Source organism: Charadrius vociferus, unplaced genomic scaffold, assembly GCF_000708025.1.
Source record: "Charadrius vociferus isolate BGI_N301 unplaced genomic scaffold, ASM70802v2 scaffold276, whole genome shotgun sequence".
NCBI lineage: Eukaryota > Metazoa > Chordata > Aves > Charadriiformes > Charadriidae > Charadrius > Charadrius vociferus.
Window position 1 is genome coordinate 1,685,988 of NW_009649075.1, and position 64,898 is coordinate 1,750,885.

At 38.7% G+C, this 64,898-nt stretch overlaps 1 protein-coding gene across 1 annotated transcript; it reads left to right on the forward strand.

Annotated features, from left to right (window-relative positions):
* The first annotated feature begins 19,311 nt into the window (after positions 1 to 19,311).
* Positions 19,312 to 51,586, forward strand: AGO2 (argonaute RISC catalytic component 2). Its single transcript, XM_009888172.1, is given in 20 exon segments — positions 19,312 to 19,508; positions 23,444 to 23,564; positions 29,343 to 29,524; positions 30,899 to 31,035; positions 31,172 to 31,306; positions 33,945 to 34,037; positions 34,787 to 34,794; positions 35,118 to 35,252; positions 35,488 to 35,607; positions 35,964 to 36,086; positions 37,870 to 38,003; positions 40,856 to 40,899; positions 40,902 to 41,039; positions 42,987 to 43,146; positions 45,486 to 45,576; positions 46,767 to 46,961; positions 48,126 to 48,260; positions 49,739 to 49,840; positions 50,653 to 50,852; positions 51,217 to 51,586. Coding segments are annotated over 20 exon segments (2,439 nt in total). The 5' UTR covers positions 19,312 to 19,431; the 3' UTR covers positions 51,326 to 51,586.
* Positions 51,587 to 64,898: the final 13,312 nt, after the last annotated feature.

The window sequence follows — 64,898 nt, forward strand, 5'->3', positions numbered from 1 at the left end:
CGTTGCCCTCCCGGGCCCGCCGCCGCTCCGTCCCCGGGGGTGTCCCCTCGGCTGTGCGCTACGTGCCGCCTTCCCCAGGCCAGCGCTTGGCTGTTCCTGCCAACTCAGCCTCCTGCTGGCAGCGCCGTGTGGACTGGGGTCTCCATTTCCTCCCTCCCAGATCCTCTCAGCGGCTGCATCCTCCTGGGCTGGCCCGGGATACAGGAGTTCAGGCCGCTGTGGCCCTGTTTGGCCCAACAGCGCGTTAGTTTGTGTTGTTTAGATGTAGGTAAACCCTTATCCATGTGTCGAGTAGGGCTGGAAGAGGTTATCGGCTTCGTTAGATGTCTTCGGGCTCTGTCGTGTAATGAAATCTGGGAGCAAAGGAACGATGAATGTGGAGAGAAAGGTTACCAACTCGCCCAGGGACGTTTAATGTTATTTAGAGAAGGGATACGATAATACCGTGGGAGTTCGTGCAGTTAATATGGGACAGTGTTTTTTCTTTTTAGTGTTAGGCTGTGTCTGTGACGAGAATTCTTTTCTAATCTAGAAACTATGGTGTTTGTGTGACTGGTACCTAGTTTTCTTACAGAAAAGTTTCAAAATAAGTGGAACTTTGTTTTACATTACTGTTCTCAACAGTTTTGCATCAAATGTTTTCCCTTAGAGGGATAATCTAGTAAAGAATAGTGTAGTGAAATACAGGACCTGTAGCAGAGATGTCTTTTACTGCTACTCTTATGAATGTTTCTACTGTAAGAGCATTTACATCTTAGGATCCACAGTTAGGTGCTGGCTTCTTTTTTTTCTTTGATTTGATTCTCTTGAACAGACAATCAAGAAAGACAGTCTGGATGATTGTTTTCCTCTTAAAGTACAGCTCCTCTGTATTTACTTTCTTGCTTTTCTTTCTACAGTGCACGAAGGCTTTTACTAGACACACCAGGAAGATAGGTCTCTGCAGCTCTGTGTACCCAGACTGATGTTCAAGATTTTGGTTTCATCATTTACACATTTCATTACCAGTAACTGTGTATAACTATGGGTTTAATCATTTGGTGGCTTCTAGTATCAGGTTATCTTGCTCAGGTACCGGTATACTTTCAGTTTACAGATACTCATGGTGTTCAAGTTGTGCTGTTGTTGCTAAGGCTGTTGTGTTCACCTCCTATTGATATATCTTTTTCACTATACATAAGGAGCTAAATCATTCAAAATATTGCTGCTGTATGGCCTGAGAGTAGTTTTACATGTAGGAGTCTCTTTACCTTCCTTTGTCTCATCCGACCACTCTCCCATTCACTCGGAACGATCTTACTTCCACAGCACCAGCGTTGGTGGCTGCTGTTTACCATCAAGAACACGCATTCAGTATGTAAGGGTATTTTTGCCTTACTGGAACAAACCTCTCTTCACCTTGGACTCTTGATAGAATACCCACTATACTTCTACCGAGTCCCACATTGCTATGTGTTATGGTGTGTGTCTCAGGCTCCTGCTATTCTGCTCCCTCCAGCCAAGCTCATCTTCTTTCTTGTTTACTTCCTAGTTTATCTCTGTGGCTCAGCCCTTTCCCCCTGCGCAGAGCTGGGCAGTGATGGTGTCTGTTCTGGGGTATGAGCTGCGAGTTGTTCTCTACATCGTGAGGCTCTCCGCTTCCTTCCTGTGAAATCATCCACAGAGAGCCTTAGCAGCCCAGTGGCTTCCAGCAGTCCAAACAGCTTCCTGCTCACACCAAATCATAAGGCAGGGCATCTTAGAAGAGCTTTTTTTAAGAGAGCGTGGCTGTACTGTGAACCGGTCTGGAAACGGGGGCTGTCAGCAGGATGCTTAGTTGTCTTGTATACGGCTACGTGTGGCCTGCAAGCTGCCAGTGAAAGTCCCTTTCCATACGTTAATCTGATAGCTACAAAATGAATGTATGCTGAAATCCTGTGCCAAGGAGTGAGCAAGAAGTGTGGTTTACAACCATTCACTGAGCTGCAGCTGCCGTGAATCCACAAGAACTCCAGCCTCTACATGTCTGTCAGCACATCCTTGTCACCGCTTAAACGCTCCATTCATATCTCCTGTAACTTAGATCTTGCTGCTGTTTTCTTCTCCGAGTGTTGCTGATGCATACAAGCTACTTTGCTCTTCCAGCTCCTGTCGCCAAACTGGACACCGCAGCCAACCCTGTTCTGAGGGTGCCTGTGGTGCTGGCCTCCTGCCAATGTAATCGCTCAATTTGCCACAGGGTTTGCTATTTTAATCTTAATTCTTTTTTTTCTGGAAACAGTATAAAGCAAGTGAGGAGGCCGTATCTGACTAATTTAAAAAAATTGCTGCTGAATGTGGAAACTTTGTTCAAACATGCTATTACATCGGCAGTAAGATATTTTTTAAACAAGAGGAGGACGTCATGAAATCACTGTTTTCATGGTTAGGAAACGAATGATCCCTGTTCCTTTTTCCCAAATGCTGTTTGAGTTCTTGACTTGGTGTTGAATTTGCTGAAACGTTGCACTCGTACACTTTTTTTTTGCCTTCAAGAAACTACGAAAAGTAAAAAATATGAAAATGAGAGATTTATATTTTTTTTTAAGAAAAATAAGTTTGATGCTATGACATTTTAGTGTATATTTTTCTAGAAGGACAGAAAAATGTCAAAGCAGCATACTGTCATACAGTTTAAAGAATGGGTTAAAACTTGAGTAAACTTGTATAACTTGCACTGCTTGATACTCATATATTTGGAAATTCTAAACTTTTTACACTATAGATTCTCTTTTTATTCTTTGAAAAGACATTTGATTTTTACCTGCTATTCAGGGTCTTAATTTATTGTTGAAGCACTTTGAAAAGGAGTGTCATCATGATGGGAGTTATGGCTTTGCATGTTAAATATAAACTTCTTTTCCTAGCACAAGAAACAACTTTGAGCCTTCTACCAAACTAGTGAAACAAAGGTTATTTTCTCACTTGTTGTTTAGTTGTAAGTTATTTCTTTCAAATTGATAATGGACTGTTGAAACTTTTGAGTCTTTCTTGTTGTTTTTCAGTGCATGTATTTATTTTTAACTCCTGTGTATTTTCCTGAAGATATGCGGTGGTTGGATGTTGATTCTCCTTAGGACTCCTTAGTCCTAAAATGTGGTGCAGGGAAGGGTACCTTTCTTGGGGTGGTAGAAATGGCAACATCTTTGTCCTGTGGAATTTAACTCCACCAGCGTCCTCTTACCTCACGCCCCAGTAGCAGCAATAACTCCCATGTACCTCCTGTCAAGTGTCTGCCCTTCTCTTCTCGGAAGGGTTTTTTGTATTATTTTGGGGGTGCATCTGGACCTGCTGTTACTGTGTTAGCTTTGCTGGTGTCACAGAGCTGCCCAATTTCTTTGGCTTAATTTTAGACAGTAAATTATGTTGAAATTCATTGTAAGCTGCCATACATAGAAGAGGAAGTGAGAACTTAATGTACAGCTTCAGCTCCCTTCCTTTTTGCATGAGGAATTTTCCTTAAATTTAAATTGCATTTGATAATGTTACAAACGCAAAATGCAGTGTAACTTTTTCAAGCGTATTGTCATGGCCAGTGTATTTTCCTAAGAAAGAAGACGATCGCATATTATGATGTTGCTTCAGCTAGCTGTGTAGTCTTAAGGTGGCTTAAAGATTAGGTAGTTGTTTGATGAAAAGATAATTGATGTTGCCATACATGTGAACCAAACTTTCTCCTTTCCTTTGTGAACTGAAGTATACCATTTGCTATACGAAAAGTGAAACGTTTTTTTCAGCAGTGATTATCTTGCTGACTTTGCAGTTACATGGGATTTTGTACACTTATTTTTCCTTTGTCTTGAAATTTTTCACTTTTGCAGAATCGTCATGTACTCATACATGCTTAGTGGTGTGTTGTAATGTATATAGAAAGATTACAGAGGAACAGCCAAACTTTCCCGACTTCCAGGAAAGTACTGCTTTCACAATTTGTACGCCCTCTCCTGCACTGCTGTCACCACCAGTCTTCCTCTGTTTCACGGGAGGGTGGGAAAGGGAGTTAAATGCTTTAACTCTGTACAAGAAAATGTGTCTTAGATTATCATATGATGGTCTGTTCTTCTACCTACTTTGAACAGTATAGGAGGTAAAGATTTTTCCATTTCAGAAAATAGCCCTTCTAAATACTTCTGGTCTTCCAGAAATTGCAGTGATCAAGTCGATGAACGCAGTAAACTTCTAACTGCTAAATTGGCTTTGCAAACATACACAGTTCTAACTAATTAAGAACTTTACATGCCTAATGAAAGTCTTGTTGGTGTCTGCTAAGCATGTGCCGACAATAGCTTTACAAACTTGTAAGACTTGTCAAAATTCTGTTGTGTATTGCCTTCCTTATTTCAAAGTTTAGCAGAATACTTGGTCATATTTTCAGTGACAGAATTTCTAATACTCAGACTACCAGAAAATATTACTAAATTTGAAAATAAAGAAAGTCAACCTCCATTATCTTATTTTTGGTAAGTTAAGAACTAGAAAAAAAATAGCTGGTGGAAAATATTACATAGTTTTAATTGTAGTGGCTGTGGGTAGGGATCTGTTCCATGCATTGTCCAATTAATTTGCTTTAGTAGCATGCATCCTTTCTGATGTACACCCAAAGCAGCGCACTAGAATGTAAATTATCTTTTATCCTATTGACTAGGGAAGTGCAGTGCTTTCCAGCTTGGTGCAAGGGGTTTTTTTGTTTGCACATTTATTTTAATACCTGAAGTCGAACTTAAGAATTTCCTTATACGTTCTATGCTATCAAAATTGGGAAAACTAAAAGGCAGACCTGAATAACATCATCCCCAGATAGTCTGGACTTCTGTATCTCATGTCTTACACCAGTTGTAATTTCTTAGTACACAGTTCTTTTTGGTAGCCATTTCTGCGAAGTAGTGCTTCAAGACTTTTTAGTACTGTCCAGGAAGTGTTTGTTTTAATCCTCAAACTGTGGTGATGCCCATATTACTGTATACTCATGATTGTTTTAGTAGGTGGTGTCTTTCAGCATGTTTCGTGAGCACCATAGGTTAGTGCAATTCATTTTTAATTTCTCCATTTTAATTTGGCTTGCTTCTACTATTCTCTTTTCAGACTAAACTTGGTGCTCTTAAATAAAACGTTTTAGTATGAGCATTATTTCGTCTGTTTCTATAGTCTCTCTTTGAATTTTGTGTTAAGGAAAAATATTTTTCCTAAATATCTTACTCTATAGCTTTGCTGCAGCTGTGAAGCCATGTGTTACCTGGTGACCAGACTTTCTAGAAAGAAAAGTTTGGGGTTGTTTTTTTGAACTGTATGACTTTGCAAAACTGGACGCGCCAAGGTAGAAGAAAACCATTGATCTAGATGGGAAAGTACTGTTGATAACAACAGAATCAAGTCAGTCCAAAGCTTGCTTGCTTGTTCTTTTTTGCTGCCATCGGTGTTGTCTTGTGAATTTGGTTCTCATTGAGCTGTCCACAGTGCTGCCAAATTTTGTTTGTATTTGGCTTGTGGAACAGATTTTTATTTTTTTTTATCACAGATGTGGAGAGAGTATTTCATTCTCTCCTGTTGTAATTTGTTTGTCCTCTTCTGTTTTTTGCCAGTGCTGTTCGGTTGTGTTTTGTCTTTGTTGTAGGTTTTAGTCTTCATTCAACCTTCATTAAACAGGCAACTGAAAAATAAAAGTCTTCATTGCTGAAAGTAGATTTAAAAGCTGTCCATGCGTCAGCCTGTAGTTTTTCATTCATCTTAAAGTAGCCTAATCTAGCCCTGCTACAGAAGAAATGGTAGTGCAGGCGTTAGTGTGGGAGGCTGCCTTGTGCACTGTTGGGCAAACCGATCCCAGCTAAAACCAAGTCCTTTTCATTCCTTGCCTTCATGCCCCCTCCTAGTTAGTTTTAACTGCCTTGCTTCTCTGCAGGAACGCTTATGATAGCACAATTTTTGGGATCTTAGGGCAGACCGCACAGCTGCGTGAAGGCAGGACTTCTCTTTCGATGCTAGTTCTGTTTTATACCAGCTTAAGCTGTATGTGAGCTTATTATGGCCTGAAGTGAAGGTGTTAAAGCCTGAGTGCCAGCGTTAATATATGCCACGATAGCTCTACAGTTGTGAAAGTCTCTGTCTTTGAGAGAAGTGTTAAAATATTTAACTTTCAGAGATACAGAATAACTACATACATCTGCACAGTTTTGGGCCCCACGTCTTTCCTAACAGTTCTTCTGGCAATAACCTGATTGCGTTGCCATGTACAAGTTTTATAATCGGAGCATGGAGAATATGCTTAATGTTAACTCTTTCACCTGTGTGAAGACTTAAATCACATAACACGGAATTCTATAAAATACGCATAAGTCTGAAGGATAACTAATTTCAGCATGTCATCTTGGGGAGCTTGACAGTACACTTTTGAAACTGTTGGTTTTACAGCACAGATTTGCATATAGGGAATCAAGTTGATTTTGTATGTAGTCTAGAAAAAAAAAATTGTAACTGTTTTCTGGCCAGCCGAGGAGCTGACTTGGCAGGCAGTGATAGATACTGTGGGTGGCTCTGTTCGAGCTGCTAATGTCACAGCCTGGAGCTTTAGAACTTCTTGTCTTTGTGGTGTGGTTTTTTTTTTTTTGTATTCTTAGTTTGGTCATGAAATTTACGTTAGAGCTTATTAATGTGAGAAAAAAAAATTTATATTTTAATTTAGTAGTAGGAAGTGTGTGGATTTGCTAATTTAGATTTATTTTAAATAAGCCAATTTTAGAAGAGTTCCCAAGAGGGGAGGTTTCACTGGCTTAGCTAGATCAATCTAAAAATTGTTTGAAGTTAAACTTGTCATGTAGATGAATAAGGGTTTAAAACATAATTATTACTAGGGCCTTGTTATATACCTTCTGAAACTTGTTTAGCAAGTGTTTACTATTAAAAGACAGGCGTCTATTCATACAGAGGGTAAATTCCTATCTAAATGTTGCTGTGTTCTTGGCTTCACTTATCCTTTGATAATGAACTTATTTCATTGTCCTTTCATAGAACTTGTGGTTTGCAGTGAATGCTCCCTTTCTGCTGTGTTTTGTTTTTTTTTTTATTGGTTGCTCTGTTGGTTGTGCTCTCTTGCCCCATCATTTCTCCATGGTTTCTGAAATCTTCATTTACTCCCTTGTGGAGGACAAGACTTTGGGAGAGCAGGCGTTTTCTTGCTTGTGCTTTTTAACTGCCAGTGAACTGTAAGGTTTCTCAAACGAGTACTTGTCAACTTCAGCTCTTCTGACTTCAATATTTCTGCTGTGAAAGCTAATGAGAGACATAGGTTAAAAAGAAAACCCAAAAAACCACCAACCCTCCAAACCACAAACAAAACAAAAATAAAATGGAGAAGAAACCTCAGTTCAGGTAGAAATGACAATACAGAAGAATGAACATCTTGGTGAACCAGTATGTTTCTTTCTGGGAAGAGCTTCAGTATTTAATGAGGGAATGCTTAGGAATAATTCGTATGGATTCAGAATATTTGCATAAGGGTGTGTTCTTTAAAAAGTGAGAGCTTCATTCAGAAGGAGGAAACTTCCCACTGGGACAAGGAAGTGGAGCTTTGTTTAGGTCTCGTTATGTGATTAGAATACAGTAGTGGTAATTTTTTTTCTAATTGTTTCTGATTTGCAAATCCCCTTTAATGTAAAACTTCAGTGGAGGTATAGGCCTCTCTGTAGGAAACTTGTATGCGCCTTTTTCTAAATTTGCCTTTCACCGAATCCTTAAAATAACACACAGGCCAAAAATGGAAATTTGCAGGACTAGGTGCCACATGGAGTAAGGTTTTGATAGTAACACTGCAGGAGAAAATTAATTATTTCCAGAGATGAAAATCTGTGGGGATTTGTATCTCCCTGTAGTAAGATGCCGTTATTCACGATCTCCTCCCATGCTGTTGCCATCATGACTGAGGTGGCACAGTGCCACAGCTGAGTTTTGGTTTGTATCAACTAGTATGAGAACTTCGGTTGCTTACAAGAAGCAGGTGGAGGAAAAAAACCCAAGATGTAATAGGAAAAAAAATTCTCATAGGGGAGTTCTGCTGAAAGCCTACACTCTCGTCATATCTCAGTTATTCCATTGTTATGAACATGCATTTTGCCCCTCTTTTCAGCGATGCTGAAAACCACAGCCCTATCTCTTGAAACCGCATTAGATACTATTGCATCTCTTGCATGTTAAAGATGCTCTTACAGCTGCTTTCACTATCCAAAATGATAAAATAAAGCATAACCTCAGTTCTTAACTTTGAATTTTCTATTTTGAAACTAAGCCATGGGACTGTTCATGTTTTTGTAGATTAATCTAGTGTGGGTATGGGGAAGGATTTCTTTTTCAAGGAAAGCATGACTGCTTCAGAGTTATAGCTCAACAGTTGAGTTTTGTAAATTAAAAAAATATTTTAGGTATGAAGACAACTTAAAATTTTTATTTTTAGATTTTACACAAACATACTGCTAGCCAAAGTCTGTGGGGATATGAATGTGCTTGCAAAGGTACGGCACAAAATACAGCCATCCTGGCTTATTTCTTTAATAAGCTGAGGACAAATAATTTCTGTGTTTCATTAAACTGTATACGATGTGAATACCAGAGGGAATGGGGATTTGGGGCCCCTGTGGCACCAGTTTCCAGCTGGTGGGGCGCAGCTCACTAGAAAGGTGTGCCAGCAGCAACAGAGTAAAGCCCAAGCCATTAGAGCTCGTTAAGCTTAGTGGAGCTTGTGTGTATGTGAGCACTAATGTCTCTAATAATATAGAAGGCTAGAGGAGAGGCATGGGATGTAATGGCAAGGGATCTGCAAGGAGAGGGAAGGGAAAGTTTGGGGGAGCAACATTGTGTTGAGAAGTATGGCTCTGGTTCAGGTGACCTAATCTGTCCGGTGTCTGCTTGTGAGCTATGATACAGAGACCAGTTCTTATTATTTCTAAGGGGGGAAAAAAAAAAATCTATGACATACTGAGTTCTTGAGTTACAGAGGTGATGGAGTGTCATAGGGAGGTGTATGGTATAATGGTGTTATTTGATGGCTGGTTTTTGTGTGCAGAGGTGTTGAAGTACTTAAGGCGGGGGCAGTTGGGGCGACGTACCCCTTGCTGAGCTCTGTTCCGTGCCTGGCACTAGCTGGAATGACTCTGTGCTCTCTCCTTGGGGCTGAATGCAAGTGCCTGTTCCTCTGATATTCACACCAAGTGGTCAGATGGAAACTTCAGTCTGTGCATTGAAGTAATATTATTGGAAGAGTCAGTACTGATGGATAAAGCCACACTTTACCATTCTGCTGATGACTTAAAAAAAAGGAGAAAAAAAAAAAGGGTGTGTGTGCAGTATGGTGTTTCATACATACCTATGCAGTCGGCTAATATAGAAGGAGGGGGAGCCACATTCCTTACCTAAATGCAGTATTTCAGCAAACAGGGGGTAAGGAAAGGGTACTATGGGATGAAGAATACAGATTTTTGTGGTCTTGCTTTCTATAGGGAAGAAGCAGTGTGAAGGGAGGAACAGACACTAGTGGGTGTTTTTATTTGCCTCGTAGAAGGTGTGTGTATTTACCACATAGGCCTTTTGGAGTGGTAAAGAACAGATTGTATTGAATGGAGGCATTGGTCGTTACGGATGCAGAAAATACTATTACATTCTTTACTTTAAATTGTTAGAAAAGGCACCTGGAATTAGTTCATCATTTTCTAATATATGGAAAAGTAAATGAATCATTATGGTCAAGTGTGATAAATAGCACTAAGAATGTTGTCCATTTCCCCCTTCGTCGAGTAGAGGTTTGCCTGAAGATGGAGTTATTTTGTAGTTTGGATTCACGTTTAACTTTAAACTGGGTTGCTGACTTGCGGGTAAACCATAAGCATCCCCTCCGTTGTTTGGCTGAGGCTCACTATTTGGATGACTTAATTCAACATTGCAGTTTGTAATTAAAAGCATTTCTCTGTATCCCTTAAGAAGGTTTTCAGTAGTACTTCTTACAGTTTTGCACACAGGGATCAGTTAAACCACCTCACTTATTAACAGTAAGGATAGATATTGTATGTTCTGTACGTTCCTTGTGTGCTCTGATGGTGCTCTTTTGCTGCTTGCCCTGCTTGCAGGTGGCCAGTGGAGTGGTGAGAACCAGCTTGTTAGCATTTGAAACTTTGGAGGATAACTTTGAAGGACTAGGCTGGAAGGAGAGGAGGATGTGGGAGGAAAAAAAGAAACTAACACTTGGTGTCTTTTGCAAGTTGACATTGTCCAGAAGCAGCTTGTGGGCTAGAGAGAAGAACCATTCTTTGTTTCTCACCCGCTGCTTTCTGTGGGAGCATTGATCTCTTCCTCTTCAGTTCTCTGGCATTTTGTTCTTGTAGTCTTTCACGTATTCTTATTTGAAACGTGGTCATAACTTACAAAGTAAGCTGGGTTGATGTCATGCCTTTCCCTTTCATCTCTGACTGCAACACCCGCTCACCCTATTGATGTCTGGAAGTGATTCTAGTCTCTGTGGATCATATCACTTCTGGCACTATGAAGAGATCCTGTCTCTGTCTTATAGGAGTCAAATAGTAACCAGGATAACCAAGACAGCTATAAATCTGTAACTCATTGTTTATTCCAGACAAAATAATCATAGAATGGTTTGGGTAGGAAGGGACTTTTAAAGATCATCTAGTCCAAACCCCCTGCCAGGGGCAGGGACATCTTTCACTAGATAAAAGGGTTGACTTGAGAATTAACATTGCTTGAATTCTTTTGCAGTAAATGACAATTATTCCATAAAAAAAACATCTCTAGATTAGGTCTACTGAACGTAATGAGATTGAAGGCAATGCTGTTTATCTAACTCTTGGACGACTCGTTAGGCTTCTTAACTTCATACTACAACGCTAAGAAATTAGAAGCAGTCTGGCAGAGTGGGATCCCTAAACTTCTCAATAGTCATGCATGGGACTTAAAATATGACCAAATATGAGGACAGCTCCTTCATATTTGCTTGTCATTATGGAAGCAGCCCTAGCTCTGGTAGCCCACCTCAGCATACGCAATGCACTGTGTTTAGAAAATGTGCTACCTGCTCACTGAGTGACCAGAAGAACCATTAGAGAGCGGCTCCATCAAAAATGATGTGAAAGGCATCATATATGAATCTTTGAGAGGATCCAGGCACAGTTTATATATGGTCAGAGTGAGAAAAGTAATAACAGAAATGTAATACATGCAGAAAAAATGAGGAATGCAAGAAGATAGTTGAGCCAAGTGTTTTTAAGGGTTTGCTTCCACATGTGAATGGAGACATGGGGTGGCCTGGAATGAGCAGGTACTTGAGAAAAGTACAGGAACAGACTGACTTTAATGAGGAACGGGGACACCCCATGTTGCTATGGACAAATAAGAGTTGTGAAGCATCGTTAACAGCTCTGCATCTTTACTTTGCTACCAAGTAAAAGGACAAGCAACTTCAGAAGTTGAATTTATGTGTCCAATGACCTCTTTGGGTGCTGTATAACTTACTGGATCTTACTTGATTTCTTGGGCAGTAGGGATTTAACGATGAATTTATGGATGCTTCATAGTGGATATAGATGACGTTTACAGGCTCCCCTCCTCTCCCCCACTTTTTTTGAGGTCACCTTTAGTAATCTGTTAGCCCTCCACCCCATTACATAATTGTACTAATTGGTATAGGTAGGACAGCAAGTGGTTAAAGGAGTTGTTCCACATAGTCTTAGATATACTTTAATTGCAGAAAAAGGTAAGAATAATTGTTTTTCCCTTCTATGCTTTACCTGTTTCCATTCCTACAGATGTCTATCAGGTTATTTGCCAAGCTGGGCTCTGCAAGGTACTGTTTTTCTAGAAGATGCGTTTTTGTCAGAAAACCTCATGAAATCTTCTGGCAATCACATCTTAGTAAAGAACCTTCAATAGTTGGTATTTAAGATAATGCTGTAACAAATATTAGATTTAAATGAAGTTCTGATTACGTCCTCTCTTCTGCTTCTCTCCAGAACTTTCCTCGTGCTTTGTTGAATTCTTGGGGATAACAGATAAGTCTGTTACCTTTATTTATTGTGCGTGATCTAATCCAACAACACTGTAGCTTTGCTGAAATTTTTTTATTTCCAAACTCTAAAACGTGCTTAATGAGCAGTAGAGACAGACATACAGGTTCCATGTAGACTCCTCTGCCCCGGTAATATCAAGGGACTATGAGCTGCAGCTTTGAGTTTTCCTTATCTCATAGAAAACACTGCCAGCCTTTTTCCTATCTTTCTCTAACGGTTCTTAACAGAAAGCCAGTCTGAAAGTTAAACTTTTCTATAAAACACCAACCATAAGAAAACTTGAAGACAGCCCAAAGCTTTTTTTTTCAGTTGAGTCCTAAAAAGAAAAGGCTGAACTCCCTGTGTTCCTTTTCTTACTGTGACCATATATGTATATATGTAAATAAAAACTCGGTGCAGATCCTGTCAAAGATTTGTATTGAATGTTTTCCACATTCTTTCTGAATTCCCTCTATTACTGGTATTTGAATAACTGTTTGTGGAAAACCTGTTTCCCCTGCCATGGAGCATCTCCTCCCCAAGTCTCCCGTTCTCCCTTTTAAGACTGGGCTCTTAAAAGGGGACATTACCTGTTTGCAAGCCCAGTGACAGGACACCAAGGTGGCTAGGGGTAGCAGCACATGACATACCAGGAGAGGGTGATCTAAAGCGTGATCTTCTGGTGGTCTGCGACTACCTAAAGGGAAGCTATGCAGAAGATGGAGCCAGACTTACAGCAGGTGCACCAGAACAGGGCAGGAGGCAACAGACAGAAGCTGGAACACAGGCAACTCCAGAGGCAAGTTTATTTTACCATGGGGGTGATCAAACACTGGAACAGGTTGTAAGAGATGTTGTGGAAACTCTGTCATTGAAGATACTCAAAAGTTGACTGGATGAGTCAACCTGATCCCTTCCAACCTGCATTATTCTGTGTTCATGATACTCGGCACCTCTGCAGCAGCTGCTGGAAAGCCTTTTGAAGCAGATGTATCTGTTCCTTTACCAGCCTTGGGTTTTTTTGACCTGATCATCATGAACGCGTTTGTAATTTATTTTTTTTGTTTCCTGCAGTTCTGGAGGCAAAACAGCTGATCAGTAATCGAAGACAAGTTATTAAACCCCTTTTTTTCCAAGGAGTGATGCCTTCTCTCTGTGTCTGTGTGATGGAATCCATAACTCACCTGGAGGCAGCAATGAATATGCACAATGGTTGTATAGTCTGCAAGGCTGAGGTTGGCAAGCGAGGTAGATCAAATCAAGTGCTGCAGGAGAACTGAATTATGTATTGAATTAAAATTCTGTATGCTAGCATGGAAATTGCCCTTCTTTTATTAAATACTTGGGTATCGAGTAATTAGTTTACCTAAAATACTTTGAAGAGTGCGTCTTCTATTGCGCAGCAATATCTGAGAAGACCCGTAGTGATAATCTGGAAGAGCTGCCCGGTTGTCTGATATTAGAAACCTTAGCTGAAGGTGAAGCTTCCAAATAAGGCTTCCTTCCTCCACCATAGTTTCATTTACAGACTATATTTTTAGAAAAATGGCTTTAGAGAGACTTCCTTTTGACAAACGAAGGTTGTGTTAGCCCAATGCTAAAACATGCTTTGAGTTGTGAAAACATCACCTGATTATTAAATATGCGTTAGGACTTGCCACACAGGGAAACTTATTGATATAATTACACTAGTATCATTATGCTCAGATGATTTCCTGTGTCGACAAGCCCTTAGATGCAACTAGTTTGGCCCCTTCTTATTTAGTAACTCATTAGGCCTCTGACTGCGCATTAAAATTGCATAATTCTTTGCTAAAAAAACTGCAACATGCAAGTTTAGTGCTGACTGGCGGCACTTCCAGGGTGCTGAGCAGCCCAGCAGTTAAGCTTTAAAAGATGAAGAATGAAGGATAAAAGAAATGAATGCTCTGAGTCTGCGAAATAGTTATAAATAAAACGGTCCTGAAGAATCATCATTACATAATTGTGTGGATTTTGGAGTAGATGAGCTGAGCCCTGCTCATTCAAGAGCCTGGCTCATTCACACCTTTTATATACTAGGGAGTGTCTTGGCCAGCTGACTCTTTGAGTCACTGTCTTATCTCTAATTTTGATCCACAATAACTTGCTGGGGTAGGAGCATGCAGGCAGATAGTTTTGCATTTGCAGTCCTGTTCTCAGTTTGCAAAACTCGGCATTTCTACTAAAAGTGCATTTCTGGGGTTGTGCAGAGTTCCTTTGCCACCTCCTTTTTCCTGCTGCTCTCTTTTGACAGAGTAATATTGCTTTACATATAATTTTATTTCAGAAAACTGCCACAAGAAGGTTATTTTTCTCATATCTGTCTCCTTCCAGATTTCGGGTTTTATTATTTTATAAATTGCAGTTCTTAAGATTGATAACTATGAACATTTGGCCTATGTAAATTGGATGAATTATAATAGGATATCTGGTTTTTCATGATAAAAATAAGCCTAAAGACAGTACACTGGCACCTCATTATTCAATACCCAACTTACCTTATTTCACACCTTTTAAAATGGGGCTCTTGATGGTCTCAATCATCATATCAAGGCTGAAATGTTCTCATTATTCATATTACCATCTAGCAAATGAGTGAGAAGCTTCTGATACTTATCACATGGATGCTCCAGTTTTATTAGTCTTTCATCTTCTAATTCATTCCTCCTTTGACAGCACTTTAAAAGTAAAATCCAGGTATGCATGTAGATTTTTCCAGTGCTTTGAAATAGCGTCTTTCCGAAAGCATCATTTTCGTTAGTGGAGGGGTCTCTGAAAAACAGGAACGGAGCAAGTAATGCATCGAGGTATGAATTTTGGCAGGCTTCCTTGGGTAGGGCGTCACCTCAAGCTCCGGTGTCCTGTGTAATACACCTCATCGCGCTGCAAAACCTCTGCAGTAGCAACCTTTGCGCTAAGAAAAGCGTTCTCGTATTGGTACGGCTTCTGTCACATTTAAAAGTGAGTGAGTGATGGGAATTATGCCGGAGTGCTTGAACAAGGAGTTGGGGCAGCTAAATCACTTTGAATGTAGCAATTGTGTTTTACAATTGAGGCTCGTGGTTTTTTCTTTGATCGAAAACAGTAATAAGGCTCCAGCCTCTCCTATCAGCACCAAATTCAGTATTTAGTGACTACACTTCACAGCTGGTTGCCGTAATACATTTTAGACAAGATAGTTTGATTTTGCAGTCTTAATTTGAGGCAATAATCCAAAAAGTGACTTCAGATCAGCAGTTGTAATACTTAGTTTTTTCCCTTGAAGTTCAATTCATATCCCTCAGTCCTATAGCTAATGCATACGTCTCTGCTTTATGGGGCAAAAATATAGGTTGACTGCTTATCGGGTCAATGCTGCTGTTTGATAAACAATACTTATCTCCTTGAAGCAACACCCTGCCCTAAATAAGTTTGCCTGGGGAGTAGAGCCAGAAATAGCTTCCTTTTTTAAATTTTTTTATTGAATCGTTAAAAAAAAAAAAATAATTGAAGAAAATGGTTAAAATGAAAATACAGGGTGCCAGTAGTCCTGCTTTCTGAACAGCTTGGTTTTGGTTTGTTTTTTCTCCATGAGATATGCAGGTTGTAAAACTGCGATCACATTGTTCTCCCAGTGTTTATTCTCAAAACTGAATATATTCCCTCACTTTTATTTACTGTTTGTCACTAAACTTCCAGTGGAAGAATGTAAAGATGTTGTTGAGCCACATGTGATTGTGAATACTTGTATATACATCTTCATTACGCCCCTGTGAGAAGTCGTAAAGGATCCCATTTTAATACAGCAGGAGGAGGATGTGTTACTTAATTACCAAATTACTTATTTTTGCAGCACAAATAGCTTGTGGGGGGTTCCCCCTCCATGGTGCTAGTCTTTGTACTTCCAAATCTTGTAAGCTTTTTTTGTTCTCGTATTTCTGAAAATTAGTGGTCAGGTACCAAATCTGGCACAGAAAAAGGAAGGGCAGGGGAATTAGGATGTGGTAGTAGATAGAGGAATGTTAGCAAGCGTAAAAGTAGACGGGACAGAGAAGGAAAATGCTTGAGGTAAGAGTTGACCAGGTAATAGTGGTTAAGTAACACGTAATGCAGCTATAATACAGAGTGCGGATAACAAGAAATTGAAATGTTCAAACCCAAATGCCAGGAGGCTGGGCAGAAGATAGAAGTATTTTTGAGTGGCTGGTGCTATGGGAATCATATGGAACAATGCAAAAAAAACCCCCATAGAATAACATTAATGACTAGGACGTGGTTTTCAAATGGGAACGTTCTGTTACAAAAGATGGAAATAAAAATAAGTACTTTAATGCAGTGATGAGCTGTAAAACATTAAGCAACGGAATGGCTGAAATCATAGGTGGGAGCCAGGTTTCTTTAGGAAAAGATGGTGAGTGAGATTCTGCTGGAATAGAGGTAGATGCTGCTCTTCGTGATCTGATTTGGAGGTGAATAATAGAAAACTTTGTCATATTGCAAGTATTAATATTTGTGGGATTATTTTTTTTGTTACTTTCCAGCTGTAGTGATAATACCATGAATAACTTTGTTAAGTTCCACAACATATTTGTTAATATCCACAACAGAGGGCTCTTTCCAATTAATGACACAGAAACTTTGTGAATTTGTCTCACCGAGCAAGGGGAGATGGTGGCTGTGGGGGCCACCAGGAAGTTAATCCCCTCGAGAAAAATATTTGAAGTAAGCGGAGTTCCTGTGAGCATTGGGAAAAGATGACAAATCCATGTCTTAGAATTGAGATGTGCAGGAATTTTTTTTTTTTTTAATTTAAAAATGGACAAAACTTGAACAGAATTAGAGTCAGCGAAGTATTTCGACTCCCCTTCAGGGATGTAAATAGGAAAGGTCAGATGCAGAGGCAGATGGGCTGCTTGTGGTGAGGACTGACTTTAGATAAAAGAGTCTAGAGCTATTGTGTGAAAATTAAGAAGATACTTCGCTTCATTTCTCAGTACAGGTGTTAACACTGCACAGGCAAGATGGATAAATAGTAAGAAAAATATTCAAATGAGAATTGCTATATTTCCTTTGAAAGCAAAACTGAAGGAGTCAGTATATTTAAATTAGGGAGACAGATTAATTTTTTTTTTTAATCACAGAAACCTGAAGGTTTATAGGTCATGAAAACACAAGTGTTTAGGAACAAGCATCTTTAACAAATTGATCAAGTTAGTGCTGGAGAATCACAAATTTTAACGGTGATGTTTATGAAAGGGAGGAAGGAAAGCAAATTGAACTTGTGTACCGTGACATCAAAAAGGTGTATAGCTCAATATATTTGAAAGACAAGACCTGAAACAAGCTTCCCAAACATAAACCAAATTAGAAAAAAAAAGAATTTTTTTCTTAAAAAAAAAAAAAGTTAAATATAATTAACCAACATAAAACCCTATCATACTCCCAATGTCAAACCAAACTGTCTGGATTCTGATGAAATATCTGATACATGCAGAAAATGCTTGAAGTCAGATTAGTAGAACTGTGAAAATAAGTAAGGTGAAACTGGCCATGGGGAGTGTTGAAGGGTAAAGTGGGGAAATGGTGCTACTAAGTCTGGAATGGTCTTGTTTATTATTTCATTGAAGATCTTGTGCATAAATATCGGGAATAAGTACATGAAACTTCATCATGGCACATAGGGGCCATTGTCAGAAAAGGAGTACCTGAGAATCATGCAGAAGGCAGTAGGGTAATAAATAGGGATTTAAAAAAAAACATTAAAGATCATGTAGCTGGGAGTTAGTAGTGAAATGAATACTAGAGTAGGGAGGCATGCGTGTACTGACTGGTTACTGGATGGCCAAGAGCTGCCATTATAAGGCAGTGGTACAACAGACAAATGCAGTTTAGGGCCCATTAACCCAACGTTTCGGATTGAGAGATAAAAGCATCACTGCGGTTGAGTCGGACCCTGATGGGATCTTGTGTAGAGTAACACTTGGTCTTGTTCAGGGAAGGTGAGCTGAAAGTCCATTAGCTTGAAAAATGACGGGAAGGATGAGAATGAAGTCTGGTTTATGAGAAGAGATGAATAATAGTAGTATAGCCTAGAATTAAGAATCAAATGGCAATTTGGTTTCAATCTAAAAATACAGTAAGGAGTACTTAATCTAAAGGTCGCTGAATATAACCTGATAATGCATAAATAAAAGTGGATGGGTGTTTCTGAGCACTAGAGCATCACAGTTCTGAAACAGCTTTCCAGTAGGGAACGTGAGGGTGGGAAAGTGGTGACTGATGCATTAATGAAGGGATGTGTATTGTTTCTGGTGCTAGCAGAGGACTGAATTTGATAATCCCAGGAAACCACACCTGGTTTCTTACGTAAGTAATGAGGAGCCTCCTGGGTTATTTCACATGTGAAGGTTTTGCTGCAGTTTGTGATTGCTCTAGACCACGGAAAACCTGAGTACTGATGCTGCAGGAGTTTTGAACACTCAAGTTGGTCCCTTACGCGCTTCTCCATGGACTTTCAATGGATTTTTGTAGATTGAAACAACCACAAGTTGTCTGATCTACAGCTGGCGTATAAGCTCAAGAGTACAGTACAGGAGCAGTAGACTATTTGCTCTGTTTGCTTTCTGTTTAAAGGAAGCAGTAGCATATAGTTTAATTCTAATACACGGTGTTTGCCAGAGCGCTGCAACGTGTAGGAACAGCTCCTGTGCTGTATTGCCCTCTTTGGCAGGCTGTGCGGTGTGGTCATTAGAGCAAAATGTACGTAGTTGAAATGCACCCGTTATATTTGCTTTAGATGGAGGCAACTCATCCAAATGTGATCGCAAAGGTGGTTTAAGTGATAGAAGCTCCGTTTTATAGGTGTTTGCTCAAATGAATGTGGTTACGTGATTTGCTTCAGTGTCTGTTTTAAACAGATGTTCTTCCCTGCCATGAAGTTCTAGTTCACGCGTTCTCAGCAACGCCTGCTTGGCCTCTCAAATTCCCACCCAGCTGACATGCAGCATAGGAAAATGCAACTAATTTTAAGATTTTGTTCATTAATAAGGGCTAGGAAATACAGCAAATGATGAACCACCACGGGATGAAGAGTGTTAGAATTCAGGGATTCTGGATAGCAGGGGTTTTTTTTTTTTCAGATTTTAGGTTGCTTAAAGAAGATACTAGTTTAAATGTGTTGTGCTGCCTTGGTCAAATAGCCTGTAAGTTTGTTTAACTGTCAGTTTGATATAGCTGACTTGTGCTTTTTGTTTTTTCAGTGCTTGCACCTCCTCCACCATTGCCACCACCAATACAGGGATATGCCTTTAAACCCCCTCCTCGACCAGATTTTGGGACTTCTGGGAGAACAATCAAACTGCAGGCCAACTTCTTTGAGATGGACATTCCTAAAATAGATATCTACCATTACGAATTGGATATAAAGCCAGAAAAATGCCCTAGAAGAGTTAACAGGTAATACTGTGCTTTGTTTTTCCGCAGTTTATTTACATTCTTGTTTTCCTTTGAAATTGCTGGATCCATGTGCCAGTCTTCATTGACAGCTTGGAGGATGTGTCTGTCTTTGTGCTGATAGCTTCCAACGTTGCATATCCATCAACAGGGATTTTTTTTCACCAAGTCTTTTTGTACCAATCCAAGATTGCTGTGCTAATTGTCCCTTGTTTTGATTGAACTTGTCAGTGTCTTAAGATGCTGCTGATCAAAGCCACTGGTGACAGATGGATAAACTGTATTAACCCTAGTGGAGCTAGGTCAGTGTAAGCCAACTTGATAAATATTATTCTTAGTATTGCTTCGTTAAATATAGAAGTGCAATTGGCTGACAAGTCCTTCAGCAGGGAGTTAGTGTTACCAGCTTGTTTTCCCACCTTCCTCTACTGCCAAGGCGGGGCAAAATCCATTTGTTTGCGCTGCTGCGAGAGGATTGTGTAGGGACTAAATTAGGTAAGAAATGTTCCTTCATCAGAAGATTCTATATAAGGGAAAGATATGCTCCTGAAACAGATAGCAAGGTGAAAACATGGCTCATTTGGCCAAGGAAACAAGCAATTAGGTCTTGCATTTTGCATATGTGCCCTATTAGTCACAGTGTGGCAACCTCATTGACTTGAAAAAGAGTGGTGTTGCCAGAAGTGAAACTTGAGAACAAGACTTGGCACTAATTGGAAACCACAAGTGTCTTCATCGTAACTACCTACATCTTGACTGTAGAGGTTCGGAATTGCGTGTTTATATATTCAAGAGCAAAACTTTTCCTTATTAAAAAGGTCACATGGGTGGAATAATATGCAGTCATGAACAAAGCGTGGAGTCAAAAAATCCACCCGAAAGCCAAAGTTTTCTTAACGAGAATTAATAAACCAGAGTGCATTATCCATTGTTATACTAAAGAGTCAGTAATGATAGCGTTTTCATAAAGCAACATTGCTATGCTTTGCTGTCCTGTTTTTTTTTCTGTGGTGATGTACTATAAATTTGATTTTTAAGCTAGTCAAGAATTGAATTTAATTTTAAAAGCAAACACTGTTGTAAGTGTATTAAGCTGAACTCTCTTCTTGTCCAAGGGCATCCCTGCTGATTTCACTGAAATACTCTTAGTGCATGGAAATGCTGCAAAAAATTTTCAGCGGTCGCTTTTTTCATAGTGGGAGCCATGAGAGATTTACTTTCATTAACGGATATCCCTGCTACCAGCTCCAGCCCTACCAGCTGGCACGCCGCTGGCTGATGCACATTGCCATGCCTCTCTCTGTAGCTCCTGGGGGAGCTGAGCGCCGCGCAGCTCGTGTGTGTGTGTGTGTGTGTGTGTGTGTGTGTGTGTGTGTGTGTGTTGTAGCTCTGTGTGGTGGTCCAGTGTGAGGACGGTTGCTCATCAATGGCAGAGAGCATAATTACTAAATAATAAAGCAAATTTTCTCATTGGAAAGGCAGATTATGTTCAGTAGCAAGTTCTTTCTCCACTGGCAGCTTCTGACCTGCTCTGCTTTGTCAGGTTAGTCACTCTCTCTGTTGTGGTAACAGGAGCAAGTATAAATCTACATAGATTAAATGCCTTTTGCAGTAAACAAAGATGTTATAAATGCATCTGACAGTGGTATGGTGCATGTTTCTCAGTGCAGTGTGGGAAGAATACAAATTGGATTCATTTAATGAAGTGTCTGTTTTATTTCTTTTAAGTGCTTATTCCTACAGGAGTTGCACTATGGATGTATGTACACTCACCTGCGTCTGGGTTTTTGTGAGCTGTGACCTTTCAGTCCTACATGTATACCTATATTTTTGTGTGCGCTTCTTTATAATGTATATAGGATTATGCAGGATGTAGTCTAATTCTAAATTACAGTTTTTTCAGCTGGCTTACATCTGAATTACATAACCAAAAATACTAGAAACATGTATATTTATAGTAAATAGTTTTTATCATTACTTTATATGTTGCAGCCTCTAGAAAGGACAGAGGGAGATTTTATTTTCATTTATGCTGCTCCCTCATCTGTCCCAGCTTCATTCTTCAGTTTTATTCTAGGACTTACTGTGGCTTGGACTATGACCCTGCAGACCCACTGCAGGGATGTGTACAGTGTCCATGCAAGTTCCACGCTGATGAGACGTGAGCTGGAGCAGGACTGGAAAACACAAAGCTGAGACAATATGCTACTGTGCCAAATCAATACAGCCTGGCTACAATTCTTCATGTGTTGCAGAAATCCCACATCTATTTGTATAGTTAGATAGGGAGAGTGGGCATTGTGAGGTTGGTTATGCACCGTGGATGCACTCCATTTATGCATGTGAACAGCTAGGACGCGTACAAGGTTCAAGATGAACTCTGCTCGTAGTCACTGTCCTTGCATGATCTTGGTAGAATAGTAGCCGCAAAGGGCTCATGTTAGTGAATTGGTAAATAACTCTTCTTTTAACTTCATATGGAGAAAATAACTTACTTTTCATTGTCTCCACCCACAGCTGAAAAGCACCATTGCTAAATGTGGTTTGAAGCTTGAAAACCTTAATTAAGTGCAAGTGTTCACTTATATAAAGTAGTTCACAATCGGAAGGACTTGCTCAGTAAAAGAATGGGTTTTCCATTGCTCAGTCTTTAACTCAAGGTTGAAAAAATACCTCCTTCCTCCCACCCTCCAAATTATGTACTTGTTCAGTCAGACATTGCAGACCTGAGGCAGAAATTACTGGGTCAAGTTTTATTCATACTTCTCAGGTCAGGGAAGTTTCTTTCAATGGTCACGTCTAGTCTTAAAGCCTTGGCACACAGCAAAGAAATTGTCAATTAAACCAGTCTTCATTCTTCTCTTGAGTGAATTCAGAGTTTCATCTCAGTTTTTTGAGCTTTAATATCTAACTGTATGCTGGGTTAGTTGTCCTGCCAAGTCAAGGTGTGTGAAATAGTCGTCTGCAGCATCTCTGAGCTGCTAGTTGACAACAATACTGAAGAAACAGTGGTTTCCTTTCTGTGTCAGTTTAACTTCTTAATGCCCCTTGGCCCCAAGCTGTACATTAAGGATCTTGAGGGCAGCGTATTGCAGACTGCTGAGGGATTTCAGATTTTACAGCCTTGTGATACAGATAGCCTGAAGGGCATCTCTTTGGGACACTGGGACACCAAAGACATTTGGCATCAAAGGGTGTTATTATTCCAACAGACCTCTCATCAGCTGGTGATCTGCTTTGCATGACCAGTGTGTAAACATTGTGGTTTGACAAGAACTTTGTGAGTGGTTACCTCATTCATACAAACATGCAACCTAATTCCAGCTGTGCTTAAATTAATATGTATTTTTTAGTATGCGCAGCTCCCAGTGAATGCGCTAATCCTGTCTTCTTGGATGGATCCCAGTTTTGTTGCGTACATGAAAAAATTACATTTGAAAGTCATCTTTCTCAGTGCTGTGCAAAAAGTTTGCATATCACTGTCGTCACAGAACTATTGTCCCTACACTAAAGTTGTAAGCTTGGATAGTATTTTTTTTTTTTTTAAAGCTTCTAAGTCTGCTGAGCTTTTGGTCTGTGGTCCTCTGCAGAAAGGGCTGTAGGACAGGGGAGCAGAAGCCCCAGGAGAATAGCAAGCACCTCTCATTTTGAGCTTGAGAGAGCACAAGCTTTCGCTTTACCACTTTCAGTAGATCACAGAAAAGAGGAAGGAAAGTTTAAATCTGAAAAAGCTAAAAATAGCTTCTTTAAGAAAACAGTTAAGTCTGTGAAAAGGTTGCTTTAATTCAGATCAGTCAAATCTTGCCTTTAATACCCAGAAGTTGACAACCCTGTCATTTACCTAATGCCTCTGTTCACAAATAGTAGTGTTAGCATTCATTTGCTACTTAAAATCAAAAGTAAAAAGTTGAATTAATGTAATCTTTTTATATTTTCAGAGAAATAGTGGAGCATATGGTTCAGCACTTTAAAACCCAGATTTTTGGGGATCGCAAACCAGTGTTTGATGGAAGAAAAAACCTTTACACAGCTATGCCGCTTCCCATTGGGAGAGATAAAGTAAGTTTTAAATCGAAAAGTTTTGAATTGGAGATTTTAATGCAGTCTTTGCAGAGCCCTTCTAATAATTGGTGGGAAATGATTCTACATTTCTGGAATAGATGTCTCTTCCTGCTGCCACTTTGCTCAGGGTGTGGTTTGCCTGGACAGAACTGTGAGCTTGTTGCTATCAAAATGGTTGCTCCCCTTTCCATATCGTTTCTTTCCTCCCTCTCTCTCTCTTCCCCCGACTGGCGTGGTTTCTGCTGGTTTGGTGAGCTGGATCAACTGCCCAAGAGAGCGGACAAGCTCCATACTGCCACTAGGCAGAAAGTGAAAGCGCAGTTGAGTTTGGGAGAGGGGAGCAGAAGCACTCTCTGGGCAGCAGCAAGCTGTTGTGTCAGCTCGTTAATCTCATCAAAGCCCACCGTAAGCTGATTCACACTATCCACTAGCGGGAAGAAACTCCTCCATCCCTCTGTTTTTGGTATGGAACCTCTTCTCTAATCCCTTACGGCGTGAGAGCCAAATTAATTTAAACTGTGCAAGTTAAGACCTGCTAGCTTAGCCCTGGGGCAGTTGAAGAGGACTCGCATGTTCTGTTTGCCAGCTCTGTACGTGGGGCGGTGACCTCTTCGGTCACTGTGGTTGTAGCTGCAAAGCGCACCCACGTCTGTGCCCATTGACGACTGGTGAAGCAGAAGGGACTGTGTTGGAACATGCTGCCACGCAAACCTTATAAAATAATTTAGCCTACGCTTCTGTGGTCTAATATCAGATTGAATTTTCTGTGGCCTTTTTAATTTAGATGATGAACACTTGAGGATACAGTCATTCTCATTACTCACTTAACGCTACGGTAGTTCCCAGAGGCCATAGATGGGTAAAGTGGCCTTCTGCTGTGGGTGCAAGGTGGGGCATGCACTGTGATAGGGGAAGACTGTCCAATCCCATAGAAGTTGATTACAACCTAACTAGAAAGGGCAATACAGAGAAATGTGGAAACTTGCCTATGTGATAAAACCGAGAACAGAGCTGAGGTCTTCGTAAATTCAGTAGCAGTGTGCCACAAAATAGTTCTTGCTGTCCTTCACTGTCTCATTTTGTATGCCTGTGTGGTGCTTGATATAGTTAATAGTTCTACCTGAATCAAGCTCTTAATCTCATATGTGTAATTTTTATTTCCCCCAAATGTATTTATTTGAATGTCATGCTGTAAAGGTCGGTCTCTACTCTAGTCCTAATTATTTTTTCATGAACTGATATGCTAATGTCTAGAAAAAACTATAAAGGAATCATGTAACAGTATTAGAGATAATTTTTGTTTTCCACTTTCACATATAGTATTCCAGTTCCTACAGATTTGACATGCAAGATGGCAAAGTGTTTGCTAAAGGTGGAATCATAATTGATGAGTGTCTCTGAGGGCTTTAAACAAGTCCTCTGGATGCACGCAGAGTTACCGTGTAACTGTAATACTTTCCAAGTTTGTGGATGGCTGACAGTATATTTTATGATGAGTATGAAGTTCTGCGTTTACTAAGTAAAGGTAAATGAGGAATGGTTTATCTATGGAGGATAAACAAATTGGGATCAAATTAAACCTCAGATCTAATAAGATGTTGTGAGATGCAAATTGACTCTACTCAATGGGAACTGAATGAGATGACCTCCTCCTTCTGTTCTGTGTCTGAACGCCTGCTGACCAAACAGGACTCGATTCTTCATGCTTTGGATTTTAAAGCCCACATATACTAAATCATACATGGTAAATATGAAGTCTGGTGATAGTGTGCCAGCAGGAAACGCTTTTGATGCCCTGATTCCTTCATGGCCGTGCAAATGAACATTGTAACCTACATCATGATTTTTGTCAACCATTTTGGGTGGGATGGAGTTACCTAGCCGGAGCGATGATCATTTGCAAAAGGCCATCACTGATGAGGGTGTTTTTAGTGGAGGTTAGCACAAGATGGTTCAGATAGTTTCATCTGTGGCTCACATTTAGGCTTGCTTTTAAGAAACTCCTATCTTTTCCCTATTTCCCATGGGATACAGGACTGTCGGTTTTTCTGCCATACATATATTAATGTTATTACCCTGGAGGAAAGAGCTAATAGAGATAAATCTTCAGCTGGTTTAAATCGGACGTGGGAAATTTAGCTTAATGAGGGAAATTGTTATGTGGTGCTAAATTGGTTTAAGCATGGTTTAAACCAGTATAAAGCTTGTAGGTATTAGGCCTTTCCTCTAGCATAATTAGATTAGGTTTCTTTGGGTTTTTTTTTTCTTTGGGGTTTTTTGGCTGTTTGGTACATAAGAAATGTGGCAAGTTTACTGCACATCTGATTACATTTAGGATCATATTGAAAAGATTCATCAGCATACAATGATTAATAGATGATCCTTAATCTAAGTGGAAGAAGACCTTGATTTACTTGCAGTGCGCATCGGTAGCGGAAGAACTGATGCTAAGCAGAAGGCTGACACCAAATTGCCTACGTTTTGGGTTTTGGTGTTTTTTTTCCCTCCTGTTGCTCTTTAACTTAATTAATACACTCTGTCCTCATCTCATGTCACTGGTGGTTGTTCTAGGGTTGGTTGGGTTTGTTTTTTGTTTTTGGTCCTTGCTGACAACCCTGCTTTTCTTTTGTAACTTTTTTCTATTGTATAAATACTCTTAATCTTTTCTGCTTGACCTTCATGGTTGTTATACCTAGTTTCATTCCTTCCTTCATTCCTTATTCCTTCCTTCCTTATTTTCATTCTTTAATTCCTTCATTTCTTCAGACCTTTCAGAACAGATATGGAATATGTAAATATAAACAGAATGTTTTTGTACTTTCTTCTCAATGTGTACAAGTAAAAACAAGTGTATAGGACACTGTCAAGGTATAAAGATATTAATAGTCTCCTCTTTCCTTGTAGGTTCTAACAGCAAGCCCAGGTCACCTCTACCTGTGGCTTTGTACTCAGCTGCTGTGTTACTTGTGTATTTCCCTAAAATGTTCTTTTACAGTTAAAAGCTAGAGTAAAATTTTAACTGAACTGGAAAGTTTTCTTACCTTGCAAGATTTGAGAACAACTGATGTAACTTAACATATACCTTAAGCAGTCTTTAATTATAAAAACAGTAAGTACGAGTGAACCAAGCTGCAGTTTGATACAGAAATCCTACTGCTGTTCCCTTTTTCAGAAGGAAAGTGTTAATCCTGTGTATGGCCACAACCTTACTTCTCTTGGCTTTATTTGAAGTACTGCTAATGACTCTGTACGTGATAGAAGCAGATCTCTTTATGTCCATAGCTTGAGATTTCCAAACAAGTCCATGGGAGGTAGGCACCCAAATATTCAACTGGAAAGTGTGCATCTGTTTTCCTCTGAATCCCTGGGAAGAAAAAGCTCTTAGAATATTAGAGGAATGTTGTATGCTCAAACATGATAAAACAATCAGGTAGTGATGCATATATTTTATAGAGATGAAGTAGTACTAAGAATTCCCCAGAAACACACGGTCAGGTTTAATTTTTATTCTTTTTAAACAGTGATGTGCTGATTTGTGTGAATCAGTCAGGCTACATCAGTTACAAGACTCATTGTTTTTAAGAAGAGCTTTCAAATTTTTCCACAGGCTTAATGATTTTTCACAGCCCTACAGTAACATGCCTTTTATGTAGTTCCTTTAGCTGCAAAATTATGTCAGCTGTGTTGCAATTTAGCTATGGGTCTAGCAGGTAGTAGGTTAGTGACTGGGATTGTAAATTTTTTATTTGGGGATAGATTACACCTGGTGAAACTGTAGGAAATAAAACACTAAATTTGGCTTTAGGGGTTATTCCTAGTAGTAAAGTACGTGGTAAAACTCCCATTTAAAGTAACTTTGTCTTGAAATTTTTCACATTTCGCTTACTCTGTCAAACATGACTGTGTTCATTTGCCCTTAAAAATATAGACTGGGATAAATAAAAATACTACTGAAATATTTTGAATTCTGATTTGCAGTGCCTAAAAGTATATGTGATCTTGAGGATGTGGATTAAGGACACATTTGTTGGTCCTAATGTATTTTTATGATTTTATTTTTTTAAAAAAACAGACTCTTCAGTAGCATGTAATTCGGGTGAGATATTAGAGGAAGAATACCTGAAAAGTTGGATTTAAACTTTATTTATCTGACCAGTGACTCTAATTCAATTGTTTTGAAGTGAGGTTAGACCCAGCAGCAAAAGCTTTTTGGGCCAAATTCAGCAGTGTGAATTCACCATCACAGCTATGCTAAATGTAATAGTTTTTTTGCAATCTAGCAATTGGAACAGAAATGCTTCAATCGTGGGGTTTTTATTTCTACCAGGGACATGAATACTGCAACACAAGTAGTCCCATTCTTCATAAAAGAAAAAAGCCTTCATGGGGAAAAAAAAAAAGTCTTCATAGAAAGCTTCCAACCTGTGTCAGTGAAACCATGTACCTTTATTTGCACAGCTTTTCAGCAGAATTCACCTTCTGGGCTAGATTCAGAGCGGTGACCCTGCAATTACAGACTCCAGTTCCCATTGGTCTCCCACGGCCATACGGCTCCTTCCTCTGCTTGACTCTCCTGGTGAATGATGTTTGTACTAGAGGAGAGATGCGGCTGTAATATTAATTTTGACTGCCTACTATAAATGGTCAACTCATTTTTTTGGTGTATGGGAAGGCCTATTATTTGTGTTTTATCTTTCCTTCCTATTTTTTGACTGAAGAAGCTAACTGTCGCAGAAGACCAGATGATTGCATATGTTACCTTGCTGTTAGTCATGTATTATTTTTGCTAGCCCACTAATTACAGTTTGTCTGTGAAGTGGATGCCTTTTATATTTAAATTGTAAGCTCCCTAGGACAGGGAAATGCAATGTTTTTGTTTATATCCAGCACAAAGGATACTCTGATCCTGTTATTTCTTGTAGTCACTCCCAGAACTGCTAATTGTTCCAGATAAGCCTTAATTTTAGTCGGTTTAGGAACTGTGCTCAGGCTCTCTTTCTTTTACTAAAGAGGAGAAATCAGCTTTACAAGTAGTAGGCTCAACTAATATACCATAATGTAGTTTGCTAGTGTTCTTTAGACAAAAAAATTCAAAGTAGGGCATAACATGTCAAAGGAGTGTCCCTGTTTCCTGCCTGATAGCATCACTACTACTTGGGGGCCATCATTCAGTCTGTATTTGGCATTTGAAAATAAGAGGGTTTGGGGTTGGTGGGTTTTGTGTGGGTTTTTTTGTGGGGTGGGTGGTGTTTTTGTTCTTTTTTTTTTCCCTTTGAAAGCTTCTTGTGGATTTTATTTTCTCTTGTTTGAACTATATCAACAGTAATAGTATATAAAGCACTCCGGTGCTCTAGAGAGCAAATACTTGAAATTCATGAATCTTGACAGGTAGTGACAGATCGTATTTTATTTTTAGGCATGCAGGAGCTGACGTGAGTGGTGATGCATTAGTATGTGTTAGGGATCTGAAATTAGGTTATTGGATCTTCATGGAGACCTCCCTGTGGATACGCAAGCACTTCCAAATTATGATTTTGCCTCAAAGAGGGAGCTAGATGCCAGTTGGGAAGCACACCAGCTTTCTGAAGTACTCCTTTGGAAAGATCTAGCTGTGAAAAGAGGCTGTACCTAATGTGTGTTGTTTCTTCATCATTGCTTTTTGTCTACATGCTTTATAGCGCTGTTCAGAGGAATCCATCGTCCCCTCCAAGCCCCTTCCATTTTCCCCTTTAAATGGAAAGAATCATCTTGGTTTGTTGTTTGGCATTGTTGCAGGTGGAGCTGGAGGTCACGCTGCCAGGAGAAGGAAAGGACAGAATATTTAAGGTGGCTATAAAGTGGATGTCCTGTGTGAGTTTGCAGGCTTTACATGATGCTCTTTCTGGTCGGCTGCCAAGTGTCCCGTTTGAAACCATCCAGGCACTGGATGTAGTGATGAGGCACTTGCCTTCCATGAGGTGAGGGGAAGACCTTGACGTTGTTTAGGAGGTTGCATTGTTACTGTTATCGCTTCAGTGGCTTTTTGGGTAGGATGTGCTTTCATAGCTCAACCAAAATAATAGCAGATGGCATACTCAGGCAAGAGGCAATACAGCGCTTTTCTGCTCGTCTGGTGGAATTAGTAGCCTCCAGCCTGGACACAAGTCCCTTTCCCCACTGGTCTTCAGACTTGCTCCGTGTTTGTGTGCTCTCAGGTCAGGGGTGCCCTGCCATCTCGCTCATATCCCATTTCTCTGTAGGCCTCAGAGAAGGAAGCCCTCCCTGCGTGGAAAGTAGTTGAAGGTTGGTAGACATATGAGGGTAGTTTTAAAACTTGTTACCCTGTTCCTGTGTGTCTTCGGGCAGATGTTTATTGCCAATTTTCTGTAAAGGGTACTGTGCTAGCAGAACATTAATGTCAACCCAGTATAGCTATTTTCATAGAAAAGAAAAACTTGAAAATTATTTGGGGTTGTTTGTTTTGGGTTTTTTTGCCAAGCGAGTGGGATCTACAGTGTTTGCAGTCAAACCCAAAAGATACTGGGTTTAATTCTGCTGCCATGAAACAAGTCGCTTAAGACCACTGTTCAAATTACATTCAATTAGAAAGTAAAGAACAAAGCTTAGTAGGGCTGAACTTTCACATTTTGAAGGGCTAAACGGGGAGAATGAGTTACATTTATGTAAGTATCTTTTAAGCATGTTGATTTTATCCATTTTATACCATGTTGATTTTATCCTCACATTAAGGATAAAAAAAATTAAAGATCACATTAGTCAGGTTTTGCAACACAGAAAACAATCCAGACCCCTTAGTCACACATCTTTGTTCAGAGAAACATATTGGTGCTGGTTTTGATTAGTTTGATATTAAGTGTGCAGTACAGAATTACCAAGATGAAAAATGCATCAAAAATATTTGTTAGATCAGTTGTTCACCCACGCAGAGTTTCCGTGGATTTCAGAGGAGGCTAGGCACAATGAAGGGGAGAGATTATGACATTGTTGTTTTAATAGCAGAGACGTTCAATTATTTTCTGACTGAAGCGTAGCTGAATTTTTAATAGAGTACAAAAAAAGTTATTAATGCTTTTTGGTTTAATTAGTAGGTATATTAAGGAGTATACTGAAAATAAATTCAAACAAACACGAGTAGTAGCCAATTTCTTACTGTAACTAACTGGATTTTGAGGTGTAACCTTAGTCCTGACAGGAAGCTCAGATTATTGGTAATTTGAAACACTGACACTTCTATGCTTTTGTAAATAGGAATTTGCATTAGTTATGGCTTTATTGCAATTTTTTTTTTCTTGCTTTAATTTTACGATCTGAATTTATTTTCTTTATTACAGATATACTCCTGTGGGGCGATCTTTTTTTACAGCATCAGAAGGGTGCTCAAATCCATTGGGTGGTGGCAGAGAAGTTTGGTTTGGCTTCCATCAATCAGTCAGACCTTCGTTATGGAAAATGATGTTAAATATTGATGGTAGGTCCTATAAAAATCTTTTTCTTGTTCCTTCTTTGTCTTTCAGTGGAAAGGCTAAAATTTAGTTCCATTTGATGGACTTCTTAAAAATTTCCTCAGTATTGTTGTAATATAACATTAACGTTTTTGTCTACAGTATCTGCAACCGCATTTTACAAAGCACAGCCAGTTATCGAGTTTGTATGTGAAGTTTTGGACTTCAAAAGTATTGAAGAACAACAGAAACCTCTGACAGATTCCCAAAGGGTGAAGTTTACCAAAGAAATAAAAGGTAATACTTTAATTACATAAAACTACTTTATTCTGTCTGATGTGTTGCCACTACACGTTCAAAATATTTTCTATAGCAGTTCCCCTATTGGGAAACATATTATCCCAACAAACAGTGCACATACATTTTTATTTTTTTTTTGAACAAAACTAAGAGGCGAGAATCATTTTATTACTCACATATATTTCGAGACTTTCATAAGTCTACTGATCAATTTTATGTTTCAGTCTACTTGTCCTTTTTTCTTACTACATTTGTTAATCTCTGTCGCTTGACAGACTCACTTTGGGAATATAAGCAAAGTTGGGTCAGTTCAGATAATTACGTGGCTTCAGATTTGATGAATCACTAGTATAAAAAGTTGTGAGCTGCCTTTTTTCTTTTTTTTTTTGAACCAGTCACGTTTAGAGCTCAGGTATGCACATAATTATCACATATTTGAGATTCTGTGTTAACTATATATGCGTGTGCCTTTTGCCCGTGGCAAATACAGGGTAGTTTAATTAGCTTTGCTCTTAATGAAGGTGCTTTAGTGAAACCATGGATATGTTTTACTCTAAGTGATGGGATGAACTAAAACTTTTTAGCAGATGGATGGTAATTTATTTTAGTGAGATTAGTTACCGGCTTGTGACTTTTGCAAGCTTCTCCTCATTTAAGTGTAGGTTCTCTTGATATACCTTTTTTTTTTTTTTGGGCCTCTCCACCACCCAGTCCCTTGATCAAGCGTCATGTCAAAATTACTGGTGCGTGTTGGCATCAGAGAGCGTTTCGGTGCAGAGGTACTACTGAGATCTTTTCTTTTTAGCATATAGAGCAGCATCACTTATTATGTCAGTCTCCTTAAAAGCAATTTATCTTCCCAAATGAATATTGCTTCATTGTATTTAGAAGTTATATTTACTGTAGTGCTCTACTCTTCTTAAAGTACCCCCATCTCTAAAGTAAATACGAGTGAAAAGTTAGAAATACAAAAATTTCATATTTTTCACTTTTGAAACACATCGCTAGCGTCAATTCCAGTTCCATGACAAAGATACTCCAGTTCCTAATCTGATGATTTCAAAATATTTACAAAGGCTGGGATTTTTTTTTTTAATTACCTATCTTAAATTTTTCAAGTACTAGTGTCAAGATTTTCACGTTCCAGATTTTACTAATAACTTAGGTATGTGGTTTTACATATTTAGATATATTTCATATATATATACACTTTCCTGGCAGTAAATTGCAATTATTCTAATATGTAATGACTGAATCAAAGAGTAGGAGGAAAGAATCTTGCTGTTTGTGTTCACTGAAGGTTTCTTTTGGAAAATCAAGGTCCTTCCTTCATGTTTGACAGAAAGAAAACCAAGTTAAAAAAGAAAAAGAAACTTCGTAAATCTATTGTGCAGCTTCCTTGTTTCCAAAAAAATGACTACAAAATCATCTTTGCCCAACTAGAAGTTAGCAAGAAAAGTATAAATAAATCCTGAGTTTGTACTGGTTGTAAGTGTTTTGAAAAAATGAGAGGGCACTGAATTGCCATCTGCTTTTGTCACTTTTTCCGTGAGGATTTTCATACTGCAGATAGAAGTCATTTCAGATTTGCAGCAAAGCTAGTTGTAAATTGAGGAATTGAGGTAATGGTTTATCTTTTAATGAAAATACTGTGATACAGATTTTGGAGGTATTAATGAAAACTTGATATTTGTTGAAGGTTTCATAATAGATGGCACTTTGAGCCATAACAAGTTACGTGGAAAGATTAGTATGTTGTTTGGCAAGTTATTAGTGTCTTTGACAGATAGGGGAAATATGCACTGGTACTCAGTAGCAGCCTGAGTTTATACACATATATAAGGAATATTATACAGATACATAAGGAATTCCTATCTACAGCCCCCTCTTTCCTATTCCCACACATTCAACTTCCCATCTCAGCCCACCTACATCTGTTTCTGCCTAGGCATGAAAGTAAACCAAATGAAAATGCTGCATTCAGGCTTATATTTGTGGGCAATGATAAATTAGAAACAATTCTTTACAGGTAGCGGTCTTGTCCTGGTTTGGGGTGGATAATTTCTTCTTCTAGAAGTTGTTGGCTTGGCTTTTGTGCCAGTAGGGTTTGCAACAGATGTTTGTCTTCACAAAGAAAACCCCGTGGGCTCCTGGAGGCTGTATGGGTATTTTTTCCCCCCACCGATTCATGAGTTCAGGCTTGGTTGCAATAGCTGGAGACCTCACAGACGCCATATGTTTAGATTTAAAGTATAAACAAGCTTTTTGTTTCAAGGAGGTTGCGTGCCCTTTTTGTCCTTCCACCACCCTGGACTTCCTTAGAGGTACAGAATTGGAATTCACTGAATGCGTTCAGCTTCGTCTGTGAACTCTTTGGGGCTTTGGGGGTTTCATCTTGTTGCTGAAATTCTTTGTTAAACTTTAGCTAAAGCTCAGGGTTTTTGAATTTTAAGACTATAAATTGTTTGGGTGGTTTTTTTTTTTTAATTCTGTCTGGGTTACCCTTTGGTGCTTTGAGAACATGCTAAGTAGTGAATAGCTTTATACAGCGCCGTGTAAGTGGTCTTGTGTAGCAATTAAGGAGGCTGACACCTTGATTTTGAAGAAACAGTGATATGCGTTTTCCCATTTTTAGGTCTAAAGGTGGAGATAACACACTGTGGACAAATGAAAAGAAAGTACAGAGTGTGCAATGTCACCAGACGACCCGCAAGTCACCAAACGTAAAGTATTTTGCTTCTTTTTAAGCGTATGTTTAATCTCAGGCTGGAAAAGTATCTCGCCTGCCTTACTGACACAGGAAAAGTTGTCTTGAAAAATTGTACTGCTTTGGTCAATATATTTAAAATACACCTCGAAGTATCTTCCCAATTTTGCTGTTCTTTTTGTTCTATTTTTATGCTGTAATGTATGTCATGGCATTTGAACCAGTTGCTTTGTTTTAAATCTGTGATGGTGGGGTTTTCTTTCATTTATGGGTTTCTTCAACATTGGAAGAACAGGGTGCCCTAATGGTAGCGTAATGTTTCCCAGAACTGTTGAGTAGAAAAGTGGTGCCAATTGGCATCAGGTTTCTAATCTTGCTTATTGCTAATCTATTTTTCCTCTGGAAAAAACGTTTTTGATCAGTAACCAGGGATTTGCAGATAATTTAAATACGGAGCTATTTATTCCCATTTTTAAGAAAGTAGTCTAAGGAACAAAACCGATAGCGGCTTTTTACCAGAAGATAATCAATCAGTATCTAAATCTGGTATTTAATTTTTTGGGCTTTGTTTTGTGCACTTTCAGTGATGTATTATATTAATGAAAAGACAATATTTGTGCCATCTTGATGTAAGTATATGCAAATGTGTGTGCATATATGGAAATATAGTTGTACAGAAAGAGAGAAATGCATTTCTGAAGCAGTAATTGGTTTTGCAACTCTCAGAGTAGGCTTACTATTTTCTATACAGGGCATATCATAAAATGTAGTACTGCAAGTATCCCAAATAAGCAGAAAACATTAGAATCATATAGAATCATTAGTCTCTGTCTCTAAGGCACCCGCTCTTAGGAAACTTAATTTATAGCTTCAGATACCAAGAATGTTAGAGAAACAGCCCTCTGTGGTACTGTTAGAAGACACATGGTAGTGGCAATGATGGAATCTTAATTATAGAAGTATGCGTGCATCATTTCAGCAGAATAGATTTAATCTCCAGTAAGCTTAACTTGTGTCAAGAAGTGTCTTGAGCAAATGTGGGAAAGTGTTCTACATGAAGTAATGGCTTATATTCATATTTCATTTCCAATAAAAAAAAAGCAGGAGAATGGACAAACAGTTGAATGCACTGTAGCTCAGTATTTTAAGGACAGGCACAAATTAGTTTTACGCTATCCTCACCTTCCATGTTTACAAGTTGGACAGGAGCAGAAACACACATACCTTCCTCTTGAGGCAAGTACATTTTTATGTAATATTACATTCTGGGAATGGGGGCGAGGGATCAGAGGGGAAAAACGGCTCCAGTGTTGATGAACTGTTTTTTGAGTAGCCAACTTCAGACATTGTGTAACGCAGCAGTGGAAAAAAAAACAAAACAAAAAACAAAACCAAAAAAAAACCAACACCCAAACCAAACACCAGTTGCATTGTGGTTTTTTTAACTGCCTTTTGTGTGGGGATATTTTAGGTGTGCAACATAGTGGCAGGACAAAGATGCATAAAGAAACTCACTGACAATCAAACTTCCACTATGATTCGAGCAACTGCCAGATCAGCACCTGACCGTCAAGAAGAGATTAGCAAATTGGTGAGTGTTCGGTTGAATTTGAGCAAAGTGTAGTAATGGACTTAATTTTTCTCTTACTATTAGCAGATACTAAATAGTTTGTGCACTACACACAGGTTTTGGACTTGTTCTTGTAAGACTTTCTCTCTTAATCACAGAAAAACACATTCTCACAAAAGGTTTTCAAGTGTTCTTTTGGTGCTTTATTTCAAATTTTGAGGCATCCATGTATCCAAGTAGAATTAGCAGAGGCTCTGAATACTTGGCGTCACCCATATATAAGTGGTATGTGCCCAAATACAGGTGATCTCAGGAAGTTTTAGATAAAAGAACTTTTTTTTTTTTCCCAAGAAATACCTAATTCCTTGTCATTTCAGATGCGGAGTGCAAGTTTTAATACTGACCCTTATGTTCGTGAATTTGGAATAATGGTCAAAGATGAAATGACGGATGTGACCGGTAGAGTCCTCCAGCCTCCTTCAATCCTCTACGGAGGCAGGGTATGTTAACAGATACTGGATAGCTGTGATAGCTTCCACTACCAGCTGTGATAACTTCTGTAATGTGGTTGTTTTAAATTAATTATGTTGGATGTGATGGGATGAAGTCATAGGTGTAGTGTTTAGAACTTAAATGTAAGTTTTGAAAGTCCTTAAATGTAACAGCCATGTTGCATCTCCCTCAATCGCTTCTTTATTTCTGAAAGTAAAGCTAGGGTGCAAATGCATTTATGCAAACTTCAGAAGAAAATTGTGTGTGTTTTTTCCTTCATGCACTGTTTTATTTAGTGTTGCAAGAAGAAACCTGCAAATAGTGGTTCAAATCGGTGTATATGGAGAACAGAGACAAACTTCAATTATGACTGTTCATTTTTGCCTCCCCTAACTCTGAAAGCTTCCTGAACTTTTGGTTGCTTTTGGGTGTTCTGGGTGGAGCAGCTGTGTTTAGGACAACTACCTTAAGTTATTTTCTCTGTCAGCATGTTCTTGAGAGCCATCTCTTCCTGTTGGATTATTTACTCACGAGTTTTTTTTTCTTTACAATGGCTTTTCAGATTACTTTTCTGACATAATCTTCCTACTGTGGTGTCTTCCAAAAAAAGCTTGAGAAACGGGATTTTCTACCAATTATATAACGTTTTTGTGCAAGGTGAAAGCTTTGATAGCTGGGATAACTTAATTTGTGAGGGCTTTTGACAAACCTCTTCTAGATCATGCATTGCCAGCTGAACATAGTTCTGTCCCTGTGCATGAATTATACTGTTACCTCCATAAACCCGTAATGGGAGAGGATCTCGCGTTTTCTACCTAAAGCTCTTCAGAAAAAATCAGGCAGATTAGCTCAAACCTTCCTTCGCTGACCGGTTAAGATAGCACAGCTGTCTTTGCCTGATCCTGATTAGGGAGAGTGCTCTCACGATCTATTCTGGCACCAGGGGAAGAGGGGGAACAAGAGCTTAATGGCAGATGAGTGATGGAAAGTCAGAGTGGGGGAGGTAGTGCTTTCAGCAGGCACAACACTTTGCAAAATGAATTATCAGATTTGTGTGTGTCCTGAAAAATTCCTGTAAGTTTTAGCTGTTGCCGCTAAATAAGGCCGCAGACATCGTGGTAACTTGTCTAAAATATCTACTGGATACTAATACTTATTAAGGTAATTAACATCACCAGAATGACTTTAGTCATCTTATTATATCCCTTGTCCTCTAGATAATCCATCACAGTAATGTCTGCTAGATGGATGGAAAAAAAAGTGTTGCGCAGGTCAAAGTTGAGTAACTGATCGTCTTTGTCAGCTTGTTCACATTTTTTCTAGAGTTGTGTGAGTGACATCGAACCACTATTTGCCTCTACTTAGTGATGTGTAAAATATTGATAATGCTTAAATTGCTCTTGGAAAGTTCACTGAGCAGTTGTAAAGTCGCTGTAGAAATGTATGTTCTTGTTAATGTTACATACCAAGCATGAATCTGACTCACCCTCCGTATTTAATTTCTATCTGCTACTGATTTATATAACCAAAGGAAACCATCAACAATAAAAATGAACAATATAAGCTTTATTTTTATGAGCTTTAGTTGTCACCAGGCTAGCAAGCTGTTTTGCTGCGGTGATAGACTGAGCTTTATAAGGTAGGATAGGTGTTTGAACAGTGGAGAGAGAGACCTAAGAATATAAATAGCCTGCTAGTTGGAGGGAAGCAGAGGCACAACTGGTTTTTGTTAGCATGAATCAATTTTTGCATCGGTGTTTTGGTTTTGTTATTTTTTTCTTCCACTTCTAGAACAAAGCAATTGCTACACCAGTTCAAGGAGTCTGGGACATGAGGAATAAACAGTTTCACACTGGAATTGAAATAAAGGTTTGGGCAATTGCGTGCTTTGCTCCCCAGCGCCAATGCACTGAAGTTCATCTTAAGTAAGTGTGTTTCATAAAGTGGTGATTTTGTTATGTATGGAAATACCACAATTTCACTTATTTATTTCGAATATATATTTTGTTAAATTGTTTAACATATGGCAATACCTCTTCAACAGTGCTTTTTGAAGTTCTGTCTCCTTGTTTTGAATGATCAAATCAGACTTGCCAAAAGCAATTCACGCTGTATGGCAGGTTTCTGAGCAGTGAGACCTTAAGACAAAATTTAAGATGACCAAAATAAGGTAATGAAGGGTGTTTTACAACTATTTGTCAAGAGTGAAAGCTAACATGTATGTCGTCTTAGGTTCTTTTCCTGGTTGTAAGGAATAGATTTATTTGTGCAGAACTTACTTAGAAGGAAAACTCTAAAAAGCAATCCAACTTCTGGCTAAAACTTTCTACCCTCTAGAGTTCCCATACTGTGCAAGTTGCTGTACTTGCAAGATGAATACAACTAGCGGTTGTTTTGTTAACTTTGAGCATTTGAATGAAACTTTCAAGTTTGGTTTCTCTGTCTTTGGATGGAACTTGATTATTGAAAGACTGTTGTTAAAAGTGACATCTACCATTCTTTAGATCAGGGAAAGTGTGCATGCCTGTGTAAATGGATTGTCTAATTCCTTCTTTTGCACGCAGCTGTTTTCCCTTCGTGCATGGGCAAGTGCAGCTCTTACAGCTGCCCTAGCAGGTGACTCAGCTGCTCTTTGTAAGGTGAATGCAGGACAGTGATTGTTCATAACAACCGTATTGCCATAACAGTGTTCCTTTAGATGATTTGCCAAATAGCTTGGGAACTTTTCCTTAACAAGTGGTGGAAATCTTACACAATGGGAAGAAAAGTAAAAGGTAAGGCTAGGGGCTTGTTGTTCTCTCCAGGTACGTGGCAGGAACTAAGCTGCCAGAGAATTTTTCCCTTCCATATTGCTGCTTTTAGTGAAAATGCTGCGTAGGAGAACTTAGTTGGTTTTGAGAGACAGGAAGAAGTTTTCAACATAATGAACCAAAATAAAATTATTTGATGGCTTCGATGGAATTTGTCCTTATGTGAAAGGATGTTCCTTCATACTAGGAATATGGCTGCATCCAGTTGCATCTTGTTGCCTCTTGTTACACCTTGTTGAGCAAGTTGGAACTCAGCTGCTGTGCATCCATCAGAATAAAAGCCTTCAAAATCCCTAAAAGTCTTCAAAATCATCCTCCTTTACCTGTCGGGAACTGGCAGAGAACCTTTCCTCTTAGACACCATACTTAGAGAGGGACTTCTAAAGGCTTAAAATCTGTACCAGTTTAGACTTGTATGTTCTGCCACTGACTCTTTCTGCTCATAGTGGTAAGTGCCTGTTTTGCCACAGAAAATGCTTAATACACCTATTTTCTGCAAGAAGGCACAAGTTGCAGGGCCAAAGCTCACAGACTGTTATGATTCATGAAAATTAACGACGGGTTTGGAAGAAACTAAATCTTCACACTCTGTCAGTGGGTAAGACTGTATTATCTGGCACCCTTTGGTGAAGACGAGCAACTTTTTAGACACTTATGGAGACATTTGCTCCAAAGTAACAAAAGGGGCTTTGTCAGTGTTGATGCCAGTTAAGCGTTCCTACCTGGCATCACGTTTACTGTGCTGGTCATCAGGCCAAGTGCCAAAGAAGCACATCTCTGTGTGCGTCTGCACGAGTGTTTTAGGTTGGATCAGGAGTGCATATTTGAAGTGATGCTCCTGGTGGTCACCAATTGCCATGCCATATTCTGTATCAGGGAGTAGTTTGAGGGTACAGTGTGGATTTTTTTTTGATTTTTTTTTTTTTTGGATGTAAATTCCCTAGATGAGCTTCAGCCCACTGCACCAGACTACAGCCACTCTGAAGACAAATCCCGCAAACACATGTAGTGTGGATGTTGGTCCACCAGCACCAAGTACTCCGCTCTACAGGTCTGCGCTGTGACACCTCACTACTTGCTCATCTTGCCTTTTTTTATGGGGATGGGACTTATGGACTACTCATCCACCACTGATGAAGGCATCCAACCTGGAGGAGCCATGACTTTGATGGCGCTTTCCAGACTGGGTATACTTCTAGACTTCTACACTGAAGTGCTTTCTATTGTTTTCCGTACAAACAGACACAGTATCTTCCTGGTGTTCCTTCAAAAGAAGAGATAGCCAAACCCTACCATGTTAACAAGAGCCAGGAGAAGGCAGCAGACCCTGCTAGCAGGGAAGCTGACAGAGTCTTCACTTCAACAAGCCTCTGACAAAATTCAGTTGTCTCTTTCTCACCAGTTCCATCAAAGGGTGACTTATATTTGCACCATCCTTGGAGAAGGTTTGTCTTCATCTCCAGGACATACCTTTTCTCTGCTATCTAGCAAGGTTTTCTTGTGCATTATTATTGACGTTAGATCAATTTGGTGGGACAGCAATTGCTGCTAACTTCTGTGGGTTGTTTTCCTCACCAAGAAAAAGAAGGAACTCCGGCTGTTTCTGTAGTGATATACATGGAAATATGGTAGAGCGGGCTATCCAAAATATCATCATTGCAGTGTTTTTGCAAAAAGTAGCTTATACTATATCTCCTGTGGAAAGATCAAATAAGGTACAATTTGCTTTGGAAGTGACGTTTTTAGTAATGGTATTATTTGTACAGTGTATTTCCTCATCTTTCCCTGTCTTTCCTTCAGTGACTACATAGGCACAGTCAATTAAAGATGCACGTGGGGGTAAATTCCCAGGTTTTTGGACAGCATAACTTTGCAAGTTTAACAGAATTGTTCCGTTAAAAATAAAAAGACAAATCGAGGTGGATTTTGCTACCTGAGAATCTGATGTATTTATTTACATCCTTTAGGTCCTTTACAGAACAACTGAGGAAAATATCCAGAGACGCAGGAATGAAATCCAGGGGCAGCCGTGCTTCTGTAAATACGCGCAGGGAGCTGACAGTGTGGAGCCCATGTTCAGACATCTCAAGAACACTTACACTGGGCTGCAGCTTGTTGTAGTAATTTTGCCAGGAAAAACACCAGTCTATGGTCAGTAAGTGCAAATCATGAGCATGTGTGTTTCAGTCACTATTTCATGTATTTTTCGTGAAGTCCCTGAATGAGAGAAGTTGAATTCTGGTTTAACTATACAAATTCTGTTTAAGGAATGGTCTAGAAATTAATTTTATTCTTCTTCTTGTGCTGCATGATGTTTTATATTAAGACCTTAATTATTTTCATTATTTTTGTCTGTGCTTTTCATTTGCTTTTCCACATTCTTCCTGCTGGTTGCATTTGAGATGCAGTTTGTGAGTGAGAAAGCTAAACCAGGGCTTTTGTGAAATTGCTGAAACTGATATTCAGTGGATTAAAATATACTTACTCTAATTTGTGTGCTAAAAATTTAGTGATAAATAAAGTGATTGAAGAAGTAATGAACTCAAGAACCGTGTAGCTTTTAGAACATCTTTGCTTACTCATGCCATCACCCTTTGGCAAAAAATGTTGAGTGAAGGAGATTTCTCCCAATTGCGTTTTCCTGTCCTTTCTCTTAACTTTTGGGTTGTGAGGACACAGATGCGTGGATGGGGAAAATTCAGCAACTTAAACTGTTTGTTGGAACGAGACTGACAATTAGTGCGTTTTACATAGCACGTATGCATAAGTTTTAATATGTTTTAGATAAACCATGCATTTTGATTTTAAGTAGTTTTTCCTATAGGCAAGACTGCTGGGTTTCCTATCATTCCTTCCTCCTTTTTTCACTTAACTTGCCTAATTGCAGTACCGTTCACTATTTTTCTCCCATAGCTTCATGGACTCTCTTTAATGGCTCAGATCTACCAAGCAGCTGCAGATTTGTTTTATCCCATCCCTCACCCTCACCGATTAATATAAAATACAATAATTTCTTTTTTTTTCCCCCAAGACTATCTCGTATGAGGAAAAAAGAGAGATTAAAAAAGGAACCTCAACGAAATAGTCCCTTTTTTTCCACCTTGAATTCAGCCTTGCAAAGGAAGTTGCTTGTCTCTAATTTGTTCAATAGAAATTCAGTGCAAAATGACATTTTCACGTTTCTGCTTGGCATTAAAAGGGGGCTCTTTCCTCTACTTAACCACTTAAAGGATGTGTTACCACTCTCATCTACTTTCCTTGTCATTATCTTTAATTATAGTTCTTCCTGCCCCCTCTAATTATCTTTATTTTCTCCCTGTGCTCTTCCATACTTGCCTTTCCTATACCCACAGCGTTACCTTTTCTCCTTTTCTCACGCTGCTCCTCAAAACGCCCCTTTCCCTCTCCTCTTGGCAATGGGGGGGTGGGGGGGGCTTTGCATCTTCTCTGTGCCTGTTTTGGAGCCTAAATTTCTTCTTCTCCCGAGTGTAAGAATATGGCTCTCTTACAGCCTTTAAGTCTCAATTTTGTTGTTAATAATAGGATTTGTTTTAATCTTTCAGAGTACAGCTCTTAATGAGTTTCTTTTGGAGTTTTTATGGGCCTTTATTTGCTAAACTGGTTACATGTATGCAAACGGTAAATTTGCAGTAATGAACTGATTAAACTGGTTGGCTGAATATTACTCAGTGTGTTACTATCAAGTTTGCATTACTAGTTCAGTGCTTACCAATGAAACAAGCGCTCATCATCCCAATATCATTCACATTACCTATTTCATTAGCCAAAGGTTCTTCCATGCTGAATAATGCTAAAATTACAATCAGTGTAACTTACACATTTCTCAGTTATAATGAGCCAACAGTGTCTTTAGTTATATTTAGGACGCAGTTACTGCGCTTTCGGCAGGTGGAGTGGTACAGAACTGGGAGAAGGTTTATTGGAGTCTGGGTTGAGTTTTTTGTTTGTTTTTTTGTAAGCTTAATGACCACGTTGCTAACACTCTTAAGTTTAGTTAACTGTCACTGAATTAACAACCCCTACATGGTTTGATTTGCAATATGTGAGTATTTTTTTCATTTGTCTTTTGTTTTGCAGCGGAGGTGAAGCGCGTTGGTGACACCGTGCTGGGAATGGCTACACAGTGCGTTCAGATGAAAAATGTGCAAAGAACAACACCACAAACTCTGTCTAACCTTTGCTTAAAAATAAATGTCAAATTAGGAGGTGTAAATAATATTTTACTGCCGCAGGGAAGGTAAGCCAGCTTTCAAAGAGGAAGAGGGTATTGTATTGCAAAGAGAACTTGCGTCATATTAAGATAACTGGGTGCTTTTATCTGAAGTCATAGCACTGTAGTTTAAGTGACTCTTCAGTCAAACGATCTTTTGGCTTCTAATAGTCCTGCAAAAGTTACGTTATGAAGACTGAAGAGGAATACTTGTTCCAGTTGAAATTTATAATAAAAATATTGTTATTGCAGTCTGACCATTGAATTATACAACTTTCCTTTGAATGAAAAATTTATAATATTTTTTTTTTTGCCTTGAGTTAACAGAAACAAATAGAAACCATCTTGAATAGTAGTGCTTTTTCCTTTATAGTTTAATTGAGGTCAAGATTCTTCATTTTGTTGTATGTCCTAACTTACATAGACATTTAAAAAAAACAAAAGCTGGGAGCAGAAAACTTTTAATTGGTTTCCAGGTCCAGTTTACCTTGCAATTTCTTATTAGTATTACATTGATAAGTTTTAGTTACACTGTGCCTCTATTCTGTGAAGTTGCTTTGATACTATTGAATTCTGTATCTGACATGTCACTGAAGTCCCCCATGTAGTTTAGTGGGAGTGAAATAAATATCTTCTTATTTGTAAAGAAAAGAAGGCACCCTGCTGTTAAAGACAATATTTGGTTTGTGTGTCATGTTAAATGTTTAGATTGGAGCTTTTAATCAGTTTTATTGAAAAATCAGTGGCAAGAAATGCTAACGGAAGAATGAACAAAATACAGCTTGTTTTGCCATACCTGTGCAGGACAGAGAAGGCTACCATAAAGATACATAAAATTGCTTTAATCAAAATGAACAACTAGGGTTCTATGTCAGTAAAAAGATGGCATTTTTGCAATCATTGCATTTCAAGTTGTAGAGCGAGCTCAGGGAATAACCTGCTACGTCATTCTTGGGAGCCTGTTTCAAAGAAGTCAACATTCTGTTTTGCACAGATGAGCAAATTTTCACTTAGAGGTATTTAGGCTGTTTGGAAGGCAGCTGCTAAAAAATAATCCAACAATGAGTACATAGGGAGAGAAAAAAAAACCACAACCACATTGTCAGAAAGACTATATATTTTGTGTATCTTGTTAAGTTCTGTTTATTGAACTAAATATGCTCAGCTTGGGTAACGTGCTTGTTGGAGACTCCTATTAACACAACTGAAAACCATCATATTGCAGAGCATGCATTTCAAAAAGGCACAGTGAGAGGATTTTGTTTTGTTGGGTTTGTTTTGGTTTTTTTCTCAAAAAGGAGTTAGATACTGCTGTGGAAACAAAACAGAAACGCACACACCCTATATAAATAGTTTTCTGCTGGATTCATAAACATGAGGTCTCTGTTAAATGGCATGTGCTGACAGCAATAGTGTGGCCAGAAAGTTGAATTCTGCTCATTATACCAATGAAATATGCATTCATGAAAATAGAGTTAAATAAAGGGAGAAAGACAAAGTGGTGTAACTAACTACACACACCTAGATGTTCTATGAAAGTGCAGGTTTTAAGTTTTGAAAACATAACACTTTAATTATTATTTTCTGTTGGTTGAGGGGGATGGGAACGGAACAGCTTTTTATTTGTGTAATTGCCTTATAAGTTACATTGTTATTGTTAACTTCAAATTCCTTTTTAGAGGAGGCCTGAAAACAGCAGAATCTATCTACATAACCACTTCCCCCCACACCTACATACACATGCAAAATTCTGGTGGCCTAAGATCTCGTGTTTAAAATTGTTTTATTAAGGAGTAGAGTTGAAACTTCAAACTTCCAGTGCAGTGTTTTGGTGTTTAACACTTGATGCTATGGATTAATAACTTAAACCTGTGTTTAAAATTTTGAAGCATAGTTTAAAAAAAAAAAAAAATCTCTTTTAAAATAATACCTACGATATCCACAATTTTTCTACTGCCTTACTAACGCTTTTTTTTATTCAGAAACAAAATCGTAGCATCTGTGTATGTACACAGGCCTTTCATTTTCTCAGATGCTATTTCTTGTTAAGAAATCAACTTTTGTTCTTTTCTGTGGTCTAACTAATAAAGGCTGCAATTCTTCCAGTTAAAAAAAATGGATTTTTTTTTAATCATCTTTAATAAAAAGTACTAATTAGCTATGCTTCAAAAATATGCTTAAGTGTTTTGTATGAGAACTCTAATCAGGACTTGTAGTTACTGTGACAGTAAAGTGACCAACTCTGATCAAATGCAAATTGTTGACTAATTCACTGCGAGAGTATAGAGTGCTATTTACTTGGGTTATAATGTGCTTTATCAAGCGTAAGCCTTGCTGTTTTTACAAATTTGCTTTCTCTTTATCAGACCACCAGTATTTCAACAGCCTGTCATATTCCTTGGTGCAGATGTAACTCATCCGCCAGCTGGAGATGGAAAAAAGCCTTCCATTGCTGCAGTGAGTAAATTGTGTAATGATCTTTAACCCCTGCTTTCTCCTGCTGCTCAACTCTAATGCGTTTTATTGCTTTCAATTCTTTTGCGGTCCATTTCTTCTGATTGCCTATTTATAGTATTGTAAGTTATTTTTTCTGCAGGAATCTAATGAAACTTTGGAGAGCTTGCTCTGATTGATGCTAATGACTTAAATGTATGTATTAGCTTGTAAAACGCCTGAGATGCTAATACACAGCGGAGCTTTTCTATTAGCTGATATTTATCAGCAATCTGTGATAAGCTGGTGCATGTTTAAATCTGCTTTTTCAGCAGTTAAAAATGTTAAGAATTTGTCCATTGCTGATAGGGAACTAGGCTGACTCAGTTGAGGGGTTTGGGGGTTCGAGCTTCCTGATGACACATGACACAAATCATGGAATAATCTCTTAGAAATGTACTCCTTAAATATAGGTGGAGGGGCTTTGACTTGCACGATGTCAAACGCCTGTCATGGCTGCTCTGGCTTATGTAATAACAAAGATCTTTGACAGTATGTATGTGCGGTGTTCATCTTAGGCTTAGCTCTGGTGGTAAACAAACAAGCAAATGCCTGTCTTAAAGTTACACATGTATGTCCAGGGAAAGCCAGGTGACAACGTGCTTAGTTGTGATTTTTTTTGACGTAAAGAATTTGGATATTTTGGTTTGTTTTTTATTTTATTTTTAAGTCCTATGCCACTTTTAAAATGTATGAATTTTGAAGTTTCGTAACTGAAAAATTGACGTCCCTTGGCGAGCGGTGTCTGTTTGTGGATATTTCTCTGGTGCCCCACCATTTCAGTTTTATGAATTCATCCACGGTGTCCCAGAAAGGGACTCTTGTCTTCAGGAGTTCAAATTCCTATGTTGCAGTCTGAACTAAATCTATGCTGTCATGGTATCACTGCTCCAAATTGTAAGTGCATTTTTAACTGCATGTAGTGCAAACAGGGAATTAGCCTTTGAGATTTAAAATAAGTTTTTGGTTTCAGCAGGGTGTGTTACCACAGGTAGACTGAACTCAAAGCTCTTTCCAAGCACATTACGATTTTGATCTTCGCTTTGTCAACCTCTTAGTTTGCAAGATACTGTTAAAAAGTACATTTGTTTTCATGAAATATCTTTATTAAAGTACTGTTAAATTTGGTTTGATACTAAGCATTTTTTCAACAGGTTGTAGGAAGCATGGATGCTCATCCTAATCGATACTGTGCCACTGTTCGGGTCCAGCAGCACCGCCAAGAAATCATCCAAGATTTGGCTGCCATGGTCAGGGAGTTGCTTATTCAATTCTACAAATCAACCAGATTTAAACCAACTCGTATAATCTTCTACAGAGATGGCGTTTCAGAGGGGCAGTTTCAACAGGTTATATTTCTCTTTTTTTTAGATTTGATTATGTAGTTTTCTGGTAGTAGATGAAGTTTTATGTCGTTGAAGTTACAAAAAGAGGTATTCCCTCAATAAATCTTCCTTCAACGAATCTGTTGGATTCTAACTAACCAGAGCAAGGAAAGCGTTTTCATATTTTTTCACGAGCTTCTTTAATACTTTTTCCCCTTTAAAACACTTCCTTTTGCAAAAATAAATGAGAAAATATAGTTGTAGCACTCAAGCATGTTCAACATCTGTGACCTATTCAAGATATGTTAATCAAATTGGCTCCCATAGAACATGGACAGTAAAGAAAAATTGTGTAAGCTAATTTTCTTAATTTTTTTTAACCAGGAATAATAAATCCTGTATTTTCACACTGTTGCTTTTCATTCATTCCTGATAAAATTCAACAAATACTTGCTTGTATTTATATTGTTTGCTTACAGGTACCATATTTTATGATTTTTTTTCATATATATTTTAAAGATATTTGTACATGGTTTCCTTTCTGATATTTTTATATGTAAATTAAAAGATAAAGAACTTAGTCAACCTCTCAAAATCCAAGAGCAAGGGGGAAAAGTTCACTTAGTAAATTGAATTAATAGAATTAATTTTTGTATGAACTTTGAAATGTTTTTCCCATTTATCACTATTTTTCACTGATTTTTTTTTTTTTTTTAAATATCTGATTAACCCAAATCACTGCTTTTTGTTTTATTGCACTTCCCTCTCTCTGTTTTTCTTCATGCCTGTAGTCCTGTGTGAGAGTTCACAAAGCTGGGAAAGAGCATGCAGTTGAGCAATTCTGGATTTTATCCCTTGTACTATTGTGAAAAATAATTAGGCTGTTGTATATCCAGCAGCCTAATTAAATGTTCATTTGTATTTGGCAGTTAAAAAGATTTTGATGTACAGCTTATTAGTCCAAGCCTCGTGCTTGGAGCTGAACAAATATGGAACCAGCTCTCGCCTGGCTCAGGAAACCGGTGATCTAATTTGTTCTCATTAACTGAAGAAATTAAGGTTTGACCCTGCGTGCTTTGACATCTCATTACCCTGAGTGACAGTGCAAGAAGGAACACAATAAATAAGAGTAATCTGTAAGATCGCTATCTTTCATATTTATCACACCTCTTTATGTTTGTGATTCAGGTTCTCCATCATGAACTGCTGGCTATCAGAGAAGCATGCATTAAACTAGAAAAGGATTACCAGCCTGGAATTACATTTATAGTTGTGCAGAAAAGGCATCACACCAGACTCTTCTGTACAGATAAAAATGAACGGGTATGTTCTAATTGTGACCAGCAAGTATCTAGCAGGCAGCCAAGTTGCTTATTACTTACTGCTTATTTAAGCAGTAAGAGACTTGTTTGAAGAACTACTTAATGTAGTGGGTGAGATCTTTCTGCCTGGAAAGGAAAAACCTTGATTTTCTGTCTCATATAATGAACTGGCGAGAAGCTTTTATAAAATGTGAGCAGGATGTGCCTTTCAACAACTCCGTCCATCCTTTTTTAAGTTCATCAATTTTCTCAGGTTTCTTTCCAGCTTTTTTTACTGTCTCAAGATCCTTAAGGATTGAGATTGATCTGAGTAGTGTAGGGTTTATAGTGTAGATGTCCGCAACTGGAACAGTTACCTTGGGCACTTGTTGTGAATGGAGATCCGTTTAGTATTCCCAACATGCTTTAAGGCACATTTCATCGGATTCTAGCACTAGTGACTTCACTGGTTTGGTTCACTGACTAGAGAGTGATGGTGATGAGATGTAGACACCTGCACAAGTAGACACTGAAATTGTTAGGTAAGGTGAACCCTATACTTCAAGAGTACTTTCTTTTCCATTAACACTACCTTTAAGGTACCTTAGGTGTCTAATGTCTTAGAAACGTGGAGTTTGGTTTGGGCATATCAAGTGTCACAACACGTTATTTGTAGTAGTCAAATCTCATTTGAGTACTACAAATTTGAGTGCTCATAATCAAGTTTGAGTACTCATCTCAGGTTTTTTTATGAGAGTTTCATAGTTGCCATTGTATCTGTGTGAAGTGTGTGTAGAAATATTTGATTCCACCTTTCTGGGTGGAGAGGAGACTCCACCCAAGTCCAGGATGGAGTCATTGCTGTAAGTGAAGAGTTACTAATAGCAACCCTCCGTTTGCAGATAGGGTTTTTCATGTTCTTTTTCCTTCTGTCAGGCTTCTCTCTGTGAGCGTTTGAAGCCCAGTGGGCTTCAAGGTAATAGTTAGTAACTTCTAATGTTGACATGAAGGTGGTTTTGATACAGATATGCTATGATTACAGTGGTTAAATTGTTTTAAAGTAAAGAGTATTTGTAAGTTCTACTTTGAAGTAAAGTGTTTTTGGGGGAAGGAGAGGCCTGTCTTACAATTCTGGCTTGTCTTCTTCCAGGTATAAAAAAAGAAAAGTTACAGAGGAGTAACCTGTACTGGAATGGGAAGGTGAAAAGAATTTGACAAATCAGTTGCAGGAACTTTTTACATTAATCAGAAAAGCTTATCTTTGTAGGTAACTTCCAAGAAGATTTTGCAGCGCATCTTTTTTTTTTTCCCCTCCGTAATAGAGACACTTCAGACTTTCAGTTGAACAAAATTTCAGTTTTCCTCATTCTTTCTTGACTTTCTGCTTTTTACAGATGTTTTTTTTTCCCCACAGATTTTTTTCTTGTGTTTTTTTCCTTACTGTACAGATGAAAAGAAAAACTTTGTGCCTTACGATGTTTGCATTTTCTGTTCACACAGGTTGGAAAAAGCGGAAACATTCCAGCGGGTACCACAGTGGACACAAAAATCACCCATCCATCAGAGTTTGACTTTTACCTGTGTAGTCATGCTGGTATTCAGGTACAGCATTTTGTGTGGGATGTTAACTGTCAAAGATAACACTGGCTGTTGGTATTTCCCACATTCTTTTACACAGGAGACAAACGGTACAACTCCCATCTGTGTATTTTGGCTTTTCATCTGTGCCATCCACAGTGCTCTTCTGTCATGGTTAAAATCTGAAAGAAATAATGAGACTAAACAGATATGCAGCACACCCGGTGCATTTTTATTGTGTTTCTCTCCTGTCTGTGTGCTACTTTGAATGGTCACAAGGTATTTGGACTGTTTTACAGAGCTGCCTCTTGCATTCTTTTGAAATGGGCATCCAGTTCCTGGAAAACAACATTTTGAAAGCAACATTGTAGTTTCACAGTTTCTTGTGATTTCTTCTTCCCAGTCAGAAACTACTAATCAACAACAGTACCAAAAAATCACCATTTGATATTGTCTAAAAAAGTGTATTCAGTAGAGGCACAAGTTAGATTGCTGTAGGCTATTAATGTTTCGCTTAAAACTACTTTATATGATGGTTTTTTGTCAGATCTAAGTTTCACAAGATGAAAGTGCATTTCAGTAAGCTCATTTAATTTCAGTAACAGGGATGAGATTCCAGAAAGTGCAATCCTACCCAAAAATGCAAGGGGATTAGTTATATAGGGAGCAAGGAAGGAGGCTGTTTGCCTTTTTAAAGGAAAAATTTGCTGAAATACATAGAATTGCTCACATTTGATTTTTGAGGAAGCAGACGGTTATACTGCAGTTCACCTGCAGAGGTGGAAATTTAAAGAGATGTTTTTGAAATGCTGATGTCCTGTGTGATCTGCCTTCAGGGAACAAGCAGACCTTCTCATTACCACGTCCTCTGGGATGACAATCGTTTCTCTTCAGATGAACTGCAGATTCTTACCTACCAGCTGTGTCATACGTACGTACGCTGTACTCGTTCTGTTTCCATCCCTGCACCAGCATATTACGCGCACCTGGTTGCCTTCAGAGCCAGGTATCATCTGGTGGATAAAGAACATGATAGGTGAGTTGCATAGTTTTGAATTATTACAGAATTTGAAAGAGAGCAGGAAGGAAATGGGCTTGTTCGTTTCGGGGGTCAGTGGTATCCTCAGTCAGCAGTTCGAGGGTTAATTTGGTCTTAGCACTGAAGTGTATTGTGGAGGGGTAAAAAAAAAAAGCAGATAATGTTGCTGTATGCTTCTGTGCTTCCTTCTGTTTGAGAACTTCAGTGCTGTTTTATGGGTAATTAACTTTTGACCATTCTCTTTAGAAGAAATGAATGATACAAAAAACATTCTGTGCAAGGAGAGACAGATGAAATAGGGTTTCACTTCTTTCCCCCCCAACCTCTGTTTTTTTTCCCCCCCACCTCCCTTCTCTTTCAGTGCTGAAGGAAGCCACACTTCGGGTCAGAGTAATGGCAGAGATCATCAAGCACTTGCTAAAGCAGTTCAAGTTCATCAGGACACGTTGCGCACTATGTACTTTGCTTGACATGTTTTAATGTTTAGCGACTCAGTACAATACAGAGTTGGATTCACATGAGACCAGCTGCACTTAGACCAACAGTTGCCCAAGCTACAGTGACAGCCAGCAATGAGTGATGCATCTTAATTTTTTTCTTTCCCATTTGCAAGAAAGCCTTCCGTCCAAAATTTCAGACTTGATTATGAACTGCATTCTTGTACCAAACCCCACTATTGTTGGAAATGTGGTTTGCCAAAAATCTCTAAGCTGCTTGGTATAAAACAGACCCATATTTTATAATTAAATCAAGAGCTGTGATCTCAGGGCTTAGGGAAAAAAAAACAATACAACCAACAACCCAACCCACAAAACTCCTCATTCAGTTTCCTATTCATTGAATTGCTTTTAATAATTTGGGAATATCTAATTCATACTAAAGTTTGATGGGCTAAAATGCCGCGAATTAGCTTTTAATACAAAGGAAAGCAAAGCATTTTTTGTCTATTTATGAAGCCTTGATTATTCTAGATGCATTTACAAAATTTTATTTTCAAAAGAAAAGAGTGGCAAATTCTGGTTTTCAACTGTCTTATAAAGATTATTCTCTGTGTGTCTAAGGGCAAATGTATTTTCTGAAGCTTGTTCTTGAATGTTTTTTATTGTGCTGCATTTGAAAATGTTTTTCATAGACTAAAGAAGAATTTTAACAAAGAATGAACTTGTACCTAAGCTTTTAATAGATCCAGTTAGATTGGCAAAAGAAAATGTGCCATTTAAAAAAAAAAAAATTGTAAAGAATTTTTTTAAAATCATACTGACAGCTAACTTTAGAATTTGTCATACAGGACTGTGACACTTACTTTCCAAAGTCTCTAAAGAATACGGGTCTGTGGTGATAAATACAGTACAATCCTTTTTCACTGTTGTTTGAGTTAATGTAAATTTTATATATGTTTCACAGTATTAATGTGATAGACTAGATGCTATTATTTATTTTTATTTACTAAGGAGTGCTCATGATACTTCTGTTAACATATCAAGAATGCTTTGGATTTAGAAATTAAAACTATCGTGGGGACATTACTATTCAAATGCAAAAATATGCAATTCACATTGATGTGAGAGTTCAGAGATACATACAGTGTATATTGTATGGCTTGTAATTTGTAGAAAGGCTTTTTAAGCGTGCACACAACATAGCAGGTTTTACCTGTGCAGTTCAGAGACGCACACGAGACCAACATTCTACGTTCATTCAAGCACAAAACAATTGTATTTTATTTATATGTTGAATATTGGTAAAGCAGGAGCTCTAATAGAGGAGAGTGGCTCACTGTAATTTAGACAAAAGTCAGAGAATCTATGCAGTAAAGATAAATCTTAGGAAACTGAAGTTTACTTATGACGGGGGGGGAACTCTTCATTATGCATAAGGTCAATAGTAAATGTGAGAGTTTTGCCATTCTCTTAGGAGAAGCATTAATTAAAGCTGATAATTGTTGACAAACGCTTCTGTTAGTTTGCACACTGGGTTCATAAAAAAAAACCATAATACATATGTAAACCATTGCACTAATTATGATGCCACAAGGAAGGTTAGAAGAAAATGAAAAAAACCCAGGAAACTTGTTTATGCTGACTTGATATTGTTTATTTTTCGTAACTGAAACGTAACATGCTAAGAGGCAGGTTTTTAAAATGTCATTCTCTTCCACTGATTCATTTTGCTTTGTCTTTTCCCTTTTCTCTTAGCAGATGCTCGGTCGCTGTTTTGAATACATTTACCTCTAGGCACCGAGAAGGGCGAGTAGCTTTAACCAATACAGAGGTCTGTGCCATGTAACGGATAGACTATAACCGGTTGCTGTTGAATAAGCTAGAAAATGCCCAACCTTTGCTGCATAAAGAGTTTTAGGTACATAAACTCGTGCAAGTTCAGATCTTCACCTTGTTAGCAGTGTGTTGGTTGTCAGTGTTGTTTAGGTGAAATAACAATGTAAAACCTATTAATAGACTATTTGTACTGTTTAATTTGGTGATTAGGATGCTGGGTCAGATTTTCTTCTTGGTCATAGATATGTAAATCTAGATTTTAAATTATGCTGGTATAACAGAAAGCAAATTCCAGGTCGCATTGTCTATCTTTCTGTGTTCCAGCGAGGCTGTACATACCTTCCCTAAAGTACCGCTAAACTGCAAAACCTTTCCGTGGTGGGTATGTTGCGCATCTCTGTGCGTTTGCTTGAGAGGTTGCAGATCTCATTTAAGATTTCGATTTGGTGGAGTTTTATATAAGAATTATTTTTTTATATGAATTATTCTTAACAAATAAGGAAAAATCAACCATTTGAAGACGCCATTTAGTTTATTTGCTGTTCATTAGGCAGCGACCTCTTGGATGTGAAATTCATCCTCCTCTTTCCTCTCTGTGCAGATCTGGAACAAATGACTTCCTACAGGTGGTCAGATGGGGTGAGGAGGGCAGAATCTGTCTTGACCTCAAATCTTATATCTGAAGCAGACTGTGAGACTTCACTGCGTCCTATTTGGGATGTATTCTTTGGGCTGGAATAGTTGTTGCAGCTCCTTTTCTGTGGAAAAAAGGAGTACTAGGCAGACCCTTAATCTGAGAGTAGCTGTTGTCTGTGTGTATCCTCTTGGAATGAACAGAAATTTTGTGTAGCTTTCCTTCCCTGAGTATGAAGAACTTGGGATGGTTTATATGCATTTCAGGCTAGGGACATTTTTATCTTCTACAGATCTTCTTAAGCCGCTAATACTGCTAATTCTTTATGTCTTGATTTTTCCCTCCTTTCCCTTCCCACCTCCCGCAAGTGGTGAATTAGTGAATAATTTAAAGCATTTTTCTAAAAAACCCCACATTTGAAGTGTTTACTTTGAAAAGTACAACGTGCTGTAAGTGCAGCAGTTATCTTTCTGGGAATATTTTTAATATAAATTACGTATTCAAAAATGTCTCCTGTCAAAAAAAAAACAAAACAAAAAAAACCCCAAAAACAAAAAACCCCACACCACCATGAATACCTAAAACCCTACTCTTATATTATTTTTTTTCTTACCTCCCACGTGTCTTGTAAGAACAGCAATATCTCAGGTAAACACAAAGCTCAAGATGTCTCTATCTCACACACACGTTCCTGCTGTTGAAGTCACAGTTGAGGTTGACAGTTATAACCACTACGTCACTATGCAGCTCAGGTCAGCAATAACCAAATGTGCGTTACCCTCTGGCAGTTGGGGTTTGGTGGATTTTTTTTTTTAATTTTTTTTTTTTTTTTCCCTCCAGCCCGTGCAAAGGAGTTGTGTGACTCCTGCTGCAAAAAAGCCTCTGGGCAGGACCCCAGCCCTTGCATTCCTCTTGCTCTCCGTTGTGTTCCTGGCAGTGACCTTTTGCTAGAATGTGGTCATCGGTGCAGGCTGTCCTGGTGCTTCGCAGTCTGAAAACTGATAGTAATTCCACCTGGGTGACAAAAATCTTATTCCCACTGCAGGCATGAGCGGTGTGATGGACAAACTGACCACTGCCAGTACTGCAGTACTTCTTTTGATTTCAAGGAGTGTGCTTGAGAGATGAACAGGTATGAATGAGTTGCCTGCTATGGGTTAGTTTGCTCTGAGTTTCTTTTTTTTTATAGAAATGGTGACACTAGTGAAATAAAAATACTCAAAGACTGAAGCAAGTTGTAGAATCTCTGTCCTCAGAGAGGCTCAAACTTGGCTGGACAGGTCCCCGCGCAGTCTAAGCTCGCTGGAGCAGATTTGGGCAGGGGGCTGGACAAGGCATCTCCAGAGAGCCCTTCCGAAACACATGGTTCTGGAGCAACCCCCCAAAAACCAGCAGCAGCAAGTGCAAAATGCTCCTGTTGGGAGATGAAAAATAATATTGACAAAGATAAAATACTTAAGTTGTCTTTTTTTTTTTTTTTTGATGTAGGAGATAGAATGTAATGATTAGGTTTGCTTAGTTTTGGAAATTTCTTCTGCAGTGGCTGAATACTATACCACGTCCATGCCACCTCTTCTGGCACCCAGGAAACAGTTGAGTCAATCCTGAAGAGGAAATGTCCCGTTGCAAAATGTTGGAAGTGGGTGGGTTTGTCTCTGCCTTATATGAGAGTTTGGCATTCAAGATAGCCCTATGCAATTTTAACACTTTGTATATATGCACTGATGTATGGAGTGAGATCGCTTGTTTTTGTTAGGACTCTTTATTTTGGCTTGGGTTGGGTTAGAATATTTCAGCAGCTGTATTTGGCTTGCTGAATTACAATCAGTGATCTTCCATGTTACAGAAGCTTTGACGTATTAATTTCCATGTTTGTAGATGGGTTTTGGGTGAGTTGTTGGGGAGAGGTGTTGTGTCTTAATCTGCTGGAGCCAGCATGGAAAATTTACAGGAAACTTTTATGCTTAAAACAAGAAATCCGTAATAAATATTTTTGATCTTCATCCAGGCCTTCAGGCAACGTTCCCTGATTGTAAATGCAAAAAGTTTGTGAAGGTTTAGCTTTAATTCTGACTCTGTCAATAACTCCTGCAGCCTTTGTCCACTTTTAACGTAAGTTGCGTTCAGATGTTAGTAGATCATTTTTATAACTAAGACAAGAGAGAATATTTCCACGAGAATTTTAAATCTAAACTTTTGAAGGGTAGGTGTAGGGGGTTTAGGTGTTTGTGTGCCCAGGTTACTTGCTGAAAGATTGAAGTTTCGAACTGAGTTTAGACAAAAGCTTCCGAAGCATCTTAAGTCGTACATGTACATGCACAAAGGCTTTCTGTTAAATACAAGATTACGGTCTGGAGGGTTTGCGCATCACTGCCATGATGTTTTCTTTGCTGCAGCACTCAAATACAGTGGTCGCATGTGTCTCGCCTGTAGAAACCCGTCTTTCTCATGCCAATGAATCTCTAAAATGTAACTGGGAGCAAGGACAGGAGGAAGGTCTGTGTTAACACTGCCCCCCAGCCAAAGTTAGTCGATTGCTCCGGGCTTTTTAGTCTATGTGCAGATTGTTTCTTTTTGAGGAAGAAAATGTTGATATTTTGAGGTGAGAAGAGGTTGGTTCTACAAGTCGTGCTTATTCAAAACTACAAGTACTAGAAATGCAGGACTGGGACCTTTGGAGATTTAGATGGCCATACTTGCCTCGGCACAATCCAGTGAGCATCTCTGGTGGCACGGATAACCCATAAGGGATTTTTTTTTTTTTTTTTTAAGAGTTCTTTTACACATTAAATAAACGAATGTAAAAAAAAGCTCTCAGTATTTTTCACACTTGATACCAGTTTAATAAAATCACGTTTTTTCCTATTTTTTTTTTTAGTCCACTTCTCCTACAGTAGCATCTCTTGTGTATTTTTCCTGCCAGTGTGGCTTTCTCAATTTCTAATGCAGGGCAGTACGTTTTTCACTTTTATATTACATTTGGTAACATACTTCTTGAGGCATACATGCAGTCTTTTCTAAGGAAAACTTCAAGTAGAAGGTAATTGCACTGATTTTTTTTTTTTTTTAAACTCCCTTTTTACTGTAAGACTTCCTTTTTGCATCTGCTGTAGCTGTTTGAAAATACTGTAAATAGTGCTATGTATAGCAAATACTGAAATGCTGTGGATACCATTCCTTGTTTGTTCTTATATTTTTCGGAATACTGCCATATTTTACAGTATTGAGATATGAGCTTTGGTTTTAAATGTTGTTACGCTTTCTGTTTGCTTTATGGTATGAATCCAAGGGCACAGTTGCTTTATTGCAGTGGAAATATTTAGGGTTTGTCTGTATTTATAAAACATTTCTTCCTTGTCTATGCAGGTTTCTCCCACACTGTAAAGATACAAAGGCAGTTTTTAAGCTACCAATGTGCTTGTCTGTGCGACGTTCAAATGCCGATCTTTGATATCACTGTTAGGTCTGACTGATAGCATTAACGTAATATCTGACCTATCAACTGTAGCTGTCGCGCATTTTCCTTGCTGCTGTCAGCATCTGACTCTCATGTCATATGAAGAAAAACCGGTCTGTGTGGCAGAATCAGTGGAATAATAGGGATTTGGGACCCAAGTTACAATGTCTTGCTCTCTACCTGTCTACGGGTGTGGGATTGTTGAGCGCAGGCGATGTTTTAGTGCTCTGAACTGAGAAATAGCGTTGCCTCTCCGATTGCCCACACGGGAAAGCCATCGGTCTCCTGTCCATCAGTAATTGCCTTTTGCGTCTGTAGCCCTTGGGGAGGGGAGAGACCCAGACTTCAGCCCTGTTCTGTAGAGTTAAGATGTGAAACAGCAAGTTTTGTCTCCTGTTTCTGCGCGTTAATGACTGGAAAGATGTGTTCCTCTGAGATGGTTTTAATTCGAAGGACACGGGTGGGTTTTTTTGGCACGTGCTTGGTGTGGCATGTAATCCGTTTTATCTCATTTAGTGTGTTTCAGTTGCTTTTTCAGTATTGTTTCTTTGCCTAAAGTGTTAATATGAATGTAATGGCTTGGCCAAATCACTACAAAAGGTGGTTTTGTAATACTTTTTAGTCAGCAAGCAGATGCAGTTAAAGGCTACCTCCTATATTCCTCCGCAGATGAATTCATTTTTAAAGTGAACCTACTACTAAGCAGCCAAAATGCCCCCAGTTGAACTGTACTTTCACTGTTTTGTTCCTTGCTGGAGAACTAGCGGTGCCATACTGTGATCGCGGAGGGCTGCTCGTCGCTCCTTCCGTCTTCCTAAGGCGTAGATGTGGCTTGTGGTGATGTCAGATATCAAGAAGGTACCAGAAATGGCGAGGCAAATGGCGCGTCTGGCACGTTCGCTTTTGTGCAGGGTTACTCGATAGCGACTCCCTCTCTAACCTGTCCCTTCACTCGCTGAGTTCGTATACTGTTGTTTCCAATGAAAAATGTTTTCGTACTTTAGCTCTTGGACGAGAAATGTCATGCTTTCACTGAAAATGACATGAAGGTGCTTGAAATATATTTTGAATCTGAAGCAAAAATTACGTATTGGAATATTTTTTAACGTATTTTTTAGATAAGTTGACATAAGACTGTAACAATGAAAAGACTATATTCCCTGCTCAGATCATAATAAACTTTAAAATGGAAAAACAAAACAAAATAATAATAAAAAAAAACAAACAACAAAACACCAAAAAAAACCCCCACCCAACCTTGAATATGTTCATATTGTGACTATTTAATGTCATTTATGTGCAAAGCCTTGCCTGTAACTCAACCTTGAAATAAGTGCACGCAGACTAAAGGTGCTTTAAATGACCTGAAATGAAACTGTAGAAAACTGCGTTCATACATCATGTTTTGTTTACAATGGATCCAAACAAGCTTCCTCATTTTATAATTAACCACTCTGCTGACAGAAATACTACCTGTTTAAGCACAGCGCGCTGGTGTGTGGTCTCTCATAGCAGTGTTAGAGATTTTTTTTTTTAATTATTATTATTATTATTTTATTTAAAAGTAAGTGGGCTTTATGCTATGGACGTTGGCATCTCAGAAGCAAATTTGCTGGGATTATATGCTACCTTAATCTTTGGGCGTAGACACTAATGAAGTTGTTTGATGGCAGGGAAGATTGCTGAAGTTCTGACTTTCTGGACGGCAATTTTTGATGAGCAACGGGAGGTGACCGAATAAATAAACCTAAGAACGGAATGGGGCAAAATCCTGAAGATTTGTTCAGTTCTCAGTTATACTTTACCAAAGCTCCCCCCAAAAGCATGATGTATAGGGTCTTGCTTTAGAGTAAATAGCTGCTTTTCAGAAGATATTTCACTACATCTTGTGTTACGGATCTATAGACACTATTGGCGTTGCTGTGGCCTGGAAGGGGTTTTAGCCTGAACACACTTCTCCGGGAGCGTATCCTTGTGAAATGACACGGGGGACGTCATGTGCTTTCTAGGCTCGGTCTGCAGACCCAAGGGAGCATCGGGAAGTTGAAGCGAGGAAGGAACCCTGTGCTAGTTGCTTGTCATGCCTATATGGAAGAGAAATGCCCTCTGCGCTATGCTGGCTACCCCGTCCCTGTGGAAATGAGATAAGGAGGAGAGGGGATACATTTTCTTATAAAACTGCTAATTAAGCACTTGTTAAGGTGACAGTTAAATACTACTCTCTTGGTTTCCCTTCTGGCTTCCCAAGGCACAGCCTCTCGCAGATCCCTTGCCCCGTATACATCCGTCGGCACCTGCCCCAAAAGGGGAATATTGGTCCCCTCAAGTGGGCTTCTGGCTTCACCCCTCCGTCAGAGGGCTTCGGACTGGGCTGGAGCACAGCCAGGGGCATTGGCGGAATCTGGAGGTGCAAGAGGTTGGCGAGAGCTAGTCTTGGGAGTTTGGCATGTGGCAGCACTAAAAAAGCGGAGCCACAGCTTGAGATGAAGGTTGAGAGATGAATATCCTCAAAAGAGTAAAAACATCTTTGTGCCCCGGCGCGAGATGAAGATCTCCTACGATATGTTTTCTCCATGAGCTGCCTCAGCAGATGCAGCTTAAAACTACCTGTGGCTACTCTTAACCGACCTACCGATGCTGTTCTGAACAGCTGAGTCTTTGCGTTACAAATCTGCATTAAAGGGCATATTCGTTTCTACACGGCTCTTAGGAGTGCACAGATTTTTAGCTAATCTTTTTTTCCCCTACCTTTTTGACGTGCTGTTGTACCAGCCTGCTTTAGTTTTTCTGTTTCCACCCCCCTTCTTTAAGCACAGCTAAAATAACAGCTGGAATAACTACTCTCTAATCATCAGCAGATACTGCAGATACCGACTAACCTGGGAGTAAGCCTAGGAATTGTCCCCGAAATGTAAACTGAGACTTTTCTGGCCATTTTATGGGTTTTTTTGAGTGCGCTTGGCAAGCATGAATTGTGAAAAGGTCAGCAAGCAAGCTTGGGAGTTCCTAATCCCCTGGCTGGTGCTCTTCTGATTTGCTTTGTTAGGTTAGATTTCCTGTCAGAAAAAAAAAAAAATAAAATACGTTTAATGTGGACTCCATTCTGTATTTTTCAGCTTTTCCTGTTTTTAAATTCCGTGAATAGAGGAAGCTTCACTTGTGCCAGTATACGTAAAATTGCACATTTTTGCTTGCCATGTGCTTGACCCAAAGCAGATCTGGTTTGTGCCTTATGGGCACCCCCAAATCTCAGCTGCGTGGTCATGTGCTGTGGGCAGGATCAAGTCTGTCATGTATCAACATGACATACAGAGAAGTTTGTTTCTAAATTTCACCCAAGTTAATTCCGCATCAATTGAGGGATGCTCGGATCCCACTGTTTCTGTGCTATAAAAAAAAAAAAAAGTATATTGACTAATTTTTGTTGTTCCGGATATGTTTTCACATGGAACTTAACAAGACCAAGTCCTTAAACTGCTCATCTCAATTACAAGTCATAACTTTGGTTTTTTATTTTAAAGTGAGTAACGTGTCTCTAATTGCCTGACCGACTTGAATCGTTAACTGATCCTCAGTTGTCCGTCAGTGTTGAATCCCCAAAATGTCTCCTGCCAAGAGATTGTTGTATTTTTCCCATTCTTTATTACATGGCAGTAGAAATAATTTGAGTACGTGGTGGAGGGAAGGCTTAGATATTATGTGCTTTCCCTTAACGAAGTTTACTTAAGGAATAATTATAGTAGACCATTTGGGAAAGCAAGGCATTTGTTCGGGGGGGGGGAAGAAAAGAAAGAAAAGGGGGGAAAAAAACCTAAACGAAAACTAAAATAACACAAAGAACATTAAGGAGTAAGTTTTAGAATTGGGTATCTTAGAAAATGAAATTTTCAATTAGGTGCAATGAGGACATATATCTGGCAAAGTTCTGAAGAGCGTTGCTGTTTGTTTGCTGAAATTTGTTGATACATCTTAATAGGTTTTCTGTGTGTGTGTGTGTCCATATGTGTGTATGTGTATACACACACCTCCGTGAAAGGAAAGCGGGACTGCTCGTAGACTGTTTATAAAAGCTATAAAGGCAGTATTTTGCTGGAAATAATAAGCACAATTTCACTGGCTTCCACAGTATTTCATTAGTTTGTACAATCACAAAAATCGCAAAATTTAGGGCAGTTCATAAGCAAAGATCCAGTCCCAGATTTCTGTGCAGCAAAGTGGTTAACTTGATCTCGGGAGGGTGAGACAGAAAGCAGAATGTATCAATTAAATCCGTATTTTATTTTCCCTTAATTTTGGTACATTGCAGATTTAACTGACATCTGTTAAGGTTTTAATCTTTTGTTTCATAGTTTTAATTTTTTTTTAATTATTTTTATAAAATAACTGAAAAAGAACCAAAAATCAATTCAGAAATTTCATATTGTAAATGTTCCCTCGAATCAAAGAGTTTTTACGACCATTTAAAGTTTGCTATTTTTTTTGAAAGAAAAAAAAAAAAAATTAAGAAGATATATGATACGATGTTAAGGGCCTCATTTCAAGTGGTACTAAATGTATGTTAAGTAGTTTGTATGTGTGTTGCATCTGTATTAAAATGTCTTGTGCTTGCAATATGTAACTGATGTGGTGCTGTTTGGGTGAGAGTAGCACTTGTAATACAAAAAGCAGACACAGAAACACCCTCGATCGACTTTTGAAATGCATCGGCGGCGTTGTAGAATTTACCGTGTAGGTTGTAAGTGTCGCTTTACGTTACTCAGCCGCTGAGGTTTCACGTAGGTGTAGTTTAAATGCATTGTATGTATCTCGCTAACGTAGTTTTAACATTTGCATGATGCTGTGTGGCGATGCCACTTTAAATTAAGCCTTAACAAAATGATAAATTTGTCAGATTTTTCTCAGAGTATGCAAAAATACTGTTTAACGAGCGTAGGATGTTCCTGTAAAGCTGAACTAGTAGAAGAGGAAGTCTTCTCGCCTGAGAAGCAAAGGGAAACTTGTAGCTCTGTGTACTGTGACTGCCCTCGTTAGGCGCTGGCTGTCACTCCTGCTCTGCCGAAACCGGGCGCTCGGGCGTTTCTCTGGCAGCCTCCCCAAACCGGGCTTTCTCAAATCTCAGCTTCTCTCTTTTTTTTTTGTTGTTCTTGAACATCTTCTCCTCCCTCCCCTGCTAGGAAATCTCTGCCTGAAGGAGGATTGTGATTTAACGCTTAAATTTACATCGAGAAAGGCTGTTCTTGAGTTCTGCGCTTGCTTCAGATAGTGCCATCGTTTTCCACTTCTTACGACTGACGTATAATCCTTAAAACATTTTACATAGAGGCAAAATAAAGTGTTGGGGACCCAGCTTGCTTTTTTTTTTCCGATTTGGATCTACCTCATGTAAACAGTTGGGTGCTATTTACTCAAATTGTCGATGAGATTGGCAAAATGACCAAACTGCGTGTGATGACTGACCTCTTCGGAGGCGGCGCTCTGCGAACCAAAACCTCGGGGTTTATTGTTCAGAGACAACAATATTGTATTTGAGTTTTATTCTTTGTGCCTTTGTGTTGTTTTTTTGGGTTTTTTTTCCCCAGTGCATAACAATCAAAAGTCATATTCTTAATTAAAAGCAGCGAATGAGTTTTAACCACAAAGTGAAAAAAAAAAATAAATAAAAAAGCCACAAAACATAGTTTTAGCAAATTTTAAAATCTTTTTCAGTGTATGAAGTCATAAAATGTACAGTATCACAGCAGAACTAGGCAAAGAGAAATGCCCAATAAAGAATTTTTTGGAAGATATAATCCTGACCCTAGATATATACGTCTCTCTGTGTATCTGTCTACATATGCATACGCGCGCACACACAAAGTATGCAATTTTTTGTGTGTGCATGTGTGTATATATATAAAATGAAGGGATACACATGTGAGGGTAAGGGAATAAAATGTCATTGACTTTTCCACAGTTTTGTACGTAACCGTTTACAACTATGTGTAAGTTTTTCTACTATGTGAACCTTTTTTACTTAAAAAGAATTCCTTTTTGGAAAATTTTAAGTTGTGATATGCTATCATTTTTTTTGAAGTTTAAAAAAAAAAAAAAAAACCAAAACGAAAAAAATCGACTTTTTACCAGTACCTAATACAGAGGGGGATTCTTTTCTGTGAAATTGTATTTAGTTTAAATATTAAAGAAAAATCTATATATGGAATTGTAAAAGTGCCGACATTCCATCGTGGCAGGACTTCAAAGCTGTTTCCTAAGGCTTTGTGCTGCAGAGAGACTCGAGCAAAAGGAAAATGCCTCTGTTAAATGTTTTTATAAAACTGCTCCATCAGGTCTGTACTTAAGCTATATTTTCTAAAGCCTAATCATCCTTTAATATGCTGCATATAAATTATCAGCATGGTTGCACTTTCTCAGTAATAATGTATGCCCTGCAATTGGCTCACGATAAGGACTTTAGTTTTTTAACAAAACAAATAGTACTTTGGGCAGAAGGTAATATTTATATAGGTACCTCAAGAAAAAAAAAAAAAAGAGCCTGAATATGCTGCATTTTGTTCCTTTAACATTTTTCATGTAGCATTTGTTTGCTTTTATTTTTATTTTTATTTTTTTTTAGTAGATTGCTAGTTACCTGTTTTGCTTTGGGGGACCCTGGTAGAGTTTTTAGACCGTCGTTTTCTATCGATCTCGTAGAATGTAGTATCCTTCCTTGGTTTCATGCAGTAGTTTGGGGTGGGATTTGCCCTGCTTTGTGTACGCAAGGGGGAGGGGACCACGAGGAAATACGCTTTACGTAGACTTCAGGAAAAGGATACTATATTTCTAAAACAGACAATACATGTTCCTAATTCTTAACTTTTTTTTTTTTTTTTTTGCTCGCACTGCTTTCTTGACTCTTTTCTCAAATATGAGTGTGGAGAGGGGCAGCTTATTAATGGAGGAAAACCAAACCGACCAAACTTACCCTCTTGGTCGATGTTTTGGGGGTGATGGAGAAGCAGTGGGACATGGGCTCGGCCACGCCGTGCGCCGAACTGCCCGAATGCCGGCTTTGGGAAGAGCTGTGCCCCGTGTCGGAGCAGGATCTGTCCTGCTCTCTGACCGCTTGCTAGTGAGGGTGCGTCGTCTACTTCTTCGTTTCCGAGTCAGTAAAAATCTAAAAATGTGCAGAGATGGGGAATTTCTTTGTGGAGAACTGTTGAAGGAAGCTTCAAAGGCTGTGAAATTGAGCATTTATTGTCATGTTTTTAAGCTTAGGTGGGTCCTTTTCCAAGTTTGTTTTACAGCTTGCAAGGCAAAATAGTTTGCACTACTTCTGCAATAAACTCATGAAAAACCTAACAGTTTCTGTTTTGGTTTCTTACTGTATATATACAACTAATACTAAAGATTTAGCATAGTGTTTTTCACCTCAAAACGTAAGACTCGTAACAAGCTCAGAATGCTGTAATTCCTGACAAAATAATGATGTGAATGATATTTTATAAAGTTATTTTGTATGGTGTCAATTTTGTTTTGCCTCATAGTATGTCAATAAAATAAAATTCCTCATCTTTACAAGTTTGTTTGATGTCTTTTTCTTCAATTTGGCCATTTTCTGCAGTTACTTGTGCATTGTGAGACTGTTTTTTCCGTGAATGCACAGCAGAACTTTTTCATGACATAAATTATTTTTCACA